This window comes from Leucopleurus acutus, assembly GCF_964270905.1.
Source record: "Leucopleurus acutus genome assembly, chromosome: 13".
NCBI classification, from domain to species: Eukaryota; Metazoa; Chordata; class Mammalia; order Artiodactyla; family Delphinidae; genus Leucopleurus; species Leucopleurus acutus.
This window is the reverse complement of record NC_139155.1, coordinates 73,280,004-73,352,092: the sequence shown is the minus strand read 5'-3', so window position 1 is coordinate 73,352,092 and position 72,089 is coordinate 73,280,004. Positions and strand designations below refer to the sequence as shown.

The 72,089-nt window shown below is 43.5% G+C and overlaps 2 protein-coding genes across 2 annotated transcripts; one reads left to right on the top strand and one right to left on the bottom strand.

Moving 5' to 3' along the window:
* Nucleotides 1-21,202: 21,202 nt before the first annotated feature.
* Nucleotides 21,203-26,316, top strand: LOC309970421 (uncharacterized protein C12orf76 homolog). Its single transcript, XM_082852818.1, has 2 exons — nucleotides 21,203-21,337; nucleotides 25,089-26,316. Exons 1-2 carry the CDS (start codon nucleotides 21,205-21,207, stop codon nucleotides 25,172-25,174), a joined length of 219 nt encoding a protein of 72 aa, XP_082708944.1. The 5' UTR covers nucleotides 21,203-21,204; the 3' UTR covers nucleotides 25,175-26,316.
* A 2,447-nt stretch (nucleotides 26,317-28,763) lies between these two features.
* ANKRD13A (ankyrin repeat domain 13A) lies at nucleotides 28,764-68,624 on the bottom strand. Its single transcript, XM_082853509.1, has 15 exons — nucleotides 68,273-68,624; nucleotides 49,565-49,697; nucleotides 48,629-48,753; nucleotides 46,433-46,478; nucleotides 44,791-44,934; nucleotides 43,915-44,104; nucleotides 40,076-40,142; nucleotides 38,652-38,733; nucleotides 36,926-36,987; nucleotides 36,046-36,176; nucleotides 35,232-35,389; nucleotides 34,418-34,531; nucleotides 33,230-33,390; nucleotides 31,611-31,678; nucleotides 28,764-30,764 (listed from the first exon to the last, which is right to left on the bottom strand). The coding sequence occupies exons 1-15, from the start codon at nucleotides 68,366-68,368 to the stop codon at nucleotides 30,569-30,571; spliced, it is 1,773 nt and encodes a 590-aa protein (XP_082709635.1). The 5' UTR covers nucleotides 68,369-68,624; the 3' UTR covers nucleotides 28,764-30,568.
* Nucleotides 68,625-72,089: the final 3,465 nt, after the last annotated feature.

Sequence of the window (72,089 nt, the reverse complement as noted above, 5' to 3'; positions counted from 1 at the left end):
CTTTACTTCTCAGGAAATCACAAATAATTCATATATAATCTTAATATTTCCCCTTCTCATTGTTGTACCACAACTCATATCAGTTTCCTTCATTTTATTCTTTGTATGATGTACAGTCAAGTTTGCTTGCTACAGTTTCATGATTTTTTAAAACTCTGCACTTGTTTATTATTGCAGTTTTTAAAAGTCCGTCCCACGGTAAAATCTCTAGGTACAAAGAAACCCCACATGTGTTTTAAAGATAAACTCGTCTTTAGCAAAAAAATAATCAGATTTTTAAAAATGAGGATCAGAGGAGACAATAAATAGAAACTAATTGGCCAAAATGGGTACTTTCTAAATCAGAAAACCTTGGCATTTATATATTCTGAAAGTGTATTCTGAAAGTGTATTGCCCCCAAGCGGCAAGGGAAGGAGAATGCTTTTATAGAGGGGACAAAGAAGTTGGGAGGGCTCTAGTCAAGAGTTCACAGCTTTTCACTGGCTGAGTCTTGCCAGGAAAGAAGAGAAGTCTTTCTTCTTCCTGTTGGGCTCTGCGATGGTCACAGGGCAAGACAGCTCCGCCTCTGGTCTCCCAGCTCTATGTAATTGAGGTTTCCCTTTATTAATTTTTTACACCATGGTCAAGCTTTGAAAACAAGCCTTGTCTTCTCTAGGCGTCTTTGATGAATTAAACAATGGACAAAGTAACGTACAGTACGTCTGTCTGGGTTATAAAATAAATATGAGTAGATAAATACCACCCATTTAATCAATGAATAAAATTACATTATTAATTCACAAATTTTTTTTCAGCTTAAAACAATAGCCAATTTTTATAGATTATTTATTTATCTTTTATACAGCAGGTTCCTATTAGTTATCTATTTTATACATATTAGTGTATATATGCCAATCCCAGTCTCCCAGTTCATCCCAGCAGCACCACCACCATCCCCCCCCCACTTCCCCCTTGGTGTCCATACGTTTGTTCTCTACATCTGTGTCTCTATTTCTGCCCTGCAAACCGGTCCATCAGAGCCATTTTTCTAGATTCCACATATATGGGTTAATATACGATATTTGTTTTTCTCTTTCACAATAGCCATTTATTATCACACAGTTCTGTAAGTCAGAAGTCTGTTCTGGCTACCCTGGGTTCCTTACTCAGGGTCTGGCGGTATGAGGCCAGCTGAGTTCTTTTATTGCTTTAGATGACACCTAGAGGGCCAGGAGAGTGTGGGGAGGATGAAAATCAGGAGAAAATATAAAGGAAGTCAGATTGATTTCAAATTATTACATACAATTGTCTGTCAATCCAACGGTAATTGTTTGTTGTCTACTTTTTGCTGGATATCTTCGTATTTCATATCCAAAATCAAGGCCACAGACTCAGCTTTCTACTAAGTTTGTCTCATTAAAGAATTTTTAAGACCATACCAATCCAAATAAAAATGGTAACGTATTCTATTAGAAATGTTGATAAATTATCGTGGGAGAGCAATATAAAGCAATATTTTGTCTTGGGACAAAAGGAACGGTTCCTAGAAGAAGGAACAGCTGATCCAGGCATTGGGTGCAGCAGAGTTTTGCCATGTCACTCAGGGTGAAAGGTCTCCAGGAAGAAGGAAGGCTGAACATTTACCTATGAATTTAAACTGCTGTAATTTTTTTTTTTTTTTTTTTTTTTTTTGCGGTACGTGGCCCTCCCACTGCTGTGGCCTCTCCCGCCGCGGAGCACAGGCTCCGGACGCCCAGGCTCAGTGGCCATGGCTCACGGGTCTAGCCGCATGCGGGATCTTCCCGGACCAGGGCACGAACCCGTGTCCCCTGCATCGGCAGGCGGACTCCCAACCACTGCGCCACCAGGGAGGCCTTAAACTGCTGTAATTTTTAATAATCTTGCGAGGAGCAGATTGTCAGGATATCCTATTTATCAAGAGACAGAAATGTCTACAAAATTGAGCCGTCACAGGTTCAGATGGGTCCTTGCTTTCTGGTGAGCATTTCAGAAAGTAGAATCTAGGAGGCAGGAAACCTGGATCAGAGCAGGAAAGAGCCAAATCCTTTCATAGACTTCGACATAGCGCCACCTAGCGGGTATCTGGGAGATGGCTGGAGCCTTTTATGATCACCTCATTAATCAAATGTTAAATATGTCTGCAACTGTCACTCAAGAACTAAAGCCTCTCCAGGCTTTTTATACTTGAAGGGAAAAAGCCAAAATATGTGGGAAAAAAATTTTTATACTTATTCATTTTTGCTGCACCGGGTCTTAGCTGCGGCACGTGGGATCTTCAGTTGAGGCACGAAGGCGTCTTAGTTGCGGCATGCACGCGGGATCTAGTTCCCCCACCAGGGATCAAACCTGGGCCCCCTGAATTGGGAGCATGGAGTCTTACCCATTGGACCACCAGGGAAGTCCCTGTGGGAAAATGTTTAAAAACAACAACAAACTCTCAGATTTCGTTGAGGGTTCAGTAGCAAGGATATTTTTTAAACGTACAATTTAGGACCTTTCCATATTTTGAATCTCAAAAACATCTAAAATGAGTCATGATTTTTGATCCACCTACATTTTGAAATTTCACTGTGCGGTAAAACACGATGACAGTAATAACAGATTTCTTCTTTCTAGTTATTCATTGGCAATAAAATGAAAGTGGCTAGTCTATCTCATAGGATGGGAATTAAGCACGGCCAAATCCCATCTCACCTTCCCTTCTTACTACATGATTCCTTAGTAAATAGGTTGTGTGTCCATCAACCTGGACCCACATACTTTAAATAGTTGAGGTAAAGCCAGTGAGAGTTTAATCAGGTATTAGTGAGGGGCGAATATTAATCAGTAAAGCTGAGGGTTTTAGGTCTTAAGAAAATATTAGTGAAATTAAAATGAGTTTTACCTACCATTGAGTAGAGATTAAGCATGAATTTTTTACTAATATACATACATATGCACATATATACATGGAGTAATATTAATGAAATTAAATGTAAAGGTCTGATTTTATCTAAAAGCCAAGAAAAAATTATAATCGTTGGCCATAGGCAATGTTCTTGAGATTTATAAATACTCAAATACAAAATTTCTGAAAATGCAATTCATTTTGAAATTTTGGTTCAATGTTGAATAAAAACATTTGTGGTGACCTCTTAGTCATTAGTAAATCATATTTCTGCCAGAATTAAATCAAAATATGATCAGATTAAAGAGGTGAGGCCTGTTGTGAATAGGGTGGGAAGAGGATGCTTCAATATAAAAAAGCCCCTTGTAGGTGACTCTCACTCCAGAACTGAGTCACTTTAAGAAGGAGAATCTAGTAGAGGAGAGGTGGATCTAATCTTACGTAATTTCTTTTTTACCTCTCAGTTTTCTACAAAAGGCAAATATGACAGCCAAATTTTGGGGAATGGAGTAATTTTTTTTTTTTTTCGGCCGCACTGCATGGCTCGTGGATCTTAGTTCCCCAAACAGGGATTGAACCTGTGCCCTTGGCAGTGAAAGTGCGGAGTCCTAACCACTGGACAGCCAGGGAAGTCCCTGGAGTAATTTATTAATACAGTAAGTGTTGCCGAGGCCAGCTCAATCCCAGACCTAGTGTGTACACTTAGGGACCCTTGGGCCCTCTGCTCCAGGAGCTGTAGGCAGGACTAGGTTTCAACACCCAGGCTGGAGAGATGATTCTCTTTTTCCTTAATCAGATCCTGGATGGAGTCCTCTACCACATGGTGAATCGAGTTTCCCCCATTGACTGATTCAACCTCTCACCTGCTGCTGGGGATCTGAGCCACAGCCGAGTCGGACCAGCTGGCGGGAGTTGGAGGATCTCTGAGTCTAGACCAGGATATTCAGTAGAATGTAACCCACATATCTAATTATAAATTTTCTAGTAGCCACATTAAATAAAATAAAAGGAAACAAGTCAAAATAATTTTAGTCAGCAAAATGTTATCACTTCAACAGGTATTTACACTGACGACACAAACATTGTTTAAAAGATCTCAATGAGATAGTTGAAATTTGCTTTTTCTTATTCCGTCTTCAGAATCCATTGTGCATTTTTACACTCACAGCACATCTCAGTTCAAATAAGCCGAATTTCAACCTGTGGTTGGCGGCTACAGTACTGGACAACCCATGTCTAGTCCATTCACTAACTCAAGTCAAAGCTAAATGATGGATTGAGTCTTTCTTTCCTTTCCTTTTTTTTTCTTTAATGTAATGCATCTCTCCATCAATGCACTTAACTTTTTTAAAAAAATAAATTCATTTATTTATTTTTGGCTGCGTTGGGTCTTCGTTGCTGCATGTGGGCTTTCTCTAGTTGTGGAGAGCGGGGGCTACTCTTGGTTGTAGTGCGCGGGCCTCTCACTGCCGTGGCTTCTCTCATTGCAGAGCACGGGCTCTAGGCGCGCAGGCTTCTATAGTTGTGGCATGCTGGCTCAGTAGAGGTGGCTCACAGGATCTAGAGCGCAGGCTCAGTAGTTGTGGCGCATGGGCTTAGTTGCTCCGGGGCATGTGGGACCTTCCCTGACCAGGGCTCCAACCCGTGTCTCCTTCATTGGCAGGTGGATTCTTCACTACTGTGCCACCAGGGAAGTCCCTGGATTGAGTCTTTCATTCTAACTAGCACTCCAAATACCAGAAGTTCTGGGGCAAAGGTCAGTTATATTTTATACTTATATTTACATTTTATGTCATTACCTAGCACAATGGATGGCACATGTTAGGAACCTGATGTATCTATACAAGTAAAAAGGATAGAGCCCCAAGCACTAATGGTCATTCAACTCATGGAAACTCTAACAACTTGCTCATTTTTCCACAGAAAGTGACTATGGCTAAACATTTTAAAGAAGCAAGTAGATGTCTCAACTGCCTAGGTTATCTTGAAAAACCTACGTACCTAAAACGCAGATATGTCTGCTGCCTCTGGTGCATCAATTCAACACAGAGGAAGCCCCATAGGAAGTGTTCATTGTGCCCGTTCTGCTCTGTGCTCACTGAGAAGAATGAGACCAAGACAAATGGTCAGTTGAGGAACCTGGCGAGAGCCCCACCTGAGTAATGTTCCACAGTTTAACCCAAGGATGCTAAAGCTCCAAGGTGAGGCATCTGTCCTAACTACTCCTCCCCATGGAGGACCCAGGAAAAAGCAACTCTGCTAAGGTCTCCATTAAATATGGGCATTATTTGAATTCTGGCGCCTAAATTTTTATCCCCTAAACAATGGTGTTTCTCACTGAGTATGAATTAGAACCACCTGGAGATTTTTAAGAGGATATAGTATTTAGGTCACGCCTTGATCTGTGTTGTTCAATAGGGTAGGCACTGGTGGCCACTGAGCACTCAAAACAGGGGTAGTGCCATAGAGAAATGATAATATTTTGGATATACTGAGTTTAACACATATTTTATTGAAGTCGTTTTTGTATAAGTTTACAAGAATCTTTAAAATTACACATGTGACTCATGTTCTATTTCTATTGAGAAGCACTGCTTTAACTATGGCTTCTCAAACTTGAATGTGCATTCAATTACCTGGGGTCTTCTTAAAATGCAGATTCTGTTTCTATAGGGCTGGACTAGCCTGAGAACCTGCATTCTGACATGAGCCCAGGATGATACCTCTGGTTCCTGACCACACGTGAGGAGTAGCAAAACCGCCACTGTCTGAATCTGCAATGTTTCTCAGCCCCCAGGTGATTCTAACCCACACTGGGTGTGGGCAACCACTGTGATGGATGAATGTATGTTTGGTAAATATCCCAGTCCACAATATCAGTTGTGAGAAAAATGAATTGTTGATTTTCTTTTTTTTTTATTTTTTATTTTTTTTAACATCTTTATTGGGGTATAATTACTTTACAATGGTGTGTTAGTTTCTGCTTTATAACAAAGTGAATCAGTTATACACATACATACGTTCCCATTGTTGATTTTCTAAGTGAGTTTACTCTTTGCTCCAAAGCAAACTTGTACTGGGGATAGCAAAACCGGTCCCAGACATTTTGTCCTTGACAACCCACAGTCTGACTATCAGACATGTCCCAGCACCTTCCACTGAGCCAATCATCAGAGAGCCTAACAAAGTGAGTGGCACTGTTCCAGACAACAGGGGCACTTCTGAAGCTTCCTGTGCCTCCACCCACAGTCTTGTTAGAATAAGCAGTTCTGCTCCAGACTCTGATAATTAGGACTAGCTGGAGATGCTGGTAGTCCAGAAAGCCATTCTTCTCCAGTTTCCCTTCTCCTCTGAGCAAGTTCTAGTTCTAATTTGCCATCGAGGTCCAAAGGCATCCCTACTCATGCCCAAGGAAATCTCTGACTGGCTGGGAAAGATGCCTCTTGCTCTGTCTTGACGTTGGCCAAGATAACCCACTGTCTCAGGACTCCTAACATTACCCATTAATTTGTTGTAACACTAGGAAAATGAAAACCTGGAATTTAGTCAGCAAGATGAAATGAGAAAGGGAATTGTAAAGAAAAAAAAGTTTATAATTTCAATATTATTCTGCAATAAATAAAATTACTTTTCCTTGATTCAGAATAGATGCGATGTCTATCTTTTGTTATGATCTAGACTAACATATATTAAAGAGCAAACACAGCTATGGTGTCTGCTTTCATGAATCTAACACATTAAAGAGAGGACACATCTTCAATCAGTGGACCACAGAACAATATAAAAACTCCTACTATGAATATTAGGCCCATGTTTCTAGACACATAGGATAATTAGACCAACTCAGGTAAGCAAAGGAAATTCCCCCCAAGAAAAGTTCTGATTAGGGAATAAAAGCTGATTTTTTTTTCTTTTTTTTCTTTTTTTTTTTTTTGCGGTACGCAGGCTTCTCACTGTTGTGGCCTCTCCCGTTGCGGAGCACAGGCTCCGGACACGCAGGCTCAGTGGCCATGGCTCACGGGTCCAGCCGCTCCGCGGCATGTGGGATCTTCCCGGACTGGGGCACGAACCCGTGTCCCCTGCATCAGCAGGCAGACTGTCAACCACTGCACCACCAGGGAAGCCCTCTATAGCTTTTTTCAAAAACTGTTTTTTAACTTTTTATTTTATAGTGGAGTATAGCCGATTAACAATGTTGTGATAGTTTCAGGTGCACAGCAAAGTGACTCAACCATACATATACATGTATCCATTCTCCCCCAGACGCCCCTTCCATCCAGCCTGCCATGTAACATTGAGCAGATTTCCCTGTGCTATATGGTCGGTCCTTGCTGGTTATCCGTTTTAAATACAGCAGCGTGTGCATGTTGATCCCAAATTCCCTAACCATCCCTCCATCCCACCCTTCCCTCCATAACGGTAAGTTCATTCTCTAAGTCTTCGAGTCTGTTTCTGTTTTGTAAATAAGTTCATTTGTATGAACATAGGGCTCTTGGGCACTTGAAACGTGTCTAGTGTGATGAAGGAACAAATGCTTAATTTGATTTAATTTAATTAATTTAAATATGAACAGGTACATCTGGCTGGTGGCTACCAGACTGGGCAGTGCAGCTCTAGAATCCAAAGAGGGGGAAGACGTGACCACCTGTCCCCTGCTTACTCCTTGCAGAGTAGTTTACTAGCCTTTCCACCGCTGATCTGACCAGTGACATCTTTCAGTCTAGCAGTTTCATCTTTTTGTTTTGTAGGGAAAAATACTGATGCCTACAGGACTATCAAATTCTATTAAAATACAATCTATTCCACACAAGATTCATGATCCAAAAGGAAACCCAAACCCTACTTTGTCTCATTTTATATTGACTTGAAACAACTCCCTTGACTTGTCAAGGCTTCGGAAGAATCCCAGACCCTATTTCCTCTGGCAGGTTTGACAGGGACGTGAGTGGCGAAGTTCCTGTCCCACTGCTGAGTTCCTCTTTTCCCACCTCGCAACGCATAACCTCCCCTTCATCCTCCCAGGAAGGGAGCTCCTGACGCTCGGTCCCTGAAGGAGATCTCTGTCCAGTGTTTCATGCCCAGAACACAGAAACTAGGCCTGGCATTAGTGACGGTTCTGACTTTCCACACGACAATGGCACTTGCTACTCTTGGCAACATTTTCTGAAGCAAAATATGAGATCTCAGTTGGTGAAAGTTGGGGTGAATCTCTTCCTGGAGGCTCCCTTCTCAGATTCCTTCAGAACCGGGAGTGACATGTGGGTTCCCCCCGGGGCTCCTGCAAAAGGAAGGAACCCTGCCCCAGCACCATAGCCGAGATGGGGGAGGTTTAATGCTGAGACCGCCTGTAATCTAAAGGTTTGGGAGAAGAAGGGAAGAAGCAAGAATGAAGCATCATTGGGGGAAATATCCATTTAATACTAAAGTATCTGAGGGATCAAGGGCTGGGGTTACTGCATCTCAGGTCCAGCGAGCATCCCACACAAAGAGGCTTAGGAACAAGGATTAAAATCATAATTGATGCCAAACTCAAAGCAGAATTTCAGTCTCTCCCAGGCAGCAGACGTGTGGGAGAAAGTGCAGAGGCTCTGGATCAAAGGCTCCAGACTGCCTCACCCAGTTCCCCACCCATGGGCTGTGTGACCCCCCATAATTCACCCACCTTCTCCAGCCTCTGTTTTCTCTTATGTGAAATAAGGACAATGATGGCTGCTTTTCATTCACCACCAATCAAACTGCCTGAAGACACTATAAAGGGCTCGACGGAGGTGAGAATTATTAATAGAAGTTGTTATTGACTCAATCACAGTGATTCTGAAACACACTTTTGTCCACTTGGAACCCTATGAACATTTGCCTAGCTGGTGATGGGATTTTTCCCCTGAGCTTACTGAGGTATTCCTGCCATACAAGAACTGCACACATTTTAAGTGTACAATTTGATACATTTTGAAACAGATATAATCACATGAAACAGTAGCAATGGGATTTTTCATTTAGAAGCTGACACTGGCAGTTGCCTTGCTGGAGGCAATCTAGGGAAACACACACACAGACACACACATGTGCACATGCACACTCAGAATCACACCACTCAGATCACACAGACAACAGCCCACTGCTATGCACACAACCTGTCACCACTTAAAGGCAATGAAACTGCTTCTTGAAAAACGGCCATGGCTCTTTGCCTGGGAAATCAGCTTCTTTCATCACATCCTCAGCCCTTGTTCCCAGCAGGAATTCAGAATCAGGGTGGCTCTCCAGATGAAAGCCAGCAAACAAAGCCCACCTTCCTTATCCTCAGCATTTTTTCCCCAAGCAAATGATTGATTCCAGAGTACGTACCATTTTCAGTTACCCCTGAGGCCACCTGCAATTACAGAAAAGAAAACACTATGAGTATCAGATCACGCTGTGTGTTGTTGACATGGATCTTTTATCCAATTGGTGACTTTAGAAAAACAGATGGGAAACTGTCCAGTCAAATGTCCCAAAAGATACTATAGGAGACACTGGTGAAAATGGCACAAGCTTTTCCTGCACCATGAATCTTTCAAGTGCATATTGGTTGCCCCTTGCAAAATTCTTAATCCACTGAGGAAACATCTTTTTTTTTCTTTTTTTTTGGCTGTGTCCGGTCTTCGTTGCTGCACCCTGTATCTTTGCTGAGGCATGAGGGATTTTTCACTGTGGCACGCAGGCTCTTCTAGTTGAGGCGTGCAAGCTCAGTAGTTGTGGCACACAGGCTTAGTTGCCCCATGGCATGGGGGATCTTAGCTCCCTGACCAGGGGACCAGGGATCGAACCTGTGTCCCCTGCTTTGGAAGGCAGATTCTTTACCACTGGACCACCAGGGAAGTCCCCTGAGGAAACATTTCTGATGAAGAAAGGTCCCTGCGTGACCTATAAGCTGATGCGGCATTTCTGAATGGCTTCTTAAATCAGGGGTCACTGGGGAGAGACTCAACGCTCCCCGACAAGGCAACTATAAATCCCACCTTTAATGCACACGGTCAGATTTTCATATGTGAATTCAACCGAATTAAAAAAGAAAGAAAGAAACCAAGAAAGCAGCACTTCTATTTCAGACGAAGAAGGGTGAGCTTACCTTGGCATTAAATGGACTCTCTTCCTCTGCCCTGTCCCTGGGCAGCTCCTCCACCAGGCCCTCGGGGAGAGCTGGAAGGACGCAGAGTGACTGTCAGTCATTGGTGATGCTGCTCAGGAATCACTCAGGGAGGTTTGCTTGATGTGGACCCAGGGCCAGAGTCTACGGCAGCGACTGGTTAACAAGCAAGGACTGGGCATTAAGGGCCACCCTCCTTGGTGGATGAAGGAAGGCAAAGGAGGGGAGCAGGAAAGAATGAGAAGCAGGGTCCAGGCTAATAACAAAGCCATATACTGAGTTCTTATTTGTCGCTGTTCCAGGGTATGAAGCTCACACCATCTGACACCTGCAGAGCTTGCGGTGATAATATTATTGAATACACTAAAATACCCCCCTGATTCTTATATGCTTGGGGCCAGAGGCTGGGGAGTGACCCCAGCACTGACAGATACCGACCTGCATCGTCTACATGGAGCCTCACACCTCTCAGAAGTTGTGGACTGACCAGGAGCGCCAGGCTCCTGATGTGCGTTCACACTCAGGACTGTGCCCAAGCCGGCTGTTAAATGCACCTAGAGTGCCCGGGGCTCCGTGCCCACTGAGACCACCTCCTGATGGTGGGCAGTGTCTGGGACCCCGTAGATGTACACGGATGCTGCGAAGCTCCTGCCCTGAGACGAACGACCCCGTGGCTGAGTGACAAGTGCAGGTCAGCGGTCTAGAGCACCAGCCACATGCCCGGGCTCCCACGTTGGCTCTTCCATGTAGGAGCTCCTGAGCTTGGGTCAATCATCTCTGCACCTCAGTTTCTCTCCCAGGGGAGTGGAGATAGTAAACCAATGCCCAGGCACAGCTGTGGGGAGGGTTGAATGAGACAATGTACATAAAGTGCGCGGTGGTGTTAGGACTTTCTTTGAGAAAGGTGACGCTTGTGACTGTGATGTGTTAAGTGGGACATATCTACTGGGGAAACACGTATTTTTAACCGTACGTATTGCCTACACAATCACAATCACATCACACAGACCCACACACAGACAACCCTAAAGCCCCATGGGCACTGACCCACACCACCTCAAGGGAACACAGCTGCTCCCAGGGGCTGCAGACCATGGCCATAGTTCTCTACCTGGAAACTCGGTCCTTACCCCACACCCGTAATCCTCATCCCAGCAGGAAGCTGGAAATACGGTGACTTTCTAGACTAAAACCAGCAAGAAAGCCCCACCTCCCTTTTCTTCTAGATTTTTCCTCAGCAAGTGAGTGATTCTAAAATATGTACCCTTGGGCTTCCCTGGTGGCGCAGTGATTAAGAATCCACCTGCCAATGCAGGGGACACGGGTTCGAGCCCTGGTCCGGGATGATCCCACATGCCACAGAGCAACTAAACCCATGTGCCACAACTACTGAGCCTGCGCTCTAGAGCCCGTGAGCCACAATTACTGAGCCCACGTGCCACAACTACTGAAGCCCATTTGCCTAGAGCCTGTGCTCCGCAACAAGAGAAGCCACCGCAATGAGAAGCCCGCACACCGCAACAAAGAGTAGCCCCTGCTCGCTCCAACTAAAGAAAGCCCACGCACAGCAACAAAGACCCAACACAGCCAAAAGTTAATTAATTAATTAATTAAAAAACAACAACAACAAAAAACATGTACCCTTTTCACTGGTTCTTGAGGCCAACTGCAAATACAGAAAAGACGACGCTGTGAGGGTCAGATCATGCTGTATACTGCCTACATAGTTCTTTTGTTCTCTTGGTGAGTCTAGAAAACCAAATGGGAAACAGCAGTTGACTCAAGGGAAACCAACGCAAAACAGACCAAACCTCCTCACGCCAAAAGGCACCGGCTTTTCCTGGAGAACATGTCACTAAAGTCCATTTTAGTTGGCAATTACATAATTCTTGTCCAAGGGGGAGAAATTGCTGCTGGTGGAAATGCTTGCTACCACAGAGTTCTGTAATTGACGCTACCATCTTTGAATGCCCTCCTGAATCACGTGTCAGTTGGTAAAAGACTCCTAAGTGACACTCTCCCCAGCATGGAAACCGTATATACCAACTATAATCTTCATTGTCAGATTTGAATCCATGAATTCAATTGAACGTGAAATAAATGAACAAAGCAACGTAATGATCTCAGACGAAATCAAGCAACCCTACCTTGGTGTTAGATAGGGTTTCTTCCTCTGCTCTGTCATGAGGGAGCTCCTCCAATAGGCCCTCAGGGAGGTTTGGCTGACTTGGGCAAGGAGACAGGCTGCATGGATGTGGTTGGTAAACAAGCATGGACAGAGCTGCCGCAGGGCCACCTGCCTGGTGGACAAAGGAAGGCAAAGGAGAGGAGCAGAGAAGATGGGAAAGACACAGCCCTTGGCTTTTCAGCAGAAGGAAACCTGTATCACTGTGAAATATTCAATTTACAAAACTATATGCTATCATTCATGACAGAGTCCCATCACTCATCCTGCCCGTTTTGAAGTCCAGTTAAATTACTGCTACATTTTTAACATCTTCCAAAAACCATTTCAGCCTCCATGGATCACATATGCTATTACCACATTTATCATCTGTTGTATAGAATTTTGCAAGTGATGAAAAGCAAACATTTATTGGGGGACTGGATTTAATTCCAGACAAAATATTCTATTATATTCATTCACTAACATTTTGTCATAAATACAATCAGTTATAGAAGTTTTGAAAATACTGACATCCTACTATTTAAAAATGGCCACAAATAATAGATGATATTTTTGCTTCCAGTCTTCCTGTTCTGTACCATTTATGTGTATTCATTGGTTAGTGGCTGTCCATACTCATACTAGTCAGACAACTGTGAGAGAGTTTACTAATGAGTTCATCCTCCAACATGACCCCCACGGCAGGCAGCAATACCAGCATTCCTAGATCAGCTTGTGGGAGCTACAATGGGCAAAAAGAACCTTGCGCTCTAAATGCTGAGGATCTGTGTTCTGATTGTGGATTACTGCTTTCTGTAATGGAGGTGCAGACATAAAGGCAGGCCACTATTGTTTCAAACCCCACCAGTTGAGTGGCTTCCAGGGTATTTAAGGGAAAGCATCTTTTTTTTTTCCCTCTCTTTCATTTTTTCCTTTCCCTTTTTGTGGGAGCCAGATATTTAAAGATTAGGATATTCAAAAGTAATCGTATGTATGGGAGAATTTAGAAAGTGACTGCACATCCCCAGAGAAAGACACAGCCTCAGAAAAGACCTGAGAAAACCTTAAGCTTATACCACAGAGTGATTCCAGCACAGAAACACCCTATAACAATTAAAACACACACACACACACAAAACAGCCAACACTGCAGAAGAGAAAGAATCAGATTTCCATAGATACCACATTATAAGATTCAAATGTCCAGTATTCAACAAAAAAAGTACAAGGCATAAGAAGAAACAAGAAAGTTTTTTTTTTTTTGGCAGTACGCGGGGCTCTCACTGTTGCGGCCTCTCCCGTTGCGGAGCACAAGCTCCGGACGCGCAGGCTCAGCGGCCATGGCTCACGGGCCCAGCTGCTCCGCGGCATGTGGGATCTTCCCGGACCGGGGCACGAACCTGTGTCCCATGCATCGGCAGGCGGACTCTCAACCACTGCGCCACTAGGGAAGCCCAACAAGAAAGTATTTGTCTAAAAAAAACCCGACAAAAACCATCCGCAAGGAATACAATATGGCAGATTTACTACAAACTAGCTTGAGATACTAAAAAAGCCGAACGGAGACATGGGCAAAGTCAGGAAATTGATTATGCAATTAAACTAGATAACACAGCAAAAAATATAGTAGGAAAATCCCCAAATACTTGTTGATTGAACAATACACTTCTAAATAAAACATGGGTCATAAAAAGTCTCAAGGGGCTTCCCTGGTGGTGCAGTGGTTGAGAATCTGCCTGCCAATGCAAGGGACATGGGTTCGAGCCCTGGTCTGGGAGGATCCCACATGCCGCGGAGCAACTGGGCCCGTGAGCCACAAACTACTGAGCCTGCTCGTCTGGAGCCTGCGCTCCGCAACAGGAGAGGCCGCGACAGTGAGAGGCCCGCGCACCGCGATGAAGAGTGGCCCTTGCTCGCCGCAACTAGAGAAAGCCCTCGCACAGAAACGAAGACCTGACACACACACTCCCCCCCAAAAAGAAAGTCTCAAGAGAAAATTGTAAAATATTTTGAACCAAATGAAATGCAAATATAGTTTGTCAAAATGTATGGAAACACTGCCCTAAGAGGGAAATTTATAGAATTAAATGCAACATAATGGAAAATAAGATATAAAATGAATCATTAAGCTTCCCTCTTAGAAAGCTAAACAAAGACATATAATATAAAGTGAGCAAAGAAATAATAAAAATTATTGCAAAAATCACTGAAATTGAAAACAAAAAATCAAAAGAGAATATCAATGAAACCAAAGCTGGCTCTTTGCAAAGAACAATAAAATTCATGAACCTCTAGCTGGGCTGTCCATAAAATTTTTAAAAAAAGAAAAAAGAAGACACAAATTACTAATATGAGAAATGAAAGAGGGAGTGATCATTACTGAGCCTACGGACATTTAAAGGTTAACAAAGGAATATTTTGAACAACTCTATGCCCACAAATTTGGCATCTTAAATGAACTGAACTAATTCCTTGAAAGACATAAACTACCAAAACCCACACAAGGAGAAATAGATAATCTGAATAGACCTATTTCTACCAAAGAAATTAAATCAATAATGAGTTATCTCCCCAAAATAAGAAAACACCAGGCCCTGATGATTTCACTGGTGAATTCTACCAAATTCTTACAAAGCAAACCATGCTTTTACTATATATTCCAGAAATCACGCTCTTAGGTATTAATCCAGTTAAGCTGAAAAATTATGTGCACACAAAAACCTGCACGGGACATTTTATGGCAGCTTCATTCATGACTGCTAAATCAAGATACCTTCAATGGGTGGATAGGTTTTTTATTTTAAATAATTTTGATACAACCATGCAATGAGTTATTATCCAATAATTTTAAAGAGAGAAGAAGAGCTATCAAGCCGTGGAAAAACATGGAAGAAACTTAAATGTATATTACAAAGTGAAAGAAGTCAGTCTGAAAAATCTACATGCTCTGTGATTCCGACTATTCTGGAAAAGGCAAAAATATAGAGACAGTATTGGAAAGGGAAGAGGGATTAATAGCTGAAACACAGGGGCAGTGAAACTATTCTGTATGACACTGTAGTGGTGAATAAAGACATTATGCATTTGTCAAAAACTATAGAAACATATAACACAAAGAGTAAACCTTAATGTAAACTATGGACTTTAGTTAATAATAATATATCAATACTGGTTCATTAATAGTAACAGATATACCACACTAATGTAAGATGTTGATAATAGGAGAAACTAGGGTGGGGGATGGGAGTATATGAGAACTTTCTCTATTATCTGCTCATTTTCTATGTTAATCTAAAACTGTCCTAAATACTAAAATCTATTAATTAAAAAAATAATCTGAAAAAAAAAATCTGGCTGCACCGTTCCATGGAAAGACCTACTTCTGCTAATGTTCAGCAATCAGCTAATACCCAAACATTAGCTAAGACCTTGTTTACTATTAAATGTAAACCAAACCTGAGTTGTAAATGCATCTTTATTTCTCTGGTCATAGCACAAATTACTGACTTAGTATATCTAAATTTTCACACATGGGAAAAAAGAAAAGAATATGGCTTAGCATTTCCATACTTTTCTCTTACATATAGTACACTGAATAAACTTCAATCATTATTCTTCAATCTACTTAATGACTTAATTTCCAAAGTACCTTCAACTGACTCATTTGTAGGGTGCACTTTGGGGTATGGCAGGATGCCCATTTTTCTGACCCACTTCTGGGGGTAAGGTGCATATCTTCTTGAATGAGGATCAAATTTTCTTTTTGTATCCATCAGGCCAGATTCTGGGAAATGCATTCACAACAAAGAGAGCGGCTGACACCTTGCTAGCAGAAGAGCACAGGAAAATTAGTGATAACTTATTCACAGTTCAAACTTTTGATCCCATTATTCACCAGCTGCCTAGCAGATCGTCCTGAATCAAAGTTGGGCTTTAGGAAGATCTTGCAGTTTGGCGTGCACTTAAAACACCCAAGAGACAGACTGCATGGGCAAATACCTTTATTTAGATGGGGCAATATAGGAAGGCAGCACAGTATAGACCGAGAGCATGGGTGCTGGTGCCTGATCATCTGGGTTCAAATCCCACTAGAAGCTGCATGAACCTAGGAAGATTATGTACCCTTCTGTGTCTGAGTTCTCTGCACTGTCCTTAAATAGAACCTATAGCATCATAGTATGAGGCGTGAAATGATTAAATACAAGGAAAGATTAAGAAAGAGTACTTCAGAAATCCTCTTTAAGTGTTTGATCATTAAATGTCTGGAAGAATAAGTTAGAATCTAGGTAGGGTTGCCTCCAGAGAGAGGACTTGGATGGCTATAGGACAGGGAAGGGTGGATGTTTACTTTTCATCCTTTACGTGGGAAGGGCACTTTACAGCTCATGGAGAATATCTGTTATCATCTCCTGTGATCCCCAGGTCAGCCCTGTGGAATGGGCAGTGCAGGAGCTGTAAAACCCACATTCTGTAGTTCACAGCACTGAAATTTAGAGATTTTAAGTGCCTCGTCCAGTCACATGATGCACAATGGAATTGGGACAGGAATGTAGTTGGTTCCTTGAGGACAGAGATCCCTGAACCCCTGAGACTTCTAGATTTCGCCCTATACACAAATCAAGGGCTCCTCTCCCTCTTTTTTTTTCAAAATACCCTGCTCCAGGGTTTCTGTGGGAGAGAGTTGATGCCCTGGAGGAGATCCTGAGCTACAAGAAGGGCTTAAACCCTGACCCAGCCTCCTGCCTCTAAGTTTCAACTCCTGACCCCAAACATGGCAGATTCCTCCAAACAGAGCCCCTCTGAAGGACAAGGGGAAGTATTACAACCATGTGTCCATCCTCCCCCAGCATCTTCCCACTGTCAGCTGTCTCACATTGAGCCTTCCTGATGACCAGTGTGGACTACCCTGAATAACCAGTGGTCTGTTTGGCCCCCAAGCTGGCTCGGAACTCAGGACATTCCAAAACAACTGTCACATGACAGCTCTGCCAAGAATTAACTTCCTTTCAACGGACCAATCCTGGATGAGCAGTTCATGTGACTTAACTGGGAAAGTGGGCATCTAGGCTGGTGCATTGGTAATTTAATGAATTGAGTCTGTGACCCTCAGTGTTTCACTGACTATTGATGTGAGCAACTCTCTGAGCAGCCTGGCTGGGGAGGGGCCCCGGCTGCACTGGCTCTGAGTGCACACCTTTTCTGCTCATCCTTCCTCACCAGAATCCAGGCCCTACAAGCTTCTCATCGTCCCTAGATCCTGCAGTAGCAGAGGACAGGCTCCCATCTCCTCCTAAAGGGACCCCTCCATAGCCCCATCCTAGAGATCCTACCCCAGGACTTTCTCTGAGGATGACCCAGGCCCTCCTAACCTCGGTCACCAAATGTTCATTCCACTAACCTGATGGCGTGACTGTCTCTTCTCTCCACTCTCCCAGGAAGCATCCAAACACCCAGTGATCCTTATGGAAATCCTGCCATGAAATCCCAGTTTTCTTTCCTTTCTAAAAATCTCTGAATCTAGGCTGCTAATAATTGGTATTGGATTTTGGCATCACCATTCAGAAGAGTTTGGCCTGTAATTCCCCTTTCCTGCAATGTCTATTGCTAAGATGGTATCAAAATTCTCCTGATCTGATAAAAACAGTCTGGGTGTGGTTCCTCTAAATCTCTTCTCTGGAAGATTGTGTTCAAGACTGGCATTATTCCTCTTAAATATTCGGAAGAATTCAGAGGAAGACACCAGGGCCAGAAGTTTGCTTTGTGAGAAAAATATTCTCGGTATCTTTTTTTATTCGATGGCTGCTTTACATATTATATGGTGCACAGATATTAAGTATACAACTTGATGACTTCTTATAAACATAAATGTGTGTACTGCCAACATCCAAATCAATATAAAGAATTTCTGAAACACCTAGACAGCATTGTTTTTGCTATTTCCCAGTCAGCAACCCCCCAAAGGAACCCAATGTTCTGACTATGACCACTATACTTTATATTTCTCTGCTTTCAACATCAAATAAATGGAAACACAAGTATGAACACCTTTGTATCTGCCTGAATATTATGTCTGAATAGTACTGGAATTCATCGATGTTGTTATGAGAAGCAAGAATTTATTCTGAATTGCTGTCTCAGTATATAACATTGTACGTATAAGCACAATAAGTTTACTTCCTCTACGTCTTACATACCCTGTGTCGTTTCTCATGGTGGTTACTCAGAATGATGCAGGATGAATGATTCTGTACAGGCCTCCAGGTGGACATAAGCATGTCTCCTTCATGTGTCTGAGGGAGAGAAGCCAGTCAAAAAACATATATAACATATCATATGATTCCATTTATATGAAATGTCCAGATTGGGCAAATCCATAGACACAGAACATAGAATAATGGTTGCCTGGAGCTAGGGGGAGAGGAGAATGTTTCCTGTTGATTGAAAGTGTTTAGTGACATGGGCTTCCCTGGTGGCACAGTGGTTAAGAATCCACCTGCCAATGCAGGGGACACGGGTTCAAGGCCTGGTCTGGGAAGATCCTACATGCCGCATAGCAACTAAGCCCACGCCCCGCAACTACTGAAGCCCGCAACTCCTGAAGCCCTCAACTACTGAAGCCCGCGTGCCTAGAGCCCATGCTCTGCAACAAGAGAAGCCACCACAACGAGAAGCCCGGCAGCACAACAAAGAGCAGCCCCTGCTCTCTGCAACTAGAGAAAGCTCACTCACAGCAACGAAGACCCAACGCAGCCAAAAAAAAAAATTAAAATAAATTTATTTTTTAAAAAAGTGTTTAGTCCCAGATTCCAAATGGTTTACTAGTTTTAGGAGTTAGTTCCTGAGTCTTAACACTAACTTTGGAATGTCATTTATGTTCCTTTACACAGAAATCCCCCTGGCCAGGGACATAGTTCTCTGGAATAGAATTGTGACTCAGTGTCATCAAACAAACAAAAATAGATGCAACTTTCAAAGTGCTTGAAGTAGATGTACTCAAAATGACGGAGGGCGAAAGTTGCCAAGTCGATGGCTTTAAAATTAGAATGTTGATGAAGCTAAATTTCACCTTGTCTCAGGACACAGGAGCATAAACATGATTCTGTTTGAGGAAAATGAAAAAGGCAACCTTGATTAACAATATAAAGGAAAAATGGTACAGGAGAGGACAGCTGCTTCCCTGCTCTAAATGTAGGTGAAAATATACATTTTGCAGCTGTATTTTAAATATATAAGTTTCTTGGAAGCCAGTCTCTTGTCATTATTTGACACTCTACTTCTCCTGGGGTTTTAACATTTTGAAAATGCAATCTCAAGTGCCCAAGTAAGAAAAATGCTCTAAAAGGACATGAAGGTCATATGTGGAATTCCTGTTTCATGTCAACATGCACTGAAATGAATTAAGGACATGAGAGGGAGGAAGTGAGAGCAAAGATGGCTGGGTCCTACTTTAGCTGAAAGGACAGGTCAACAATTGAGACAGTCACTCTCTTTGCTAAAATAGTTGGGATACTTCTTGTTCAACTCAGGTTTCTGCAGGTCTACCAGGTCAGGATCCTTTGGGGTGAAAATCACAGCCACCTGACTCAACAAAGAAACTAAAGCAAAAAAGAAAGGAAGGAGGGAAGGAAGGAAGGAAGGGAAGAAGGAAGAAAGAAACTTACTGGGTCAAGTGACTGCAAAGTCTAGCCCAGGTGTCTGGGGCTAGATGCTCAATGTCATCAGACTTCATTTCCATCTCTGCAATCATCTCAGAGCTCCTTTCTTCTGTGTTGGTTTCATCGTCTCAGCGAATGGTAAAATACGCAGAACAATACCTAGGTCAACAATACCTTGACCCAGGTATTATTCTGTGCAGCATTGGGCCAAACACTTAACTAAGCTGTTTCCTCATTTATTCAGCCAACATTCATGGAACATAATATGCTACTCTTCCAGGCTATGAAACAACAGTGCACAAGAACAAATCTCTGCCCTCATGGACCTTACATTCTAGGATGATAGCAGGTACCCAGTGCCTACTAAAGATTGTCTCTCGCCATCTGCCTCTACGAGGATGACGTCACTAGCCACTGCAGTCACTGACCTTCAACACACCCTGAAAGGAGTTCAGGGAAGAGATCAGGAATGTGGCACTCTGTGCTCTGGGAAAAACTGGCAGAACAGGCCTTTAGGTAGTTAGATCTTGTTCAGGAGAAGGCTTTATGAACCCAATTTCTTGCATCTTAAATCTAGGAAAGCACTAAAATCATTGACAGAGACATCTGTTCCTCGTGACTGGCAGCAACCTTCTGCCAAAACGTGTGCTTGATTGCACCTATCCCCCTTCACTAAAATCATATATATAGCAACCTGTCCCCCCACCTCTTCAGAGCAGGTCCTCATTTTGCCACAAATAAAACTTAACTCACAACTCTCACCTTGTGATTTCTTTTTTCTCCAGTCAACATCACAAAATAACAAAATGTAGGTTAAATGTATAGGGTAAATGGGGAGAAGTTAAGAGGGGATGAAAGCGGCAAAAGAGTAGGGAGTGTATATATCGAGGGAGTGGAAGGGCTGCAATTTCAGCAAAAGATGTCCAGGTAAACACTCCCTGAGAAGGTGGCATTTGTAAGATAGGAATACAGTGTCTATTTCTCAGGCCTGTGGTGGAGATTTACTAAGAAAATACACGGATTTGTAAAATACCTTCGATAGGTCCAAAATGGACCTAAGAAACCTCTCTGGAAGAGGCCCGCCTAGAACTCTAAGAGGGAAACTTTGGTCGGGGCGGAACTGGGATCGAGGTGGACGTTGCCGCGACGGAACGGTGGTCCCCCTGAAAATTGGCCCGGGCGGAAACGTTGGTCCTGGAGAAACGTGGAGTCGGGAGGAAGCTTGGTGAGGGCCGAACTCTGGCCGGGACGTACAGTTACCCTGGCAACGACGCGCGCCCGGTGCGACGGAAGGCGGTGCGCGAGAGGTAACCGGGGCGGGGCTTCCGGCGGAAGTGGGTAGCTCTCCACTGCTGGTTAGGGAAGATGTTGCATCCAGGTTGGCGGTGGCTTTGCCTCGGACTGTGCAGCCTCCTGCTGGGACAGGCGGAGGCCCCGAGCCCCGTGGAGCCGCCGGAGCGGAGCCGGCCGTATGCGGTGCTGCGTGGGCAGAACCTGGGTGAGCGGCCGTGGGCGGGCGGGCGGCGGGGTCGGGTCTGCGCTTTTGCAGTTCCAGGCAGCCGGAGCTTCGCACGCGCGGGTGGACGGCGGCGGCCGTGTGGGGGCAGGCGGTGCAGGTGCGACCCTCTCTCTCCGAAGGCCTGGGACAGAGACCTGAGCTGCGGTTCAGCGGAAGGCCTGGTCTTCGGTGGGCTTGATACATGCTGGTTGCATGAATGACCCGGGTCACAATCTGGGTCCCCTCCTGTGTGGCTCTGTGGGCCCAAGCTAGGCAATACGGCGCATGATATGTACCCCATCCCTTCTTCTTTTCTAATGGAACTAATAGTCACAGTCATAATGATAACTGGCATTTGTTGAGCATTTCCTATATACCGTGTTGTACTAAGCACTTTGTGTACGTGAGTTTATTTCAGCCTCACAGTAAGATAATCAGAAAGGTACGGTTTTCAGCCCTGTTTACAGATAAGGGAAGTGAAACTCAGAGAGGTGAAGTTCTTTGTCCAAGGTTACACAGCTAGGAAGTGGTGGAGGCCAGTAGGAGAACCTAAGTTTTGTGGGGCTTGAAACATACCTTTTGGGAGGATGTCATCAGCATGCACATATATATACACACATACATACGTACATATGGGCGTACATGGCTTTGGAAGGGGCCCTGGAGCTTAAAGCTTGGCAAACTAAACAATAACTCTGAATCTTGTTCTGCCAAAGTCCTTTCTTTGCGCTGAACGTCATTGGTATGTCTGTATATCTGCAAAGCTGCTACATAGTTTGTTTCTGGATTACCTTGACTCTCCATGAACTCATTGTCTGTCATGTATTGACCACTTAACTGTGTCCGTAGCACTCTGCTAAGTGGTTTCCATACATTATCCTGCTTAATCCTTCAGAACAGGATTTCTCAACCTAGGTACTACTGACATATTGGACCAGATGATTCTTTGTTAGGGGGTGGGGAACATACTATTGTGAGCACACACTGTTCTGAGCACTGTAAGATGTTTAGCAGCGTCCCCAGCCTTTACCCACTAGATGCCAGTAGCACACCCCACTCCGGGTCCAGATAATCAAAATGTCTCTCGACATTTGCCAAATGGATTTTGCCACTGGGGCAAAATCCCACTGGTTGAGAACAGTACTATTCAAAGTGTGGTGGCAGAGCAGTGAAGTCTGCAAACTATTTGTTATCTGCAAAGAGATGTCTTACAGCATTTGAGATTGTTTAGAAATTTAACGGTTTGACATTGTTGCAACATCCAAGCAACTCGAAACCACTTCTAGGTCCCTAACCCGGAATGCTTTCTAGGTAGAGGGAGCTGCTAATTAGTCATACACAGTAGGGCTAGGTAGTGGCCTGGGACAGACTAAAAGTTACAAAAACTAGTCCTTTACCACAGCTTTGAGAAACACTGCCCTAGACCATTCTGTGCAGTGGGTATTTTTATCTCCATTTTTAAAGAAGAGGAAACAGACACAGAGAGACTGTAACTTCTGTAAGGTCACGTAGCCTGTAAGTGTAGACAGGAACCCAGACAGTCTAATCCCAAACCCTGCGTTCTTGACCACTGTGCTGCACTGCCTGTCTTGGTGGTAATAATGGCTTTCATTTATCATGTGCTTATTATCTGTCCGGCACTGTGTTGAGCGCTTTTCATAAAAAATATGAAAAAATTTTTGAGCTCTAAAATGAGATTTATTTGAATAAGATACAGTTGACAGATAAAACAGTAATGATGTGGATATGCTTTTCTAATTTTCCAATATTTTGGTTGGTTGACAAACAAATGTCACAGAAGTATTCCAAATAAGAGTTGGAACTACCAGGAATATTGTAGAAAAAATGTTCACATGCAGTGAAAAGCTGGATCAAATGTCTTTTGGGACCCTTCCAAGGCTAAGATTTTCGGATTCTTTTAGAATATGCTGGCCACTTTAATTATTATACTTAAAACAATAGATTCCATGTGACAGTGTTAACTCAATCTTAAAAAAAAAATGCAGTATTAGAATAGTTACAAAACACTACAAAAACATTTCACTTGAAATTCATTATTTTAATGACATTGATATCTAGGCCTTGTGAGATGGGTTTCACTTGCCCCATGTTATAGGGTAGAGAATGAGGCTCGAAAAGGGGAAGTGACCATAAGGAAGGACCTAAGTAGTCTTAACGGTTCTGCCAGGGCCTGCCATTCAGGCAAGACTTCCATTCTCCAATTCTAGTCCCCTGCATTCCTGCTTTGGAGGTTTTTGTTTTTGTTTTGTTTTTTTAGAGCCTTTCCAAAACGCAAAAAAATTGGTTTAAATGGAATAAGACAGCTTTAGGTCCAATTGTAGTCAGAGCCTTAGAAACTCATGGAATTCTGAACTTTAAAAATCAGGGCAGGGGCTTCCCTCGTGGCGCAGTGGTTGAGAGTCCGCCTGCCGATGCAGGGGACACGGGTTCGTGCCCTGGTCCGGGAAGATCCCACATGCCGTGGAGCGGCTGGGCCCATGGGCCATGGCTGCTGAGCCTGTGCGTCCGGGGCCTGTGCTCCGCAACAGGAGAGGCCACAACAGTGAGAGGCCCTCGTACTGAAAAAAAAAAAAAAAAAAAAAAAAATTAGGGCAGGGACTTCCCTGGTGGCACAGTGGGTGAGAATCCACATGCCAATGCAGGGGACACGGGTTCGATCCCTGGTCTGGGAAGATCCCACATGCTGTGGAGCAACTAAGCAACTTATTTATTAAAATAAATAAGTTTGTTTAAAAAAAAAATTAGGGCAGGTATTTAGGTAACAGGGGCTATTTTGAGGTATGACATCTAACTCATGTAAGTCATAGATTTTGTTTAACAGAGACCTTTTTTTAAAATTTATTTTTTGCTCCATCGGGTCTTCGTTGCTGCGTGCAGGTTTTCTCTAGTTGTGGCGGGTAAGGGCTACTCTTCATTTCGGTGCGTGGGCTTCTCATCGTGGTAGCTTCTCTTGTTGAGGAGCACAGGCTCTAGGCACGTGGGCTTCAGTAGTTGCAGCACATAGTCTCAGTAGTTGTGGCATGCAGGCCCTAGAGTGCACTGGCTTAGTTGCCTTGTGGCACATGAGATCTTAGTTCCCTGACAGGGGATCGAACTCGCGTCCCCTGCATTGGAAGGCAGATTCTTAACCACTGGACCACCAGGGAAGTCCCAGAGGGATCTTATTTCCCGACTAAATCAGATCATGTCATTCTTTGCCTACAACCCTGTCTTTAAACTTAGAATAAAATCCATGTTTCCTTCATGGTCTACAAGGCTCTGCATGAACTGGCTGCAGCCTTCCTCTCTGGCTTCATTCCCCGCCTTTTTTCCTTCACTCCTTCCTCACAGCCACACTTGCCTCCTTCCTGTTCATTGACTTTCTGGCTTGTTCTGGCCTCAGGTGCTTTCATTAGCTGATCCTTGGGCATGCAGATCTCCACATGGCCGGCTCCTTCCTCCCATTAAGGCCCCAGTTTGTCTGTCCCCTCCTCACTTGCTTCCTCCATCACCACTCCCAGCACTCTCACATTACTGTCTTCCTCATGGCACTTAAAAGCTGTGTGAAATGCTGTCATTTACGTTCTCTCCTCACGTGCATGGCGACACCCCCAGAGAGGGTCTGTCATGGCTGCTTCCCCGACACCTGGCAAAGTGCCTGGCACCAAGTGGCATTTGGCAAATCGTTGTCAGTGGACAACTTACAGAACCTGAAGCTGCCGTTAGGAGGTAACCTGTTTTCCTTTTGCAGTGTTGATGGGAACTATTTTCAGCATCCTGCTGGTGACCGTGATCCTTATGGCATTTTGCGTCTACAAGCCCATTCGGCGCCGGTGATGGCCAAGCCAGCCCTCCCACGAGCCTTTGGGAGCAGAATAAGTCGTGTTGCACATGGGTCAGTGGAGAAGGTGGAATCAGAACTTAACTGCTTGGAAACGATCATCGGTCTGGACAGTTGGTAAATGCTGAATGATTTAGAAAAAACATCTAGCCATTACCTTATCCTAACACTGTAATGCAAGTATTTGGCCACTTGAGCCTGCTTCTCAGTGTTTCTTTTTATATCTGGCTGTACCTGTTGAAAGTAAGACCTGAAGCTCCAAGGTTCAGTGTAAAGTTGGAGTGTTCACGAGAAAGAAAACATGACTTTGTGAGTGATGTAAAATCCACACTGGAAAGGAATAATCATTAATGCTTGAAAATATTAAGAAGAGTAAGACTTAACATGTAGACATTCCCTGCTTAAGAACCATTTGGTCACAATGGGTTAAGAATCCCAAATGTTTTTAATTATCCCGAGTTGGCCTAGATGCCCCGTTTGCAAAGCAGTGTCAGCTGTGGGGAACACAGGCCACCACTCCTCACTCTGCACGGAGCTCTGCACTCAGACGCCTCCACTGAAGTTGGGGTCACACCAGCTAGGCCTGTGACCACGGGCACCCTTGGGCTGGGAGGCACTGGGGGTGGCTGGAAGTGTTAGCACTTGGCCCATCTGAAAAAGAATTGGTCCCATTCAAACACGTTGATCTCCTTGTCCTGCACTTAAAGTCTTCCCAGCCCTTGGCCTAGAAGTCAGGGCAGCTTTTCTGATTCGGAATCTAAAAGAGACTCCGCAGGACCTCTTTTCCGCCCTGGGTGGGGAGGGGCTACAGAAGTGTGTGTTCACTGTGGCGGGTGGGTGTGTGTTTACACAGTTTAATTTCAACTTTGAAAATGCTGCTATTCACTTGCACTGTTGGTGAACTGGAATTTTCCCCCATGGAAATACTTTCGTACATACAGTATTTATTTTATTTTAAGGGTGCTGGGTTTAACTTTGTTGTTAAATTAAAATGCTTGTCTTGTTTGTGCTCCATTCAAGCACAGCACTGATTTTGTTTTTAACAACCGGCACTTAATGTGAAATAACTGATGTGGGATACAGTAACTGACTTAAGGATTTTGTTTGTAACCCTAACACTGAGTCACTGAAACGTGCTTTTGAGCAAAATGTCCATTAAAACTAAAGTAAAATCTTATGTGCTGTTTTATTCCTAGTAATTATTTTCCAAGCATTTAAAATGCAGGTAGGGGTGTGTGTGCACACACTTGAATCTGATTTAATCTCTTGAGGCACTGTGAAGTGCAATTTTAAATTAATATGTGAAATAACACTACTGCCCCAAGGCAAGCTATTGATTATTTCAGAAAACTGACTGTAAGTAATCTCTCAGGCTGGGCCAGGGGCCAGAAGACCTGGATTCTTGTCCCAGCTCCAGTTATAAACAGGCTTAACTTCTCTAGAGCTTCAGTTTTCTCATCTGTGAAACAGTGATATACACACTTTATCTTTCTCTATTATAGTGAGGATCAAATGATGTGAAAAGTAACACAGATGGAGGTGGGGTCACCACAGTTGGCCTGTGCCTTGGAAGCCCGTGGTTATTGACCGGAGGGAGGAGTGACTGGGATTCTGAGACTCTGGCACGGACAGAGTTAAGTCCCAGGAGCCCACATCCCCGCCTCATCTGGGATGCCATGTATTGGTATCTGCCTAAAAACTTACTGCCATTTTTAGAATTTTAAAAGGAAACGGTAAAAACTTGTCAGGCCCATAAACCTTGTAACCTGCCGTTTGCCCAGTAATCACCAGCCAGGTAACTGGATCATGTTCAGTTTTCTGAAACAATAGTTATTCCGCATACAGATCCAAAACCCAGCCTGCATCATCATCCCAGTGTTACTGTCTGTTAAGTATGAGATTTCAGTCAAAAGTAGGACAAAGAATAACCTTTGTAGAAAAAAGCTTATTTCAGAGAAACGAGTAAAGATGACAACATCAATTCCAGGAGCGAGAGAGCAATAAACTGAAAACATCTATGCACCAGAGGTTGACCAATTGCTATTTTCAAGTGGAATTATTCTCCTGATCTTCATCTTCAGGAGTGCAGAGCGGCAGTGGCTGAACCCTAGTTTTCCTAAACTGAACTGTAACAAGTCCCCTAACACATTCGACTAATTTACACCAATCATAAAAACAAGTTATTTTAGCAAACACTATTTTAACTTTCTTTAAAGTTGAGATTAAGAAGTCTGCAGGTGCTGCTTGAGAGTAGGGGCTTGGAGTCTTATTAGTGGATTACAGTTTTTCCCACAGGATCTCAATCTTATAGCCACACTCATTTCTAGACATGGGCCTAGCTTGGACTTTGAACTCCATCATTCACGGCACTGCAGCCATTTGAAGTTGCTGTAGTCCAACTCATCATCTTTGATGTCATCTGCGTTCAGGAGGAAACTGGGACCAAGCTGGTGGTTATGGTCTCTTTCCTATCATTATTTAGAGCAGACTTTGCCCTGACACCTCTCATCCAGCATGGTGTGATGAGCTTGTTTGTGTATCTTAGGAACTTTGTTACCCAGTCAGCCCACCACATCCGTGGATTCACCCAACCACAGATTAAAAATATTTGGGGAAAAAAACATTCCAGAAGGTTCTGAAAAGCAAAACTTGAATTTGCCTCACACCAGCAACTATTTACATTAGCATTTACATTGTATTTGTATCTACTTATATAATTTACATTGTATCAGGTATGTGATCTAGAGATGATTTGAAATGTTCAGGAGGATACAGTAAGTTATATGCAAATACCATGACACTTTATAAGGGACTTGAGCTTCCACAGGGTTTTGGTATCCATGGGGCATCCCGGAAACACGGCCCTGCAGACAGTGAGGGAGGACTGTACTTAATTCCCAGCACTGTCTTATGTGTGGAAGTTGCTCCATGAAAGTTTACTGCTGGTAATGGTCCACCCAAGCTTTAATAAACCCTGAAGATAAAGTTAGAAACTATTAGTTTAATGAAATAAGCCATAGGTATGGCTTGTCTTGACCTAAGAAGAGTAACAGTTTTCACAATGCTCAAAATATTGCTTACTTCCCGCCCACCCCACCCCACCCCACCCCAAAGCAGATCCTTCACAACTTCTGGAAATACCAAGGCCTCATTTCCGGAACCCAAACAGTTTTTACTGGTCACTGCCTTTTTTGTTTTATTACCAACATATTCAGGTGTACGGCAAGTCCAGGAGGCTGAATCATCACCTGAACTTCCAAGAAAGGAGACAGCAGATTTACTGAGATTAGAGAGATCTAATGTTGGCTTGGCTTCCAGCACTCCACAAGAGACAGTCCCTCTCCAGGGCTGCAGAGGTACTCAGAGCGGCCCAATGCTGGCTTTGGAGTTTCCATTTGAAAGGACTAGCGTGCGGGCGTGTGGACCGTGTGACTTGGGCAGGACACTGAGAGGACTGTGCCACCTTTGTCACACACGAGCGAGGACTGGGAGGAATTCTAATGTTCCAGTAACATACATAACAGGAAGGGACTAGAAAAATGTGAAGAGAAAAAAAGACTCAAAGGCTGTCTAGAATATTGTACGAGCACCCTCTAAGGAAGCAGTCTTTATTTGTATTTTAAGAGTGAACACATATCGAAAACTGCTGTGACAGTGACACAAAGTTCAGTCCCTTGTTAACTGACCTCCTGGGGAGAAAGTCAAAGACATGGGGAAGCAGAACAATGGAATGCAAACAGAGATTACCTCTGTTCACCTTAGTGAGTAAACGATGGGGCCTAACTGCAGCCATTCCCAAGACGTATCTTGGCTCAAGGTAAACGCCAAGTAAACAAAATGCTAACCGTGTATCTGAAACAAACATGATGCTGCATATACTGGCCTCGTGTGCAGAGAAGGAATTTTGGTCAGACCATGAAAAGAAAGGCAGATGGTCACATGGAATCAAAAGCACAATTCTTTGGGAACGTTTCATTGGCAACGCTAACTGTATATACAGCCGTTAAATGGACCGGTAGTTCCTGTTTCCCTTCCCGTCCCAAAGCAGCGCAACAGACAGGAAATGGACGCAAAACAGAGGAGGAGGATATTGTTACTAGGTGATTTCAGTGCAGCCTGTAGGAATGAATCCATGGGCCGGGCTGGAGTGAGGGTGCCCTCGGCCGTATTCCCCAGGTTCTCTATGTTGTGCGGTGGTTATTTACAGAAGGGTTAGACAAAATAGTTAACTACTAAGGGTATCCAAAAAAGGCCTGAGAAAATCTGGTTAAAATGTATAACCTTGTATTGCTACTGATGGGAGTAGTCATTTTTATATCTTTTAAAAATAATAAAAAGATTCTGTTAAAAAATATATTCATCCAGAAAGATGTTGATTTGAACTCTAAAAAGTAACGTAGAATCATCATTTTCCCTTTTGAATACAGAGCCACTGAGTTCCGTTTGTAGCTCCCTTTCTAGTTTCAAGCCCACCCCTTCCTCTCAGGTGCGCCCAGGGCACGTAGTGAGGTCTTCCTAGGCCTCTGCATGGAGACCCTTCACCAGAGGCGGCCTGGAACACACCCCTGGTTTGGTGATCCTTTGGTCAGCCTGCCCACTTCAGTAACAAGCCTCGGGCTCTACTAGCGGCTCCTCCAGGGCCAGGATTAGCTGCCTTGGATTTAGCCTGGAGGATCCTGCTCTCAAAGGAACTGCCTTTACAAATTCAAATCAGATCCCTCAAAGTGGAGTGAGGTGGTTTGAAACCATTAGTAATTTTTAAGGCTAAGGCAACGTCTGTTGGCATCTGTATATCTTAATTTGATGCAAATAGTTAACCCTAAAGTAAAATAGATCCTGTACTTATCTCCTCTCTAGCTGGGTGTGGAAGGAGTGGAATAAGGTGGGGATGGAGTAGAACAGTGACAGTGCCCTAGAAACCCTGTAGAAAGGTAAAAATAGAAAAGCAGAAGGGCACAAATGATCCATTTCTTTGGTGAACTGTACAGAAGTGTCTCCCAAGTTCTCATACACCACACTCTGCAAAGGCTGCTGCTCTCATATATAAAAGCACCCTGACTCCGCAAGAACTTGTTTTGTTATCACTCCTTGATAAAAATTAATGTACAAACCTGCGGGGTGGGATTGGGGATTGGGTTTTTATCTAAAGCTGGTAGTAAAAACGTGACCTGCAAGCCAGTACAGCTATGGAAAGTGAGGACGCTCTCCTCCCCTCAAGCCTGGAGATGGGGCCGCTGGCCGCCAGCCCGTTCACCGGGGAGCGTCGCGGGTGGCCCCGGGGGGCCCTGGCCCCGCACCTCTGTGGAAAGCAGGGTCCGATGCTGCATCGTGTGAGGCGCAGTCCCTGGGCCCGCGTGCGGACAGAGCCTCTGGGTGGGAGGCAGGAAGGACTACTTCTCGGTGAGCGACAGCTGTAAGACCTGCTGCAGCTCCGCCTCCTCCTCCCGCAGCCGCAGCTCGTGCTCCTCCAGCTCTTTGGCGGAGAGCTCCATGGCCAGCTGCAGGTCGCTGTCAAAACGGCTGGTCTCACGGGAGGCGCCGGGGCACAGGCCTTCAGAGTCGGAGGGGAGGCTCTCCTGGACAGCCCTGCGTGAGAACGACATGGGGCAGAGAAACTGTTTTAACATCGTCATCGTGGCAGCAGCAGCAGCAGCAGCCATATTTCTTAACTGCGGACCCAGTGTGCGCCGAGCCCGGCGCTTCCTGTCCCCTCTTGTACATGATGCCATCGATCCCATGTAACTCTGGGGGTGCAGGTGCTGGATGCAGGTACATACCTGCCCGAGATCACCCAGCCACTAAGTGATGGGGCTAGGAATTGAACCTGGATCTATTTTAAAGCAAAACCCAACTTCAACAGGTTTTCATATGTGCCCAAACTACAGGAAAATGCTTTGTAAAATGAATCTTTCCAGTTTAACCCCTTTTAAAACAGATAATCTGGGAATTCCCTGGCAGTCCAGTGGTTAGGACTCCAAGCTTTCATTGCTGAGGGCACAGGTTCGATCCTTGGTCTGGGAAGTAAGATCCCACAAGCCACATGGTGCAGCCAAAAAATAATAATAATAATAATCTAATCATCTCTGTAGCCCTTCCCCAAAGTGGCACCGTCCTTAACACTGTATAAACTTCCCACTGACGGCACCTAGACCCTCTGTGATCATACGTTCTTCGCAGAAGATCAGACCGATCAGAAAACATTTACTGGGTGCCTTTCTGCCCACGGCAATGGTTAGTGAACTGGTCAGCAATTCTATCACCAGTTCCTGGAAGCTCAGCCCCCGAGAGTTCAGAGCTCCTTTTATGAGGAATTGCCCCAAGAGGAAGCAAGAGAGCTGACATTGTATCAAGTCTCTCTTGCCAGGCCCACTGCCGAGTGTCCTAAGCGCCTGTGCCAACCTCGGGTCAATAATCAAGAGTCACTTCAGTCACCTCTCATCCTGGGCGTCACAGGTATGTGCCTGGCCAGTCCCTCCACTAGAAGCTGGTCCTGAAAGCTCCTAGGAAAGACATGTGACAGACACGAATACCCCTTAGAAGGAATAAACTGTTGTACTGATAACAAAAGGAAAGCAGCAAGAACAAGATTAAGAATATTTACAAGTCCATTATCCACAAAACTGTGTGAAAAATCAATAGAGACTGGGGTTATCTCTAAAATGACACCCAAATGTCAGATAGTATATGGTCCACTACCTTGCTTGATTTGATATCAAGTATGAGAAGGTGGTAGCTGTCAATCTATTAAAAACAACTCAACCTCAGGCCAAGTTTCAATGAACAAAGCAGCTAATTCTTCTAGAGCAAGACTGGAATACATAACTCATTATTAGTCGTCTTTGGCTACTCCTCTTCTCAAAATTTATGGCCGACAAGGTTTAAGTAGCTATTGGGGGAAAAAATAAGCTCACTTATAACAGGAAAAGGAAACGCATACTGGATTGACAGTGATGGCTAGGACAGGGAAGCCTCTCTCAAGGGGAACATGCCAGCCCTGGGGTCTGGCCCTTGGCCCAGCAGCCTCAGAAAACAGAATGGCTCTAAGAACGGGTCCATGGGAGGCGGGGCTCATGTTACCCAAGCTGAGACTTCAGAAAAAACCAGGATGCCAAAAACCACAGCTGGGGGGACACTGGAGTGTGGGTACCATTCTCAAAGCTTAGCGGCCCCATGACGGCAGGCGCTGGGGCTGCTTCATCAAAGAACTCCCAGCACCTGGCACAGAGTCTGGCACAAAGCAGGCACTGTGCAAACATCTGCCGAATGAACGATGGAAGGACAGAAGAAACCAATGAACAAACAAATGGACAACAGGAGCCCAGGACCACGCCAAAGGGCAGTGGAGGGAGAAGCAGATCCCACTCTAGTAGAGCAGGAAGCCACAGAGGGAGGGGACAGAGGAGTTACTATCCTCAAGCCCTGGACGGTCCCAGGAAGGTGAGGCCTTGAGGAAGAACCACATAGGAAGACAAGAGGCAACTGTTCTCAGGCTGGTCTGTTCTCTCCTTAGTGCTCAAGAGTCTGGGATTATGCCCCTTACCACAGAATGAAACATCTGAGTGAAAAACAATTTTAACAATGAATCAACCATCCTTTTCATCACACTCTTATTGAGCAACCACAACGCAATGACTGGTCTTCATTGGGGAGGAAGTTGGGATTAAAATCCACATACCTTTGTATGAGACTACTGACACATAGATAACATTCTAGGGAAAATATGATGGCGTAAACTAGCAAGAATTTACTGTTTCACCACTGAGAAGTTATATAGCACGCTCCGAAAGATAGAAGATTATTAGCTACATCAGTGAGTATAAGGAAAAGACAAGTCTGTCAGGCTCTATCCTGTGAATGATGCTGACTGGGGCTATGCAGCTGGTCTCATAAGCTTTTATAAAAGACCAGGTACATAAAATATAAAATAACCCATGTAAATACCATGAATTTGCCAAACTTGTCATTTAGAGTAAGTCTGTCAGGTTAGCCAAAGACTGAGGCCAAACTGAGGCCAAGCTTCCAAGCCCCACCATTTATTCTGATAAATGCACCTGGCTTCTTCTGGACTCCAGTAAGCTCTGCTGGATGGCAAACTGCATTATCTCGTAATCTTCATCCTGCAAATACACATTTCTGCCGTTGTCTTGAACGTGGTAAGATTCAGGAATTTCAAACACAGACTGATCAACCTCAAAGTTTGTGAGAGTGGAAGCTGAAACACAAAAGGTGACAGTACAGTGCCTGAGTGAGTAAAATAAATTTCCACTTCAACTTTTTATAAAACTTTTTTTTAATTAAAAAAATGAAAAAATTATAACGATTAAAATCAAGGTTGGCTACTATGTAAGAGAGATTTCAAGGAAGAATAATCTTGACAGAGAAAAGTACTGGAATACTGTTTTTTTCTTTTTGCCTTCACTTTTTTTTAGTAATAAAATGCATAGTCACACAAAAAATATACAGAAGACTGTAAAATGAAAAGTGAAGATCTCTCTCCCTACACCCTGTCTCCTATTTCCAAATTCCAGAGGTAACCAGTGTTTACTTGTGGGTCCTTTGAGGAATGTGATGTGTATATATCACACAATCACACCAATGTGGTTTTTTTTTCCTTTTTCATTATGAAATATAGTAAATATATGAAAGAAGATGTAAGATATCTGTAACTTAAAATAAAAATGATAATAATAAAACAAAGGCCTGTATATCCCTCAACTGGCCTAAGACACAGAGCACTATTTTACCACAATAAAAATTAAAAAAAAAAATTCAATTACATTTCGATATACTAGCAATGAGTAACTGGAAAATAAAATTAAGAAATAAGTCCATTTACAATAGCATCCAAAATCTGAATTGGATTGATGGCAAAGGAGCCTGAGGAAATTTTGGGGGGTGATGGAAATGTTCTGTATCTTGCCTGTGGTAGGGGTTACGTGGGTGTATACATTTGCCAAAAGGCATTGAACCGTTACATTTAAAATGGGAGTATTTTATTACATACACGTTACACCTCAATAAAGTTGTTTTTTAAGAACAGGCTGTCTTTTTAATTCGAGTGGGGTCATACATATTCTGCAAACTTTTTTTCACTTAATTGAAACTAAATCTAAAATTTTCTTTCATTCAAGACAGAGATCTACTCATAAGATACTCTAATTTCAAACTGAATAATTACTATAATGACTAAATGTATGAGGTTTTTTTTAATCACATAATCCAACTTTTTTTTTTTTTACCTGAATCAGATGGGGTCCCTTCCACATTTTGAGATACAGTTTCTTCAGCAGTGCTACAGCCATTAACATTTCCAAATGTAATCCGTGCATTTAAGACATGAAACAAGGGAATTTCTAATAAAATAAAAGCTTTTATAAATAAACTTTACTGAGAAGAATAACAGCCAGCATTTACTGAGCGCTTACTATGCTGGTACCATGCCAAGTACTTTTTATAAGTATGATTTCATTTAATCATCATAACAACCCTTCCCAATATACAGATGGGAAAACTGAGATTCAGAGAGGTTAAGCGACTTCTCCTAGATCACAGTAAGTGATCGAGCCAGGATTCAAGTGGATACAGGATACAGGAGCCAGGATACAACTATCCAAAATGTAACTTCCTCACAAGTAATATGTATTGTATGTGGTATCACGCAGACTAATTCAAGCCCAGAAACATATTAACGTATCAAAGGATCTTAGTGTCAATTGTCTTCCTCAAATAATAAGTTTAATTTGAAGTTTCACTTAAGTAAGGTTTCATATTAAAACAATGAATGTGTCACGTTTTTATGCCTTTTTCATGTCAGCACCATCTGTAAATAGAACTGATGGCTGGGGAGGGATCTCCTAATGTTAATATGCAAAATGAACTAAGAATCATGACACTTCTTTAAACCAAATTAAACTAGAGGATAACTCTGCCCTCCTCCGTTAAGTCTACTGTCTGCTTCTTTTGCCTCAGATGCTCCAATTCCCTGAAGCACACTCTGTCTCCCGCAAAAACGGGCAGAACCTATGGGCACTCCCGTGGTTTATTGAACGGTACCTATTTTGACAGGAAATCCAGGTGGGAATTCCAGTTTGATGAAGTCTCTCAGTCGGGCAAAATGCGCGCTAGTTCGGGCCATCAGGTCAATGATGGGGATGACCTGCTCCACGAGAGACAGAGGAAACTCCTCACACATCCACAGCATCGCTTTAAACCTGCCGGATTGGATGAGAAAAGACTGAGGCCATCTCCCTCAGATAGGGAGACTGCGTTACTTCTACGCAGTAGGCTAGACAACGTCAGCTTCCTTATGCCCCACGCCCCAGCCTTCCCAGTCATCTTACCTCCCCTACGTCTGAGCTGGGAAGGGATTAGAGCCACAAAGGACTCGCATCACCCTGTCATCGGGCAAGCAGGGGAAATGACCTGCGCTACAGCCTTAATCGATAGCAAGCAGGAAGAACTGGTAGCTGGTGGAAACCATTTCATTTGATCAGCTGAAGCTTGTTGACAGTTAAAAAAAATAAATAAGGAATTCTTATATCCAATCTATATTCTACTTGGAGAAGGTCGAATAATAAGATGGGCAATCTACTGTTACCTTTCATCAGATAAAGTAATTTTTGTTATTTTGGGTTTTTGTTTTTTTTTTTTTTGCAGGATGTAGGACCTTAGTTCCCAGACCAGGGATCAAACCTGTGCCCCCTGCAGTGGAAGGGTCTTAATCACAGGACCGCCAGGGAAGTTCCAGTAATTTGAAATTATTTTTAAAGGAAGGGAACAGAGGAAGGACCGAACATGACACTGGAAAACAGCACGACTTCTGAAACAATCAAGAATCCGTTGACAACGGCTGCTGAGTCTCTCTTACTTTTGTGTTCTAATCGTCAGCTCTTTCGGCCTTCCGATGTCTCTGTCCTTCAGATCAAACTCTTCGTTGAAGTACTCATCAGGCGTGATGGCTGTGGGGTTGTTGGCGGTGGCACACTCTGTGGTGAGGTCCTGCCGAGCCAGAACTCAGGGGAGTCAGAAATGCCAAATGATGCTGACAAGTGGAGGCCTAGGGCACCTAGCCTCTGAGGTGGACATGTTAACCAGCTACAGAGCAGGAAGTTCTAGTCATTAACTTTTTTTTATTAAGTTAACTGCACAGAACAAGAAAATTGACAAACAGATTACCAAACTACATGACCAAGTCTAATGGATTTCTCCATTTCAAATCATTTCTCCACTCTCCTTTTATCTCCTGATTACAGAAAGGAAAAAGACAGACAGACAGACATATCTGAAAGCACATGGGATCTGGAAGATTTGGAGTTCAGGTTCCAGCTCTGTCCTTCTTTAGCCTGGGACGCTGGAAAGGTAATTTCATTTTTCTGACCCGCAGTGACCTCCACGGCAGCAATTTCATATGGTTATTGTGAGGACTGAGAAAGGAAGTGTTTGTTCAGGTGCTCTATTAAAATATAAAGTCCTGAATCCTTTTTTCAGTTCCATTTTACAGAGAGGGCCTAGTTTAAAACAGGAGAGAAAGCACCTGATTTCTATAATCACTACCTGCCTCTAAAATCTTTATTTTCAAAGACTCACTCATCTTATTCTCTTCCAAAAGAATATCTCAGATTCCAGATGGGGAGTACTTTTTAGCCTGTTCAAATCAAGTGGTCTGCTCAGGATTCAGTAAATGCCACCACAAGCAGAGAAAAGTCATCTCCTGTTAAACCGTGCTGGAAGCTCACACTTCGACTTACCCCTTGAGCACCAAATTGGTGTTCCACAGTCCCCAGCAAAGACTCCAGTGGGTTCCTGTCCGCTACAGAGGAGGGAAAAGTTGAATGTTGAATATTATACCTTAATTATGATTATAGAAAAAGATTCTCATCCTACCTTCATGTTTCTCCATCATGCATTAGGAAATCCGTCTATGGACAGGCCAATAAAATCATCCCCAATAGCTATCAGCTAATTTATCCTTTTTTGTTTTCGTTTTTTTAAAAAATACTTATTTATTTATTTATGGCTGCATTGAGTCTTCGTTGTTGCGTGCAGGCTTTCTCTAGTTGTGGTGAGCAGGGGCTCCTCGTCATTGCAGTGCACGGGCTTCTCATTGGGGTGGCTTCTCTTGTTGTGGAGCTCGGGCTCTAGGCACACAGGCTTCAGTAATTGTGGCATGCTGGCTCAGTAGTTGTGGCTCGCAGGCTTTAGAGCACAGGCTCAGTAGTTGTAGCACACAGGCTTAGTTCCTCTGCGGCATGTGGGATCTTCCCAGACCAGGGATCAAACCCGTGTCCCCTGCATTGGCAGGCAGATTCTTAATCACTGCGCCACCAGGGAAGCCCCTAACTTACTTTTTCTAGGACACTTTTTATTAGGATCTCTAAGCTAGATGAACAATAGTTATAAGAATTCAATCAGAAGAGTAGAGAAAGTTTGGATTTAGGAACGAGCCAGATCTGGATTCTAACTGCACCTTGGCTGGTCGGAGGCCTCAGCTTCCTTACCTGTCAAACTGGACTAATGGGAACGGTAGAGGAGGTGTGAGTTAACAATGGCCACACGCTCACCGCACGCTGCAAGCCCCAGTCTCAAGGTTTACGTGTAATAGCTCATCTGATCCTCCCGATGACTCTAAGGCAGGTCTGGTAGCACTCATTTCACTGCTGAGGAGACCAAGGCACAGCAGGTAGGTACTTCACACGGCCCTGAACCGGCCTCCCGCCAGCTGGGATATGGCAGCCATGTATTGGCTATGTTTTGGCTCAGAGCCCAAGTTCTGTCCAAATCTTTCATCGTGATAGTTTGGACTAAATCACTCATTCCAGTGATAAATATTTTTCAATATCCTTATCTACTTTTTCAACCGAATCCAACAATTGTCCTGCATAACACATAAACAAGCCCTGCGAATGGCTTTAATTACAGCTGGAGCCAACCACAGGCGAGGACCTCCAAGAATGAGTCAGACTAAGGAAAATTTTATAAAAAGGAAATTTGGATTCGCATGACCTAATCACATTAACCCCCAAATTTAACAGAGGCAACAAAGACTTCCTCTAGGCTAAAAAAAAAAAAAAAAAAAAGAGGGGGGAGAAGGGGGACTTCCTTGGTGGCGCAGTGGTTAAGAATCCACCTGCCAATGCAGGGTACATGGGTTTGAGCCCTGGTCCGGGAAGATCCCACATGCCGCAGAGCAACTAAGCCCGTGCGCCACAACTACTGAGCCTGCACTCTAGAGCCCGCGAGCCACAGCTACTGAGCCCATGTGCCACAACTACTGAAGCCCGTGCGCTTAGAGCCCGTGCTCTGCAACAAGAGAAGCCATCGCAATGAGAAGCCCGCGCGCAGCAATGAAGAGTAGCCCCTGCTCACTGCAACTAGAGAAAGCCCGCACACAGCGACAAAGACCCAACGCAGCCAAATAAATAAGTAAAATAAATAAATTTATTTTTAAAAGAAAGAGAGAAGGGAAGAGATTACCTTTATATCTCTTTTTTTCTTCCTCAGTCAGATGTTCTGTCCGTATTTTGGTTATCACACTCACATTGTTCACTGTATAAACCTTGAGAGATGTGTGTGAAAGGAAACAGTGACACGGGGAATCAAAACTCAACAAATAAGCATAGCAAGAGCAAGAATGCTGAAGCCAAAACAAAACAAAACCCAGCAAAATAAAAATGAGAAATGGTTAACATTCATCAGAACCCTTCAGAGAAAATACACAGCTACCAACTTAGAAATGCATCAGCAGTTACTTTGCATCTCTGACATTTTTAATTACCCCTGAGTAGTTAAGGGTGACAGGCTGCACTTTCCAACTTGCCCTTCTTGTTGCTAAACACTCTCAAAGAAGGTCCTGCAATTTAGGCCTCCCAGCTGGATTTCTACTAAGGGGCCCCAACCTGCATTGTGTACTTGGACTGATTTGTGGTAATCTTATACTCAGACCGACTTAGCCATCCGACAGAAGGAAAAAGGAAGGAACACAAGGTTCTCTACACTGGTAAGATTTAGAGAAAACCAGCAAGCCACTATTTAAAAGGTATCCCGTATATTGACCTCAAATTATTTTAACTGCCAGGGTCAATGCTCTGTTTTCAAGGTTGATTGAAGAATACTGGGGTCTGGAAAATCAAACATCACAGTTCACAAAGAATTAACTATATGCCAAAACGTGGATTCCCAACGTCTAAAGATTCAGGAAACACACCCAGCACTGGAAGGACTATTTCTAAGTGCATCTCACTGAGCATGATGTAAGCTTTCTTTGCTCACTCAGAGGTCACCAGAGGACCCTGCAGCTACTGGCAGCACCGTCGTGAGCCATCAATCCCCGCTGCACTGCAGGGCTAACGAGAGGCCAGGAAACAGCTTTCCAGCTGACACAGTGCCAGATGACTCGAGCAACTGTCGTCTCCACTATGACAACTATCTCCTAAATTCACTGACATCAGGTAAGTGGGCTGGAAGCCTACTGGTTACAATTAGGCTGACTAAAAATATTGGGAGAGTCATAAAAGCTACTTTACAATATATATATTTTAAACCCACTCAGGTGATTAAAATAAGATGAACAAGCAGGTTAAATCTAGTCCTTTCTTTTTCTTTTCTTTTCTTTTTTTTAAAGAATTAAAGGAATTGTCACTCCCACCAGGACAACTGGTACCTGGACTCATTTCTCTACAACACAGTTTCTCTTTGCCATAACTAGAGACCTCCTTGGGACATGCTATTCCATTTTCTGAAAGTCAAATAAGATAAATCCAAGGAAGAGACACATTAGACAGAACTTATTCCCCAGAGCACCTCCATGGCACAGATGCATGACAAAATCTGAACAGACTCCTCATTTGCATAGAAGCTAAATAGCTATGTTAAATCTTATTTTAAGAGTTTCCTTTTACCTTTGCTTCGTAACCATTAACAACTTCTGCTTTATCTGTCCTCCAGCCCCAGAATCCGGATTTAGTTCTGATAAAAAGTGAACACCACAAATTTCCACATGTACAATATGCCATTCAGATTTATCCCTGCAGCCTTTATAGGTTTCTTCCCCCAGCTTAAGTTAGTGAAGGACACTTGGAAATTAGGGTCCTACTGTCCACAGAAGGATGTTATTAACAACAGATGGCTCAAGCATCCCCCACCCCCTCCCACAGTTATTAATCAATTTGCCTCACCCCCGGCAAGAGAAAGCCTCCATTCTTGGCTTCTTTACGAAAGCTGCCGGCAGAGGCAACAAAGGTGGTGACATTTATTGGACAGCTGTCCCCAAGAAGTGAGTGCAGATGACCAGCGTCCAAGGGCTCGCCACTCTGGGCCAGAGCATTCATCTGAGTCATCCCAGCCGTGGGCACCGATAGAGTCAGTGGCTCTATCCCCATAAGCAGCCAGCAGTATCTCAATCCAGGAATTCTTAGAACAGTGAGGCACAGACCATCCTGCTCCTGGAGAACATGGGTGAGGCAGGAACTCATCACTGTGGAGAGCTGCTCGCAGAAGCCATTAGTGCCTGTGGAAAGGCTTGGGAGTTCGCGCGCGTTATCAGGTTTGGTGCAGCGGGGGAAAAGAATATCAAAAGCAGTTTTTCAGCCCAGCCGTTGAGTCCAGCTCTGTGGAACTGCTTTTAAAGCAGCCCAGCACTTCAGCAGCAGCTGTAGCATTGGTAAAGTGCCCAAACACCCAGTTACTCAACTCAATATACTCCTGGAAAAAAAATGCATTTAGGAGCCAAATGCGGCCAAGAGGCTCTGATTCTTTTTCAAAGCAGCTCACCCTGGGAAATGCTCCCACTCCCGGGGGAGCCCTGCCCAGACTGCCCCTTTGTCTAGGACGTCACATCCCAGCTCCGCTGTGATTGCTGCACTTGGGCCTGTGTCGGGCAACTGCCTGCCTCCTGCTCCGACCCCGGGGTGAAGCAGGACACTGCGCAGGAAGCTCCAGAACGGTGGCCCGGGGGGGCGGTTATCTAAATGTTGTGTTTCCAAACAGTTTGCTTTTCTTCTAATGAGATTTGGTAAATGCAATTAGTCCAGACAGGGTATGCGGAGTTTTATGTGTGCATTACAGTCCATCAGAGAAAGGAGGGACCAGAGCTTACTTTACTATTCATTACCCACAGTTAGCACAATGTGACCGATGGAGGGAAAGAGAGGACGCCTAAAAGGATGATACCACATGCTAGCTATCTCCAATTTACATTCCAGAAACAAATTTAGGGACCGCACCTGCCTCATTAATGAACCTTAGTCCCCTTTTAGTCGGCGATCAATGAAAATCAAGATATTCCTTTGGGTGAACAGTTCAATCCTCAGTTCCTGTCTTTCACTAAGAACTTGATATCTTGGCACAGGAAATCATCGCTTTCTGGCACTCGGACTGAAGGATGACTAGGTCTGCTCCACTTCGTCCTTCGTGGATGCTGAGAAATCAGAGCCGCACTTTCTCCCTGGGAACTGCCACACTCCTCACTCAGCCACACCTGCTCTACCTGCAATCCTGGCTGCTCCATTTCCTTCCCCACATCCACTCTCTGACAGCTTAGTTATTAAACTCAACATCTACATCCTATTTTAAAACCAAGATTCTAATAAATCCTTGGCTCCTTGATTAACTGTATGTGCAGAGGCATCTGATAATGATAGGAGAAAACCCAGCTTCCTCTTTTGCCATTTTCACCTCTGCCCGTCTCCACTGAGACCACCATGCCAAAGGCCACTCAGCACATGCTGGGACTCGGAGGCTGCCACACAATGTGGAGAAAGGCTCTGAGGGTGGCAGGGAATGCTCTGTTTAAGGTGGGCAGAGCAGAACCTTTCAGAGGAGAGACAAATCCAAACTGCAGCCAGAGGGTATATATCCGCAGGCCCAAAATTCACTCGGGCAAAAGTATTACTTTGCAAACATCAAGCTCAGAGTAAGATTAGGAGAAAGAAAGGGGTGAAGAAGACTGTCATAACAGGCCCACATCTTCCAAATTTAATCAGCTGAACACTAGCTCACGCCTCGGGTAAGAACCAGGCAAGCACACTTTTTCTAGCAGCAAACCTCGCCCTCAAGAGGGGCCCAAGCCCTTGCTTGAACCACGAGAAGCTCACTAAGCACCTATTTCATTTCAAGCACCACTGAAACCAGCAGGTGCCTTCTAGAAATTCTCTCTCAGCAACTCTCTGATGCTTGCAAAATGAGGGTTAGCCTCAACCATCTGAAAACCCCGGGACCACAGGAATACAAAATGTAACTCAGTACAAATGGAAGGGGGGCTGTCTACCCTCCGCTGGGTAACAGCCAGTAACCATCACATTCTCTGTAAATTACACTTCAGAGCAAACAATGACGCTACAACTCTGCTGCTAAACTAGGGGGAACAGTGGCTCCTCTCATGACATCTGAGATTTCATCTCGAGATTCACTCCTTTTTTCTTTTCAGCTGAGGAAAACAGGAACCTGAAGATGAAGCCGCTTGCTCAGAGCTGCACAGTTAGCAGCCCTGCCGATGGTGCCAGGCTCCTCCAGCCCTCGGCTCCCCCGTCTTCCAGCTTTATGAGCAGAGCCCTAGGCCGGCGTGCCCTCCCGGCCTGCAGAGGCAAATGCTGAAGCCTGGAGATGTTTTCCCAAGACCCTTCCAGGTAAAGCCACGGTCAGTCCCTAAACCTTGCTGTCCCTGGAAGACAGCGGCTGTCACCTGGTGAGGCCGGTGCGAGGAGGCTGGCGACAGGGGACTGACCCTGCCTCAGGGGGTGTCACTCCCAAAGCAGCAGCATACCTGGCATTTTCTCTTCTGCTACCAACAAATACCCTAATTCCACAGCTTGATCTAAATTCGGGGAAAGGGGCACTTAAACCTTATGTTTGATTAAACCAAAGACTCTCAGTTTTATTAATAAATTTTATACTGGAAACAAAGAAGAAAAGGAAAAGAGAGAACAGTCAGTATATTCATTAAGAGAAAAGAAAGCCTAAATCCAGAAGAATAGTGTCCATGTCAGCTCAGGCTACGTCCGCTGCTTTGGTTTACAGAGAGCTGGATGTGACATCCTAGGCAAACACTCAGGGCTCTTACAGAATCCCTCAGTTCGGTGTGTTCTACGGTAGAAGCACTCAGGCCAACAGCTATGACAGCCTCCACCCTCTTACAAAGGCCCTCCCCGCCTCGGCTCTGCCCACAGGCAGAGGCCCAGAAATGGTGTTCTCACCCGGGTTAACCGAGGCACAGACCTCCCCAGAGGTTTCTCCAGATAAAGTATGGAATAAAACTGAAACCCCTCCAGACTCTTGCTCTAAACTGTTAGGCCTCATGGGGAAGCAGGAGGTTGATGAGGGGGAGAACCACATTGAATTGTATGATAAGTGTGTATTTGACTGACTAATATCAGTATAACCACACTCAGTACTGGATTCTACCTCGGAAACTCAAAGCTCCATGATTTGGGACTAGGGAGTCTTGTGGATTGCCAAACACAGAAATAAAATTCAAGTAAAATCCATCAGAAAAAGGGCCCATAAAAGAACATGAAGACATTTCTCCAAGACTTAACCAATGTGCCATAAAAATGATACATGGTGGAGGATGTCAGCTGTGGTTTGTTTGGTTAGAGCAGAGATCAACTTTAAAACCCACTAGTGTTTCTTACACCGTATTAGAAAAATCCCAATCCACCCATACTTTCCAATTAATATATACGTGGCACTAAAGATAGCAGTAAAGGGATTAGATGTGAAAATGCAGAACCTAAATCCATACCTTTCAAAAGCAATGTTTTTAGTATCAAGGCTGGTGTTAATGACTGGGCTTGTGAGCCGCCTCTCAACCTCCCTGCCTTTTGGCTTCATCAAGTCCAGAGTGAGGCGCTCCATTTCCTGGGAAAGGTCAAAGTGTTCGGTGGTGACCACTTTGTCATCGTGGTTGACTTCCATTAACTCTGCCCAGTTGTCTGCTCATGGAAAGAAGGGCGTAACTAAGCACAGCGCAAGTAAGATGCAAAACCCAGAAGCTTTGTATGTTAAACTGCATCATCTTTCACACACACCCCATCCCCCCCCACCCCCTGGTGCTATCTGATAAAACCCAAAGACTATTGATTATCGATTACCTACTTGCCCAGGAATGATCTGGCCAACTTTCCATAACTCAGAGGAGGCTCTGGGCCATCTTCCCCAAAGATGCAGACTTTTTAAATAACTTGTATTTTTTGTTAGCAACACATTTCATCTGTGTACTACTTCTTTAAGTATATGATTACCTAATTAATATAAATTATTTATGCACAACCCTGGGTTAGCCACACCATTTCTCACCCTCCATTAGGGGACCATGCCTGATTATGGAGGCAATATAAAGAGATACAAGACAGGGTCTTGCACTCAGAGGTTTAGGAACAGCATATGTCAAGAGGGTAACAGTGTTGGGTGGTAAATGATATGTGCAAGAGAACTATCCAGATAAGAAATAAGATACAGGAATTGAGAGTTGAATAACTAATAAGAATAACGGCAACAACAACAAAACATGCCCCAGAGACAGGCACGGAAAAGGCACATAACTGTGAATACATTTTGATGGTTAAAAAATCACTCAGAACTTAGGAAGAGCAGTGATTACTAAAACAGAACCACTCACCTTCTCCCTTAAAGATAAAACTCCGCCTCCCTCTTATCCAGCTCATGTTCTCAAATCCCAGCAACGTGATATCCACACGCAGTTTGGCACCACTTTTCCAGATGCGACAGACATCATTCGGGCATATTCTGGAAACCAAGGGCACTGGAGAAGAGAAATGTACTACTGAGAAAAGCCCGAGGGCCAAGCAGAACAGCCAGGCCCCAGAAATCAGGATTCTGACTTTAGTGAAAGGACAGGAGTGGCAAGATGGCGTCGGTCATACAGAACTGGGCTTGACTCCCACACTTACAATACAAGGAGTCATTCTTAAAAAATAAAAATGGACTTTCTGTTCTACAGCTGTTTATAAAACTGCAGATCTATGTCTTGTCCAGAGAAAACGCTAAATCAATTTCCCGAGAGTATTCTCAATCCCGAATGAACCCCTCTCACTGACTACCATCAGGGCTAGAGTGCATCCATCTGGCTGTCCTTATCCACATATGCTCCTCTCGCCATCTGGCTGAGGCCCCCCTATACTGTCAGACCCACCATTCAAGATATCAAATGTCTAAAATATGCTGCTTTTTTAATAAAAACTGACATCAGAGTGGTTATTTGCATTAAAAAGAACTCAGTTTCATAGAAGAAGCTGAAGTTCTGTTCTTTCATATACTTTTTACTTCATTTAAATGTTTTATTACAAATATGACTTCTTGCCTGAAAGGGAAGTCTGGAAGTGAAAAGAGCTGAAAATCTGGGAGTTAGAAACTGTCATTAACTGATCTACAAGAAACAGAAGTAGAACATCTAGGAAAATTACTGTCAGTCAATTTGCCTTACATAAGATTTTGGAGAAATACATCCATTTTGTTAAAAACAAGCTATTCCAATATTCATCTCATCTTCTTCCTTAGAAAAACAAGTTTAGGACTTCCCTGGTGGCGCAATGGTTAAGAATCCGCCTGCCAATGCAGGGGACACGGGTTCGAGCCCTGGTCCGGGAAGATCCCACATTCTGCAGAGCAACTAAGCCTGTGCACCACAACTACTGAGCCTGTGCTCTAGAGCCCACGAGCCACAACTACTGAAGCCCGCGTGCCTAGAGTCCATGCTCCACAACAAGAAAAGCCACCACAATGAGAAGCCTGCGCACCACAACGAAGAGTAGCCCCCGCTCGCCGCAACTAGAGAAAGCCCGTGCGCAGCAACGAAGACCCAACGCAGCCAAAAATAAATAAATAATTTTTTAAAAAAAGAAAAGAGAAACAAGTTTAAAAGGATCGCGTTGAACTCCACAAGGAAATGAGTAACTGATTTATGATAAACCTTACTAAGATTTTAGCCATTTAAAGTGAGATATTAAAAAACGAATAATATAGATACATGTCAGCGATAACTGATAAAAGGAAGAGACAGAATTGTCTATATATTGTACTGATGAATGCTTGGGAGAAAAAGTCTTATGCACGTAGTAAAAGTTTGGAAGGAACACACCTAAAGCATCAACAACAGTTGTGTTTATGTGGGACTGTGGGTGACTGTCTTCCCTCACTCTCATCTATTCATTTTCTAGATTAAAAAAATACATATAACTTTTATAGAAAGTTATATAAGCCTATATTCAAGCTAAATAAATTTCAAGCCCACAGCCACTCACCCCAGCTGGTGAATTCCCACTTCATCTGCACGTAGAAATCCGGAGCCTGAAGGACAAAGGTTTAAAATAAATTACCCCTTACAGTGGAAACTAACACAACACTGTAAATCAACTATACTCCAATTAAAATTAATTTTTAAAAAATAAAATAAAAAATAAAATACCCTTGGTACCATTAACTAAACACAAACACAGTAAGGTTTACTAGGGGTGTTTAAAAGGGAGAGCGAGAAAGAACAGAGAAGAAGAAACATAAATCGCAAACCCATCACACTAAATCCTTATTTTATGTTCAGGCTGTTATTTTATCTCAATATAAAATATGTCTAGACAGTTAATAAAGTTAACTGCAAGTGACAAGGTTGGAGGGAGATAAAGTCAAAGTTGATTTAGGGGCTCAACCGTGTTCCTAACAGTAATGGCCCATGAGCCAGGAGGATGGGCTCAAGCACCACCACACGATATGGGTCACAGGCTGGTCTAAGCAGAGAAGAGGGAGCATGGACCCCATCTGTTCTATGGGGAACTTGACCGTGAAAGGCTTTGTGTGCTGGGAAGTGCTTGGTGTTTATCGGACCACTCTGAAACCAAGAGGCTGCAAGACATCACTGCCCCCAGAAAGTTGAGTTTTCCCTCCAGTTAACAGAAGACTTTAGCCCCACTTTCCTCTTAAAGTTTTAGGATTTGGCTTTTTGAGGTTTCACACCACCACAGCAGGCCTGTTTAGGATGATTTTCTGACCTACCATGAATTCCTACAGAAGGTTCTTGGAGAGCTACTTAAGAAATCCAACAGTTAGCATGAAGGAAGAAAAATGCCAGAAATTCCAGGTGTTTTTCTGCTCAAGAAAAACCAGATTCCAGTGATGGGTGAAGACACTCTGAGGGGCAATGGATAAGAAATGTGGACACGTAACAAGGAGACACTGTTGAAAGACAAGCCGTCATGCACGGCCTCTGGTGCCACCAAGCACCATGTTATTTGTGGGCTGTCTATAACCTCCAGCAGAGAATACCACTCAGTGCAGTTCACTGCTATGGATCAATATAGGTAAAAAACAGAAAGTCTTTTATACTGAATTTTTTAAGTGTGGGTGACTCCATGTTAAATAAGTCATTTTCTGCTTTGTCAAATGGACAAATGATGTTTTTAGTTCCTCCTACAGTGAGTTAGATAAGAAAACAAATCTATGTGATCTTTATGCACTCAAACACACATCTATTTTACATACAATGGATACAACAATTTCATACTTCATGGACGGTTTTCTTGTAGTATGTGTAAAACGAATGTCTTAGGCAGGATTTAGCTTGTGTCACAGAAATTTTTTTTAAGAAGAGTGCTCAGATAACAAGCAGTGATTGTCTCACAGCAAAGTTATTCCTTTTCTCAACAGAATTGTTAATTTTTCTCAAGAAATGTGGAAAGCCGATTTATCTAGCAAATATCTTTGGAAATACTTGGGGAGCTCACTTCTGTGTTTAAACTGAGAATAAACAACATGAAAATTGAACCGCTGGTACTTTCTCGTCTCCTGCTGCCTCGGGAATATTGCATATGGTTGACCAATAAGACAGTTATTGCAAGTGACAAAGGTTATCTGAAGAATGGTAACCACCATCCAAAACAATCCAAGAGCCTAGAAGTAAAGTCTTTTAAGAAAATTCTCTGTCACAGAGCCCATACATCATTCACAAGAGAGAGAAACTGCCCCAAAGCCAGTAACTATAAATAAATTAAGGGAATGGATTAGAAGTCACAAAATACAAATGGCTAGAAGTGACAGGGGTGTCAAGAAGAGCTGCACACAGACTTCTGAGCCTCAACAGGCCCTGAAAATCCCCATATAGTCACAATGTTCATTACAATTTCCCCAAGATGACCTGAGCTCGGGATGCTACTTGTAAGAAAACAGGCAGCTAGACAAATTAATTGCTTGATGTCCATTTGTCTTTAGTTCTAATTTTTAAATAACACTTAAAAGAGTAAGTCTTAATGACCCGGAAACGTAATTTGTGAAAGACTTCATACATTTAACAAGTTGGAAAAGCAAGGAATAATGCATTTGGTATTCAATACATCGTATTCACGACTCATAAAACTCTTTAGGAAGGCACACAAGGATGTCAAACTGTGTCCGCAGCTGCTGTGTCAGCATTTAACTCCAATGATGGCACTGTCAATTTTTATGGCTACCTCGAGAATTTTCTGGAGCAGCTCGGGAACTCCCTCGAGGGCCATGGATGTGTTGTGGAAGTCCCGATGCTGAAGGACTGTGTACACCATCTCGGGATCACCAGTGCTCACAGCCTCGTGCAAAACTGGAAGGCAAAAAAGTGAAATTTGACCCCCCTGTATTCTCACACTTTCTGACAAATTCCAAAACCACTATGAAAAGTATCTATCTGGATCAAAGGCCAATATTCTCTTCAAAGTGGGACCCAGGCTGCAGCCCCCCCTGATCTTTATGACCATGACTACTTACTTCTAGCCCTTACCTGACTGAGAAGAGAAGAGAACATAGCACTCTTAGCCTCTTGAGCAAACCCTACCATCGTTCCCTTTCCCCCCTTTCTTACCACTGGCTCTGAAATACTGACAGTGTCTTCAGAGCTGGCTTTCACTGTGCGATCACATAACTGTGGAGATGGGCAGGTAGGGTTTGTGTTGTGTACATCCTTGCTCAGTCAACTCAAAATTACTCTGAGAGTAATTCTGAGAGTATGAGAGTGTGCAAAACAAGTGAAGTGCCAGGATTTCACTGGAAAATACTACTACGTTCAGCTATAATTTTTTTTATTTTGTCTATCCTCATGGACTCGCTAGAGTTACCACCACATTCCTCAGGGGAAATCCGGCCTCCACACTCATGTCTGATGCACACAGAGCTGCTTTCTGGATAAGGAGTCACCCTCTACCCAGGGCTCTTGGCCCAGGACATAATTCGGACCACTGTGCTGCAGACGAGCCAGCAGCATCCGAGGCTCTCATCTTCTTGCCCAGCCCCAAGTTCCAAGAGAGAAAGAGTCTTAAGATAAAGATGACTTGGGACAATAAGGACTGAAACTGGCCTTTATTCAGAAAAGAGAAAACAAAATGAAAGGCTTTAAATTATTTTACAAGTATACTTGCCTGTCCATCCCTCGCGATTTTCTTTTGTAACGTCTGCTTTATGTCGGAGCAAGACTCTAGCAGATTCCAAATGTCCCAAAGAAACAGCAAGATGCAATAAGGTTCGACCTCGCGGATCCAGAGCCTCCACATTCTGTAAAGTAAACACTGGCATTTATATAATTGGATATATTACATAAAAACGTGGAAAGGAGTTTGAGAGATAATATTCAGTATAAAAATTTAAAATAGAAGGGTCGGGGCTTCCCTGGTGGCGCAGTGGTTGAGAGTCCGCCTGCCGATGCAGGGGATGCGGGTTCGTGCGCCGGTCCGGGAAGATCCCACATGCCGCGGAGCGGCTGGGCCCGTGAGCCATGGCCGCTGGGCCTGCGCGTCCAGAGCCTGTGCTCCGCAACAGGAGAGGCCACAACAGTGAGAGGCCTGCTTACCGCAAATAAATAAATAAATAAATAAATAAATAAAATAGGAGGGTCTGGGAGAACCCTGTTGACATAGCATCACACAGAAGGGATTTGGTGTGTTCACAGTGGTGGCAGAAGAATCTCTCTGACACATCTGGGCCTAAAAGCAACCTCAGGCTACTGAGACAGGACTCCCCATTCTCCTGCAAAGGTAAGCCCAGGAGGCTTGAGACAGTACCCTCAATGTGCTGTGGATGGTAAATGTCATTTAATCCTAAGACAGTTCAGAATTAAATATGAGAAAGATGAAATACACCAAATCCACAGTATTCATTTTTGTGTTAACTTTAGTAGTATTCTGTGTAATATGGCATTTTCAATGTTTGTAAGATTTAGATAATGTATTAGAGAATCTGACAAATTAGCCTGTGATTCTAATGTAAGATATACCATTGAATAATTGATTTTGGACTCGTATTAGAGATTTTTACTAGTGTGCAAATAATATTAAAAAAGAGGAGGACTGGTTCAAGATAGCGGAGTAGAAGGATGTGTGCTCACTCCCTCTTGCGAGAGCACCGGAATCACAACTAACTGCTGAACAATAATCGACAGGAAGATACTGGAACTCACCAAAATAGATACCCCACATCCAAAGACAAAGGAGAAGCCACAATGAGATGGTAAGAGGGGCACAATCACAATAAAATCAAATCCCATAACTGCTGGGGGGGGGGTGACTCACAAACTGGAGAACATTTATACCACAGAAGTCCACCCACTGGAGTGAAGGTTCTGAGCCCCATGTCAGCTTCCCAATCTGGGGGTCTGGCAACGGGAGGAGGAATTCCTAGAGAATCAAACTTTGAAGGCTAGTGGGATTTGACTGCAGGACTTCAACAGGACTGGAGGAAACAGAGACTCCACTCTTGGAGGGCACATACAAAGTAGTGTGAGCAGTGGGACCCAGGGGAAGGAGCACTGACCCCATAGGAGACTAAATCAGACCTACCTGCTAGTGTTGGAGGGTCTCCTGCAGAGGCGGGACAGAGGTGGCTGTGGCTCACCATGGGGACAAGGACACTGGCAGCAAAAGTTCTGGGAAGTACTCCTTGGCGTGAGCCCTCCCAGAGTCCACCATTAGCCCCAGCAAAGAGCCCAGTAGGCTCCAGTGCTGGGTTGCCTCAGGCCAAACAACCAACAAGAGGGAACTCGGCCCCACCCATCAGCAGACAAGCAGATTAAAGTTTTACTGAGTTCTGCCCACCAGGGCAACACCCAGCTCCACCCACCACCAGTCCCTCTGATCAGGAAGTTTGTACAAGCCTCTTAGATAGCCTCATCCACCAGAGGGCAGACAGCAGAAGCAAGAAGAACTACAATTCTGCAGCCTGTGGAAGGAAAACCACATTCACAGAAAGACAGACAAAATGAAAAGGCAGAGGACTTTGTACCAGATGAAGGAACAAGATAAAACCCCAGAAAAACAACTGAATGAAGTGGAGATAGGCAACCTTCCAGAGAAAGAACTCAGAATAATGATAGTGAAGATGATCCAGGACCTTGGAAAAAGAATGGAGGCAAAGATCGAGAAGATGCAAGAAATGTTTAACAAAGACCTAGAAGAATTAAAGAACAAACAAACAGAGATGAACAATCCAATAACTGAAATGAAAAATACGCCAGAAGGAATCAATAGCAGAATAAATGAGGCAGAAGAACGGATAAGTGACCTGGAAGACAGAATGGTGGAATTCACTGCCACAGAACAGAATGAAGAAAAAAGATTGAAAAGAAATGAAGACAGCCTAAGAGACCTCTGGGATAACATTAAACGCAACAACATTCGCATTATAGGGGTCCCAGGAGGAAAAGTGAGAGAGAAAGGACCCGAGAAAATATTTGAAGAGATTATAGTCGAAAACTTCCCTAACATGGGAGAGGAAATAGCCACCCAAGTCCAGGAAGCGCAGAGAGTCCCATACAGGATAAACCCAAGGAGAGACACGCTGAGACACATAGTAATCAAATTGACAAAAATTAAAGACAAAGAAAATTATTGAAAGCAACAAGGGAAAAATGACAAATAACATACAAGGGAACTCCCATAAGGTTAACAGCTGATTTCTCAGCAGAAACGCTACAAGTCAGAAGGGAGTGGCATGATATATTTAAAGTGATGAAAGGGAAGAACCTACAACCAAGATTACTCTAGCCGGCAAGGATCTCATTCAGATTCAACGGAGAAATCAAAAGCCTTACAGACAAGCAAAAGCTAAGAGAATTCAGCACCACCAAACCAGCTCTACAGCAAATGCTAAAGGAACTTCTCTAAGTGGGAAACACAAGAAAGGAAAAGGATCTACAAAAACAAACCAAAACAATTAAGAAAATGGTAATAGGAATATACATATTGATAATTACCTTAAACGTGAATGGATTAAATGCTCCAACCAAAAGACACAGGCTTACTGAATGGATACAAAAACAAGACCCACATATATGCTGTCTACAAGAGACCCACATCAAACCTAGGGACACATACAGACTGAAAGTGAGAGGATGGAAAAACATATTCCATGCAAATGGAAATCAAAAGAAAGCTGGAGTAGCAATACTCGTATCAGATAAAATAGACTTAAAGAATGTTACAAGAGACAAGGAAGGACACTACATAATGATCAGGGATCAATCCAAGAAGATATAACAATTATAAATATATATGCACCCAACACAGGAGCACCTCAATACATAAGGCAACTAACAGCTATAAAAGAGGAAACTGACAGTAACACAATAATAGTGGGAAACTTTAACATCTCACTTACACCAATGGACAGATCATACAGACAGAAAATTAATAAAGAAACACAAGCTTTAAATGACACAACAGACCAGATAGATTTAATTGATATTTATAGGAAATTCCACCCCAAAACAACAAATTACACTTTCTTCTCAAGTGCGCACAGAACATTCTCCAGGATTGATCACATTTCGGGTCACAAATCAAGCCTCGGTAAATTTAAGAAAATTGAAAGCATATCAAGCATCTTTTCCGACCACAATGCTATGAGATTAAAATCCATCACAGGGAAAAAAATGTAAAAAACACAAACACATGGAGGCTAAACAATACGTTACTAAATAACCAAGAGATCACTGAAGAAATCAAAGAGGAAATAAAAAATATCTAGAGACAAATTACAACAAAAACACCATGATCCAAAACCTGTGGGATGCAACAAAAGCAGTTCTAAGAGGGAAGTTTATAGCAATACAAGCCTACCTGAAGAAACAAGAAAAATCTCAAATAAACAATCTAAACTTACACCTAAAGGAACTAGAGAAGAAGAACAAACAAAACCCAAAGTTAGCAGAAGGAAAGAAATCATAAAGATCAGAGCAGAAATAAATGAAATACAAACAAAGAAAACAACAGCAAATATCAATAAAACTAAAAGCTGGTTCTTTGAGAAGATAAACAAAACTGATAAACCTTTAGCCAGGTTCATCAAGAAAAAGAGGGAGAGAACTCATATCAATAAAGAAATGAAAAAGGAGAAATTACAACAGACACTGCAGAAATACAAAGCATCATAAGCGACTACTACAAACAACTCTATGCCAATAAAATGGACAACCTGGAAGAAATGGACAAATTCTTAGAAAGGTATAACCTTCCAAGACTGAACCAGGTGGAAACAGAAAATATGAACAGACCAATCACAAGGAATGAAATTGAAACTGTGATCAAAAATCTTCCAACAAACAAAAGTCCAGGACCAGATGGCTTCACAGGTGAATTCTGTCAAACATTTAGAGAAGAGCTAACACCCATCCTTCTCAAACTCTTCCAAAAAACTGCAGAGGAAGGAACACTCCCAAACTCATTCTATGAGGCCACCATCACCCTGATACCAAAACCAAAGCTACTACAAAAAAAGAAAATTACAGACCAATATCACTGATGAACATAGATGCAAAAATCCTCAACAAAATACTAGCAAACAAAATCCAACAACACATTAAAAGGATCATACACAATGATCAAGTGGGATTTATCCCAGGGATACAAGGATTCTTCAATATATGCAAATCAATCAATGTGACACACCATATTAACAAAGTGAAGAAGAAAAACCATATGGTCATCTCAATAGATGCAGAAAAAGCTTTTGACAAAACTCAACACCGATTTATGATAAAAACTCTCCAGAAAGTGGGCATAGAGGGAACCTACCTCAACATAATAAAGGCCATATACGACAAACCCACAGCAAACATCATTCTCAATGGTGAAAAACTGAAAGCATTTCCTCTAAGATCAGGAACAAGACAAGGATGTCCACTCTCACCACTATTATTCAACATAGTTTGGGAAGTCCTAGCCATGGCAATCAGAGAAGAAAAAGAAACAAAAGGAATACAAATTGGAAAAGAAGAAGTAAACCTGTCACTGTTTGCAGATGACATGATACTATACATAGAGAATCATAAAGATGCAACCAGAAAACTACTAGGCTAATCAATGAATTTGGTAAAGTTGCAGGATACAAAATTAATGCACAGAAATCTCTTTCATTCCTATATACTAACAATGAAAGGTCAGAAAGAGAAATTAAGGAAACAATCCCATTCATCACTGCAACAAAAAGAATAAAATACCTAGGAATAGGGCTTCCCTGGTGGTGCAGTGGTTGCGAGTCCGCCTGCCGATGCAGGGGACACGGGTTTGTGCCCCGGTCCGGGAAGATCCCACATGCCGCGGAGCGGCTGGGCCCATGAGCCATAGCCGCTGAGCCTGCGCGTCCGGAGCCTGTGCTCCACAACAGGAGATGCCACAACAGTGAGAGGCCCGCGTACCGCAAAAAAAAAAAAAAAAAAATACCTAGGAATAAACCTACCTAAGGAGGTAAAAGACCTGTACTCAGGGCTTCCCTGGTGGCACAGTGATTAAGAATCCACCTGCCAATGCAGGGGACACGGGTTGAAACCCTGGTCCGGGAAGATCCCACATGCTGCAGAGCAACTAAGCCCGTACACCACAACTACTGAGCCTGCACTCTAGAGCCTGCGTGCCACAACTACTGAAGCCCACACGCCTAGAGCCCATGCTCCGCAACAAGAGAAGCCGCCACAATGAGAAGCCTGTACACCACAACGAAGAGTAGCCCCTGCTCGACGCAACTAAAGAAAGCCCACGCGCAGCAATGAAGACCCAACGCAGCCATAAATAAATAAATAAATAAGAAAATCTTTACTCAGAAAACTATAAAACACTGATGAAAGAAATCAAAGATGACACAAACAGATGGAGAGATATACCACGTTCTTGGATTGCAAGAATCAATATTGTGAACATGACTAAACTACCCAAAGCAATCTACAGATTCAGTGCAATCCCTATCAAATTACCAGTGGCATTTTTTACAGAGCTAGAACAAAAAAATCTTAAAATTTGTATGGAGACACAAAAGACCCCGAAAAGCCAAAGCAGTCTTGAGGGAAAAAAATGGAGCTGGAGGAATCAGACTCCCTGACCTCAGACTATACTACAAAGCTACAGTAATCAAGACAATATGGTACTGGCACAAAAACAGAAATACAGATCAATGGAACAGGATAGAAAGCCGAGATAAACCCACGCACCTATGGTCAACTAATCTATGACAAAAGAGACAAGGATATACAATGGAGAAAAGACAGTCTCTTCAGTAAGTGGTGCTGGGAAAACTAGACAGCTACATGTAAAAGAATGAAATTAGAACACTCCCTAACACCATACACAAAAACAAACACAAAATCCATACACAAAATGGATTAGAGACCTAAATGTAAGACCAGACACTATAAAACTCTTAGAGGAAAGCATAGGAAGAACACTCTTTGACATAAATCACAGCAAGATTTTTTTTGATCCACCTCCTAGAGTAATGGAAATAAAAACAAAAATAAACAAATGGGACCTAACGAAATTTAAAAGCTTTTGCAAAGCAAAGGAAACTACAAACAAGACAAAAAGACAACTCTCAAAATGGGAGAAAATATTTGCCAATGAATCAACAAACGATTAATTTACAAAATATATAAACAGCTCATGCAGCTCAATATTAAAAAAAATAAACAACCCAATCAAAAATGGGCAAGGGAAGCTTCCTTGGTGGCCCAGCGGTTAAGAATGTGCCTGCCAATGCAGGGGACACAGGTTCAAGCCCTGGTCCAGGAAGATCCCATATGCCATGGAGTAACTAAGCCCACGCACCACAACTACTGAGCCTGTGCTCCAGAGCCAGTGAGCCACGACTCCTGAAGCCTGGGCACCCGGAGCCCGTGCTCTGCAACAAGAGAAGCCATCGTAATGAGAAGCCCGCACACCGCAACGAAGAGTAGCCCCTGCTCACTGCAACTAGAGAAAGACTGCGCACAGCAACAAAGACCCAACGCAGCCAAAAATAAATAAATAAAGTAAATAATAATTAGGGAAAAAAATGGGCAGAAGACCAAAGTAGACATCTCTCCAAAGAAGACATACAGATGGTCAAGAAGCACGTGAAAAGCTGCTCAACATCACTAATTATTAGAGAAATGCAAATCAAAACTACAATGAGGTATCACCTCACACCAGTTAGAATGGGCATCATCAGAAAATCTACAAACAACAAATGCTGGAGAGGGTGTGGAGAAAAGGGATCCCTCTTGCATTGTTGGTGGAAATGTAAATTGATACAGCCACTATGGAGAACAGTATGGAGGTTCCTTAAAAAACTAAAAATAGAATTACCATATGACCCAGCAATCCCACTACTGGGCATATACCCAGAGAAAACCATAATTCAAAAAGACACATGCGGGCTTCCCTGGTGGCGTAGTGGTTGGGAGTCCGCCTGCCGATGCAGGGGACGCGGGTTCGTGCCCCGGCCCGGGAGGATCCCACATGCCGCGGATCGGCTGGGCCCGTGAGCCATGGCCGCTGGGCCTGCGCGTCCGGAGCCTGTGTTCTGCGGTGGGAGAGGTCACAGCAGTGAGAGGCCCGCATACCGCAAAAAAAAAAAAAAAAAAGACACATGCACGCCAATGTTCACTGCAGCACTATTTACAATAACCAGGTCATGGCAGCAACCTAAATGCCCATCGACAAAGGAATGAATAAAGAAGATGTGGTACATATATACAATGGAATATTACTCAGCCATAAAAAGGAACGAAACTGGGTCATTTGTAGAGACATGGATGGATCTAGAGACTGTCATACAGAGTGAAGTAAGTCAGAAAGAGAAAAACAAATATTGTATATTAACGCATATATGTGGAACCTAGAAGAATGGTACAGATGAACCAGTTTGCAGGGCAGAAATAGTGACACAGATGTAGAGAACAAACGTAGGGACACCAAGGAGAGAAAATGGCAGGGGGATGGTGGTGGTGGTGAGATGAGTTGGGAGATTGGGACTGCCATATATACACTAATATGTATAAAACAGATAATAAGAACCTGCTATATGAAAAAATAAATAAAATTCAAAAAAAATTTAAAAATAGTATTTGCACATCATGACAGCACTATATGGGAAAATGAATGCTTGCAAGTGCAAGACTGAAACATGACTCTGGGAGCTATACATAAAGATGACAGTTACTAAGTTCCTTTTTCTATAAAGTTAAGTGCCTCATAAACACTGGCTATAGGCCTCAGATCACTGAACACAACCTTAAGCACGAATGGCACTGAACACAACAGCACTCAAATTAAGTCTAAATAAGGCTAAGGGCTTTCATGGAAATGCAACCACCCTATGATGCGGAACATGGGGGATTTCTCCAGCACATCTCAGCATTCAAGTCAAGAACAGGAAGTGCAGGACTTTAATCAAAACCGAAAGTACAGGACTTCCCTGGTGGCGCAGTGGTTGAGAGTCCGCCTGCCGATGCAGGGGACACGGGTTCGTGCCCTGGTCCGGGAAGATCCCACATGCCGCGGCGCAGCTGGGCCCGTGAGCCATGGCCGCTGAGCCTGCGCGTCCGGAGCCTGTGCTCCGCAACGGGAGAGGCCCCAACAGTGAGAGGCCCGTGTACCGCAAAAAAAAAAAAAAAAAAAAAAACCGAAAGTACAAAAGATAATTTGAGTTAGAATAAAATTACATTCTCTAGCTGGATTCCCACCAAAACACCACTCTCATTATTGTGTGTTGAGTGCCCTGAAGTAGCAGCACCCACGGGTTCCACAGACAACCAGCATGATCCACCAGGCATGTGTGTGGACATATTTGCAGATAAATGTCCATTTGGCTTTCACTCTTCATTCCTATTTTGGCCCTCCTCCCGGCACCTGCGCTGGGTCTCCAGAGCTCAGTCTGAACAACTGGGTGCTGCCTTCCAAAGACGGCTCTGGATGTTCTTCCAAGGACACAAGAAACTGCCATGGGGCTTTTGGAATATAAAAACTTTTACGTGCCATGATACTGCTGAGAAAATGTGCTTTATGTTGATTTGAGATGCTAGTTGTTGTGCAGCCTCCAGAGATATCCAGAACAAGCCACTATCAGCCAAAGGAAAGGAAGGTAAGCCGGACTGTGGGTAAGCAGCTACTATCCAACAGCTACTGAGCTTCCCTGTTTTGCTAATTGTATCATGGCTATTGTGGAGTGAAGACAGGAACTGCTACTGAGGAAAAATAGAAGTGGTCGAAGACATTCTGCTAAGTGAACATGCGTCCTCCTGGACCAACCCCAGGCCTCAGCGTTCTCTCAGGTGCTGAAATGTCAACAAGTATCCTGGAACGGGGCCCACACCACCTCCTGGGATTCCCTGACTTTTGCCAAGGGGCCGGCCTGTCTATCTCACCAAAGCATCCACAGGGCAGGATCCGAGTCTCCTATTTCTTAGCTTCTGCCACCGTAGACTCTAATTTGCATTAAATCATCGTTCTTTAAAAAAAGTAATATGGCTTTAAACTATTAACTAAGCTGAAGTTTATTAGGAAAGAAATAATTAGCAAATTCATTATTTTCTTTCATGTCTCTTACAGATACTGTTTTCTTTTTTTTCTTTCTTTTTTTTTTTTTTTTTGCGGTACGCGGGCCTCTCACTGTTGTGGCCTCTCCCGCTGCGGAGCACAGGTTCCAGACGCGCAGGCTCAGCGGCCATGGCTCACGGGCCTAGCCGCTCCGCGGCATGTGGGATCTTCCTGGACCGGGGCATGAACCTGTGTCCCTGGCATCGGCAGGCGGACTCTCAACCACTGCGCCACCAGGGAAGCCCCAGATACTGTTCTCTTACTCAACAAGTTCAATGTACTACATGAAAGGTGCTAGGGTTAGCATACTGCCCGACACAGGAGATGCTTAACAATATTTACCACACAAAAGGGGAAACTCTACTTACTTTAATTCATACCCCAGAACAAAACTAACATCTCGGACTAAGCTCCTGGGCAACCATTAAGATACGATGTATAAAATGAAAGCCAAATATATTTTGTTGACATTTTTCTGTTTTGGACCACAGGGAAAACTGTATCTCGGAGCCACATAGCTGCACACTTTGCATGGCTAACTGTTCAGAGCCTCCTGTGCCTCTCCTCATTTGAAAGGAGAGAAGGAAGGAAGAATAATATAATATATTACGGTGACAGTGTGATTTAAAACAATGGATGAATAACAATTAGAGTGGAAAAAAAGGATAGAAAATCAATAGAGAAAAATCAACAAAACCAAAAGTTGGCTCTTGGAAAATATCAACAAAATTGACAAAATTTCAGCTAGACTGACGAAGGAAAAAAAAAAGAGAGAAGACTAAAGTTACCAAAATCGGGAATGTAAAAGTGGATATTACTAACAACTCTACAGAAATTAGAAGTATTATAAATGAATGCTATGAACAACCATATGCCAATAAATTAGAATTTAGATGAAATGCACATACTCCTAGACAGCCACAAACTAGCAAAACTGACTTAGGAAAAAATAGAAAACCTGAAAAAAAATTGTAACAAGAAAAGAGATTGAATCAGTAATTTTAAAACTTCCCAGGAAAAAAACCTCAGGCCTAGATGGCTTCACTGGTGAATTCTACCAAACGTTCAATAAATTAATACCAATTCTTCACAAACCCAAAAAAACAGAAGAGGAAGGAAAACTTCCCAATTCATTTTATAAGCCCAGTATTATCCTGATGATGAACACGTCACCAAAAAGAAAACCACAGACCAGTATCTCTTGTGAATATAGGTACAAAAATCCTCAACAATATTCTAGCAAAGTAAATTCAGCAACATATAAAAAGGGCTATTGTACACCATGACCAAGTGAGTTTATCCCACAAATGCCAAGGGTGGCTTAACATCTGACAATCAATTAATGTAACACAGCATATCAACAGAATAAAATAAAATAAAAAACACAGGACCATCTCGATAAATGCATGCTGTAGTCTGAAGGTGAAGTGTCCACCCAAACTTTGTATGTTGAAATCCTGACCTCTAAAGATGATGGTATTAGGAAGTGGGGCCTTTGGGAAGTGCTTAGATCATGAGAATGAAGCCCTCATGAATGGAATTAGTGCCTTTATAAAAGAGGCTCCAGAGAGCTTGCTAACCACCTTCTACCATGTTAGGACACAGTGAGAATGCACCTGCTATGAACCAGCAGGAGAGCCCTCAGCAGCCACCACACCAAACCTGCTGGCACCATGATCTTGGACTTCAAGGCTCCAGAACTATAAGAAATAAATTTCTATTGTTTATAAACTATCCACTCTATGATATTTGTTACCGCAGCTCAAATGGACTAAGACAATGCAGAAAAAGCATTTCACAAAATCCCACACCCCTTCATGATAAAAAAACACTCAACAAACTAGGAATGGAAGGGAACTTCCTCAAACAGCATCCGCCTGTGAAAACCCCACAGCTAATATCATATTTAATGGTGAAAGACTGGATGCTTTCCTCCTAAGATAGGAACAAGACAAGAATGTTCTCTTTCATCACTTCTATTCAGCATTGTACTAGAGGTTCTAACCAAGGCAATAAGGCAAGAAAAATAAATAAAAGGCATCCAGATTGGAAAGGAAGACATAAAACTATCTCTACTCACAGACAACATGATCTCATATATAGAAAATCCTAAGAAATCTACTTAAAAACTATTAGAACTAATGATTTCTGCAAGGCTGCAGGATACGAGAGCAATACAGAAAAATCAATTGTATATCTATACACTCGTAGCAACTCAAAAATGAAACTTTAAAAATTCCTTTTACAGGGCTTTCCTGGTGGTGCTGTGGTTAAGAATCCACCTGCCAATGCAGGAGACACGGGTTTGAGCCTTCATCCGGGAAGATCCCACATGCCGCAGAGCAACTAACCCTGTGGGCCACAACTACTGAGCCTGCACGCTTAGAGCCCATGCTCTGCAACAAGAGAAGCCACTGCAATGAGAAGCCCGCACACTGCAACAAAGAGTAGCCCCCGCTCGCTGCAACTAGAGAAAGCCTGCATGCAGCAACGAAGACCAAATGCAGCCAAAAATGAATGAATGAATGAATTACTTTTTTTTAAATTCCTTTTACAACAGCACTGAAAAGAATAAAACATTTGGGAATAAGCAACAAAAGAAGTATAAACCTTATACTCCGAAAACCATAAAGCATTGTTGAAAGAAATTAAGGTCTAAATAAATGGAAAAGCATCCCATGTTCATGGTTCAGAAGACTTAATATTTTAACATGTCAAAACTCCCTAAACTGAGCTACAGAGTCAATGCAATCTCTATCAAAATTCCAGCTGACTTTCTGCAGAAACGAACAAGCTTATACTAAGATTCATAGGAAATGCAAAGAACCCAGAATAGCCAAAACCATCTTGAAACAAAGAGTAAAATTTGAGGATTCACACTTCCCAATTTCAAAACTTACTACACAAAGCTACAGCAATCAAGACAGTGTGGTACTGGCAAAAGGACAGACATATAAATCAATGGAATACAATCTAGAGTCCAGAAATAAACTTATACATTTATGGTCAATTGATTTTCAACAAGGGCACCAAAATAACTCAATGGGGAAAGAATAATCTTTTCAACAAATAGTACTTGAACAACTAGATATCCACATGCAAAAGAATGAAGTACTGTATATACCATATGCAAAAATTAGCTCAAAGTTGATCAAAAACCTAAATGTAAGAGCTAAAACACTAGAACTCTTAGGAGAAAACATAGGATTATATCTTTGTGAACTTGCGTTAACCAAAACCTTCTCAGATACAACACCAAATGCATAAGAGACAAAAGAAAATGCAGATAAACTACACTCCATCTAAACTGAAAACTGCTGTACTTCAAATGACATAAAGAAAGTAAAAAGACAACCTAAAGAATGGAAGAAAATATTTGCAAGTCATATGCTTAATAAGGGGCTAGTATCCGGAAAATATGAAGAACTCTAACTACTCAAGAATAAAAAGACAAATAATCCAGTTTTAAAATGGGCAAAGGATTTAAATAGACATTTCTTCAAAGAAGATATGCCAATGCCCAATAAGCACATGAAAGATGCTCAACATAACTAGTTATTAGGGTAATGCAACACAAGACCACAAAGTGATAATACCTCACCCCCATTAGGATGGCTACAATCAAAAAGACAGACAATAACAAGTGTTGACAAGGATGTGGAGAAACTAGAACCTTCATACACTGCTGGTGGGAATGTAAAATGGTGCAGTCAATTTGAAAAAGAGTTGGCAGTTCCTCCAAAAGTTAAACATAGAATTACTATAAGACCCAGCAATTCCACTTGCAGGTGTTTACCCAAAAAAAATAAAAACATACAACCACACAAAAACTTGCACACAGATATGCATAGCAGCATTATTCATAATGGCCCAAAGGTGGGAAAAAACAAATGTCCATCAACTGGCAAATGAATAAACAAAATGTACTCTATACATACAATGGAATATTATTCAGCCATTAAAAGGAATGAAGTACTAATACCTCCACAACATGGATGAACCTTGATAACATCATGTTAGGTTAAAGAAGCCAAACACAAAAGGCCACACATTGTATGACTGCATTTATATGAAATGTCCAGAATAAGCAAATCTGTACAGATAGCAAGCAGCTTAATGGTTGTCTGGGGCTGAAGGTGTTGGGGGGGAAATAGGAAATGACAGCTAATGGGTGTGGGGTTTCTTTTTGGGGTGATGAAAATGTTCTGGAATGTGATAGTGGTGACAGTCACACAACTCTGAATATACTAAAAAACAGTGAATAATATACTTTAATGAGTGAATTGCATAAGTGAATTATATCTCAATAAAGATGTTTGAAAACCAACATATGTATGTGTTTTATGTAAGACATAAAACTAATCTACTCGCTATCTATATGCTGTTTGACGAGTTGCTTAATTTCTCTTGAGCTTCAGTTTGCTCCCTTGTAAAACAGGATTAAAAAAAAAACAATAAAACCCCACCTACCTTACAAAGTTCTTACAAGGGCAAAGGCACAAGCCTAACCCACACAGAAAGCTCTTCGAAGAGCCAGCACTTATTATCATACACCTACATTACATAGTTTCATATAAGCCGTCACTTTCTCCCTAAAAGGGATTTGTTCAAATTTCCTTACAGTTAATAGTGGAGCTTAGGGTCTTCAACTAATGACGTTAGTTTAATGAGCAAGAGCTTTCAGAATTTAACTGGAATTCACTGTCGAAGCTGACCATGTAAGTTTTTCCTTTAAGTTTCTTCAGTCATGAGCCGTACCAAATTAAAAATCCCCACCCTCTTAACTATCATCGTGCCCCAAAAGAAGAAAAGGCATGAGATTTCTACACGTCTCCTTATGTGATAATGTAAGCCCACCGACTTTTCTTGTCCAAGCCCTCTTTGCCTGCCCGCCGTTCTCCAGCCGCAGTCAAGGCGCAGCTGAGTGCGGGCTGCAGAGCCAGACAACCGGGCCCACTTCCGGACCCCTCACTAGCCTTGGGTTGATTACTCAACCCCTCTGAGCCTTGGTCCCTAGCGCACAGCCAGAGCTTCAGAAACTCTCACGGGGGCCTCCTGCGGAGGCCTCAGGTAAGAGGCTGCTAAGCAGCCCTCCATTCGCTTGAGAGAGTCAACCACCCTCATTCCTGTGCACTCTCAGACCGCCTTGGTCCTCTGCAGCTATGGCCTGAGCTGGTTCTCCCACTCCGAGTCAGGGGTCGGGGTCAGGAAGCCATACAAGCCTGGTTCCTAAGGTGAGCCTGAGCCTCTGAGGGCTGAGGAGGAGCAGCTGAGAGGAGGCTCCAGGCTCTTCCCCTTGGATGCAAGGCTCTGGCTCACAGCGGGCCTCTAGCCAACAGGCACTGGCTTGAACGTGTGCCCAGTGGCCTCACCCAGCCTAGCCCCTGGCTGGGATGAGAACCCCGGGGTGGTTCCCTGGTCAGGCTCCGGGCACTGCAGCTGCCTAGAACATCCTCTTCCTCTTGCCCAGATTTTGTGCTTTCACTGCTGGCTCCCTAACAGGGGGCTGGCCCTGGAGTCAGGCATCATCTGCCACCCTCCACTCCACTCGATCCCAGGGCTTTCTCTCCCCTGCTAAGGTGCACTGACTGACCTTTGCATTTGTCCCTGTAAATTTTCCTTCATTCTTCCAGCATCAGCAGGAAGGCCAAAAGATGTTTAACAGACCTCTCTGGCTAAGTGACAAATGACATAACCATAACACAAATCATTTCAACTGCACCAACCAACTTCAAGGCCCCGCTGAATATTAAAGGCAGTAGAGCTGATGGGTTAAGAGGCACTTAATAAAGTGCCTCTGCTGAGTAAACGTTGAAAGCGTGAAACAATCTCATCACTGGCAAAGTTACACAAGCAGTGAACTCCAGCTATTAGCAAGACGGTGGCACTGGGGCTGACTCACTCACACTCAGAAACACGCGCTTATCCTCTTCATCTGGATAAACTTGATTCTTTCTGTGCCACTGTTCCTAGAACAAAATAAAATTCTTATAGCTACCAGTGTGCCTGCTTCATGTCTCACTCGTGGGATGGAAGGAATGAAGGAACAGACAGCAGAAAATTACAGGCAAACAAAGCCTCAAGTGAAACAGCTGGTTTTATTGCTGGGGTGATAAGAATTTTTTTGTTTTTAATTATGCAACCAATACGTGTTCTTTGTAGAAAAATTGGAACATACATAAAAGAAGCTACATTCCCAGGATGATTATAACGATAGCAGCAGCAAGTATGGTAAATGTACTGCTCCCATTTACTAAGTGCCTTTGCTTTCTGATCTGTTCTCTGCTTCATTCTCCAGAATCCTGAAATGGAGGCATTTTCACTGAAAGAAGTAAAGCGGAAGGGTTAAGAATACAGGATTAAAGCAGACTGTGACTTTCTGGGTTGACATCCTAGTTCGACTACTGGGTAAGCAGGTGACTGAACCTCTCCACCTCCATTTCCTCATCTGTGAAATGGGACCAGTCCCCAGGGGACTGATGTGAGAATTAAATCTAAAACTTCACATAAAACATTTCAGCACGGTGCCTGGCAAAACAGCAAAATACCGCGTTTTGACAGGTGATGAACCGATTCGGCAAGGGTAAATTAAGCACCCAAGCTCACAACCTAACCTGCGATAGCACTGGCCATTAACCTAACTGCCTCCAAGGCACAGGTGTAGGCAACTGTTTTGTAATTAACAGAGGATCTCGATAAATATGAAAGCAGCAAAATATTCCCTGCCTTGTACTTTAATGACATCAATTATCAACTTCTTGACCCTGAAGCAGTTACATAATTTGCAGGACCCAGAGAAAAATCAAAATGCAAGGCCCCTTAATCAAAAAAAAAAAAAATTTAGAACTTCAAGACGATAACTGCAGAGCATTAAACCAAGCATGAGGGACTTCCCTGCCTGGTCCAGTGGTTAAGTGGTCCAGTGGTTAAGACTCCACGCTTCCACTGCAGGGGGCACGGGTTCGATCCCTGGTCGGAGAACTAAGATCCCGCATGCCGCACAGCACAGCCGGAAAAAAAAAAAAAAAAAAACCACCAAGCACCAGCCACTTCTGAGCACAATGCCCTGTGCAACTGCCAGGTCGCACACCCTTGAAGCCAGCCCCATGTCCACCCCTTCAACGGCCAAGTTTCAGGATCGAAACTGGATTGCGTGCTCATGACAATCAAGCTTCCACAGTCAAGATGTTCTTTCTGAATACACTTCAACTATTCCTTCCCCAGAGAAAACAGGATCCTGTGGAATGATCTACAGTGATAACCAATAACAAAGCCAAAACCAAATAATTAGCAAAGATGAATATTCTCTCCTGACCTCCTTGCCAGTCAAAGGCATTAAGGATCAATTTACTCCGGGACAACCTGCTGCAAACTTATAATTCTCTAATCGCGAAAGTCCTTAACGTTTTTCAAGGTAAGAGGCACAGCGAACCTTCGATGAACATGTCTATCACAGCTTGCAGGAAAAAGAAATAATTCAACCATGCCACATTGTAGATTATAAACTAAGACTTGGTCTTATCGAACAAGTTTTTCTATAAAGACAGACTGCGCTTCATTTAAACCCTTTTCCTCACTCCAATGAACAGAAAGCCTGCTGCTTTCAGAAATCAGTATTGAACGTGTGTGTGGTTTAAGGACAATGATGAACCTCTCTATCAAATAGGATTTTAGTTTTGTGACTTTCCTTGTACTTTATCTCAATATTTCGTAAGAAGCTGGGCGGCCCCGATACCGAGGAAGTGCAGAAGCAAAACGTAGCAGAACTAAAAACAAGACTGTCCGGTCATTTTTAAAGTGTCCAAGGTGAGACTGAAATCTGAGAGCAAAATCATGGAGGATTCTCTCTGAGCCACGTTTAGTAAGAGAAAGGGAATTAAATCTTCAGGTATACCGCAATGCCTAATGGTGAATCATCTACTCTGGGGGCATGATCTAATTAACAGCAATGACTCTTAAAACGAAAGTTTATTCTGTCGGGATAGAGAATTTAAATGAAAAAAGAGCAACTTTTGACTTCCAGTGGGTGCTCAACAGACTTAAAAGGGAGATGTCAAGGTACAAGAACACACTTAGCAGTAACCATTCATCACATGGGGGGGATGCTGACCTTGCTCAATTTTTGCCAACCATAAGAAAACCAATGCCCCTTTTCCTCTAAAATTTCTTGACAATTACAGCATCAAATTGGAGCCATTCAGACTCCAGAACTTTAGCACACTGGATAAAATGAAGTCAACCAGAACAATTATACCAAATAATTACAAATCCTCATCCTAACTGCTAAGTCTGTTAGTTTGTAACTTGAGGATACCAATACCTCCCAGAATTGCTGGGATGCCTTTAAGGCAGGGTTTCTCAAGCAAAATGCTACTGACATTTTGGGACAGATAAATCTTAGCTGGGGAGGGGGGCGTCTTACGCATTTGTGCATTATAGGATATTGAGCAGCTTCCCTGGCCTCTACCCATTAGATTCCAGTAACACCCACTCCCCACTTGTAACAACCAAAAACGTCTCCATTAATTACTTGATGTGTGGGATGAGGGATGAAATCACTTCCAACTGAGAACCACTGCTTATACAGATGGGAATAAATAAAAGGTAAGGAATCAAAGCACTTTAAAACAGAAAGTGATTTTAAGGATGCTGTGCACCAGTGATTCTCAAACTTGACCTATTGATAATAGTCAAGTACAAGATTTGCCCACAGGGGTATCAACACCCTCATGCTACAAATAAGTGGACGTGGGCCAGAAAAGGAAAATGCCTTGCCCAAGGTCACAGGGCAAGTTAGAACCTGGACTCCAAACCCAACCAAGCCCTTCCTTACAAAACGTATGGGTGGGGTGAGACGTGTGTGTTGCTCATACATTTTGGGGAGAGGCAGGCCTAATTGGTTAAGACGGTGCGCTCTGGAGCCAGCTGGCCAGAGTTAAAAATCCTGATTTGGTATTTATCAGGTGAGGGACCTTGTGTAAGGCACATAACCTCTGAGAGCCTCAGTTTCCTTCTCTGTCAAATTTAACGGTAGTCCGTCCCTACCTCCTAGGGTTGCTGGAAAGGCTGAGAGAGATAATATATATAAAACCTCGACACAGGGCCTGGAACACCTTGAACACTCAGTACATGTTGTTATTATTATTATTATTATTATTGTCCCACGACTGCAGAGTGGAAGGGGTCTGCGGGGCCCCGAGGGCAGAGGACTGAAGATGGGCTCAGGGAGGCGATGCGACCCCCGACTCCCCCCTCCCCTCGCCGGGGGCGGACCCCCGCCTCGCCCCTCACCTGGCCCTGCAGCTCCTTCTCCAGCTGCCGGTAGTCGTTGTTCCAGACCAGGACGTGTAAAGGGAAGTGGCCGCTAGCGTCGCAGGCAGAGGACATGGCGAGGAGGCCGCAGCCGGGCCCTCACCGCCCGCTTGCCAAGTCTCAGCACCGGCAGGGTCTCCGGCGCCCGCCCGCCCGCCCGGCGGCCGGCGAGCGAGAGAACCAGGGGAGCGAGCGAGGGGCGCGGTACAAGGCAAGGGGGACTAGCTAGCCAGGTGAGAGGCACGCGCGGGACGTCGGCGGTCGCGGGCCGGGTCGGGGACGGGGTCGGCCGCGCCCACCCCGCGCCCCGCCGCGCTCCCGCCTGCGCTGACAGCTCCCGAACCGACTTCTGCGGGCAGGACTGCCCCAAACAGGGAAGTGCGGGGAGCGAACCACCGCGCGCCGTGGCGGGGGGGAGGAAAGGACAACCACCTGGTCCGGGGTCCGCCTAACCCCACCCACCTGAAGTCCACATCTGGAAACACACTAATGACCAAAACAGAGCTAAAACTCTCTTCTTTAGCCCAGAATCTCTACATGGAAAACTCGGTCTACCCTTCATCACCCCCTTTCCCCCTGCTCCAGCTTTCTCATATGGTTCGGTCCACAACTGGGCCTATTCCACCGGCTCTGTGGTCACGGGGTGACAACAGGCGCCTGGACCAAACCATTCTAGTTACTGACTCCCTAGCCTTTTTGGACCTGGGCATATGTTTCCACGATTGGTCAGGAGCCATTTTGGAAGTGGGCAGCACCAAACAATTTTCAAGGGGGAATTATAAACTCTGGAGAAGTGGCATTAAATAGTTGCACAATAAGAGGATGGTTCTATCTCAGGATTTCTCAACTTCGGCACATTTTGAACCACGTAATTTTTTTTTTTTTTTTTTTTTTTTTTTGCTATTCTGGTAGCTCTGATTCTTTTTAATTAATTTATTTTTTACTTTTATTTATTTTGATTTTTTATACAATTTTAAAAAGTTGCTTTCCGGGGCTTCCCTGGTGGCACAGTGGTTAAGAATCCACCTGCCAATGCAGAGGACACGGGTTCAATCCCTGGTCTGGGAAAATCCCACATGCCGCGGAGCAACTAAGCCCGTGTGCCACAACTACTGAGCCTGTGCTCTAGAGCCCGCGAGCCACAACTCCTGAGCCCGCGTGCCACAACTACTGAAGCCCGCACGCCTAGAGCCCGTGCTCCACAATGAGAAGCCACTGCAATGAGAAGCCTGCACACTGCAACGAAGAATAGCCCCCACTCGCCACAACTAGAGAAAGCCTGCATGCAGCAGCAAAGAGCCAACACAGCCAAAAATAAATAAATATATATATTTTTAAAGTTGCTTTCCATTTACAGTTTTTACTAAATATTGGCTATATTCCCAGTGTTGTACAATACATCCTTGAGTCTATCTTACCCCCAATAGTTTGTGCCTCCTCCCCTACCCTTATATTACCCCTCTCCCGCTCTCCCCAGTAGTAACCACTAGTTTGTTCTCTATATCTGTGAATCTGCTTCTTTTTTGTTATATTTACAACTTTGTTGTATTTTTTAGATTCCACATATAAGTGATATCATACAGTACTTATCTTTCTCTGTCTGACTTATTTCACTTAGCATAATGACCTCCAAGTCCATCCATGTTGCTGCAAATGGCAAAATTTCATTCTTTTTTTTAATGCCTGAGTGGTATTCCATTGTTGAATACTACATAAAGGGAACATACCTCAACATAATAAAGGCCATATATGACAAACCTACAGCTAACATCATACTCAATGGTGAAAAGCTGAAAGCATTTCCTCTGAAATCAGGAACAAGACAAGGATGCCCACTCTCACCACTTTTATTCAACATAGTTTTGGAAGTCCTAGCCACAGCAATCAGAGAAGAAAAAGAAATAAAAGGAACCCAAATTGGAAAGGAAGATGTGAACCACATAATTCTTTACGTGGGACTTGTCCTGTGCTTTGTAGGATGTTGAGCAGCATCCCTGGCCATTCTATCCACTGGATGCCAGTAACACTACCCCAAAAATGTCTCCAGACATTGCCAAATATCCCCTGGAGGACAAAAATCCATCCCCCACCCCCCACTGAGAAGCACTGTTCTACCTGAACCCCAAACGGGGTTATGATTCAAAGTTACCTAAGGTGGTGGTTTATTCCACATATGAATGTCATCTATTTTTGAAGCTAGCCATTTGAATTTGGGGTTATGGCCAAAAGGACTGATAGATAATACTTAGACTTGACCACAATCAGCCACTATTAAGTTCATTCTTTGGGTTTCAATCTAAGACACTATAACTCCTTGATTCAATGAAGAACCAAGTCAACTTACAGCTACTCACCAGCCTGAGCTTTCTGCACAGCTGTCTACAACTAGACCACATAACTGGGCAAAGTTATTTAATGCTTCTTGAAAGCATACCCTCTGCCTTCCCTGCTTGTGCACATCCAGCTTTTCAGATGCCTGCAACAACAGCTGTTCAAGAATCCTGGCCTAATCCATTCTCCACATGTGTTGAGTCCAGAAGATTTGTTAGTCTGCAAACCAAAACAGGATGCAGGAGCATCAGGATGGAACCCAGAGGCTCTAACTGTGGAATGTGTGGGAATTATGTGGTTATGCCCATACCACACATTTATAAAAATGGAGAGATGAACCAAAGACCAGTGCTTCTGAGACCTCTTCCAGGACTTCTCTCCTTTCAGAAGCCTTGTGCAATTTAATTTTCTTTCTCTTCATCATCCTATGTTTATTGAACATTTCTCTTAATTCATTAGTTGGAAAACTCCACGATAACTGCTCACCAGAGTACCTAAAGTTAAAACAGTACCTGGCCCACAATAGGCATGGAATATTTGCTGAAGGGAGATCATGGTTGTGTTTACATATAATGCATACAATATTCACTAGCATTAGGGTCACATCTCTGCTCTTCTTCCACTGCTTAACCTCATCTCATTGGTTTATCTCACACCATCCTGTGAGTTAGATTATCTATTCTTATCCTCAAGACAAAAAAAAAAAGTTGTGATTAGAAAATAATAGTAATATCAAATTCCAGGGCTTCCCTGGTGGCGCATTGGTTAAGAATCCGCCTGCCAATGCAGGGGACACGGGTTCGAGCCCTGGTCTGGGAAGATCCCACATGCCGCAGAGCAACTAAGCCCATGCACCAACACTGCTTAGCCTGTGCTCTGGAGCCCACGAGCCACAACTACTGAGCCTGCAAACCACAACTACTGAAGCCCGCATGCCTAGAGCCCATGCTCCACAATAAGAGAAGCCACTGTAATGAGAAGCCCGTGCACCGCAAGGAAGAGTAGCCCCCGCTCACCGCAACTGGACAAAGCCCGTGCGCAGCAACAAAGACCCAACTCAGCCAAAAAAAATTTTTTTTTCCAATAATAATAGGAGCTACTATTATTGAGGGCTTACTATGGGGCAGGCACACCACACTCTTCTGTAAATTATCGCATTTGTCCTTAGCCAGACAGTAAATATTTAGCTTTGCACGTCATATATGTTTTGTTGAATATTCTTCATCCTATCCCTTCTCTCCTTTTTCTTTACAACCCTTTAAAAATGTAAAAATCATTTTTAAGTAACAGGCTATACAAAAGCAAATCATGGGCTACGGGTAGATACACATTATCTCCATTTTGCAGATGAGATTAAAACTGCAGCGTAAGGAAACATCTAACATATTCCTATTTTACTTATTGTAGATCTAGTGCAGCTGAAAGTAAGCTCCATAAAGACACGAAATTTCGTCTTCTTGGCTCA

Excerpts from the sequence above, each read along its gene's own strand:
- LOC309970421 (XM_082852818.1), top strand. The coding sequence starts at position 21,205 with ATGTTGCATCCAGGTTGGCGGTGGCTTTGCCTCGGACTGTGCAGCCTC. Across the intron at positions 21,338-25,088 it reads GCTGCGTGGGCAGAACCTGG|TGTTGATGGGAACTATTTTC; the intron begins GTGAGCGGCCGT and ends TTCCTTTTGCAG.
- ANKRD13A (XM_082853509.1), bottom strand. The coding sequence starts at position 68,368 with ATGTCCTCTGCCTGCGACGCTAGCGGCCACTTCCCTTTACACGTCCTG. Across the intron at positions 49,698-68,272 it reads AGAAGGAGCTGCAGGGCCAG|AATGTGGAGGCTCTGGATCC; the intron begins GTGAGGGGCGAG and ends TTTACTTTACAG. Across the intron at positions 46,479-48,628 it reads TGCTCCAGAAAATTCTCGAG|GCTCCGGATTTCTACGTGCA; the intron begins GTAGCCATAAAA and ends TTTGTCCTTCAG.